Source organism: Phascolarctos cinereus, unplaced genomic scaffold, assembly GCF_003287225.1.
Source record: "Phascolarctos cinereus isolate Bilbo 61053 unplaced genomic scaffold, phaCin_HiC Scaffold_4;HRSCAF=312, whole genome shotgun sequence".
Classification (NCBI taxonomy): domain Eukaryota; kingdom Metazoa; phylum Chordata; class Mammalia; order Diprotodontia; family Phascolarctidae; genus Phascolarctos; species Phascolarctos cinereus.
In genome coordinates this window covers 415,086,987-415,159,075 of record NW_027555847.1, presented here as the reverse complement: position 1 = coordinate 415,159,075, position 72,089 = coordinate 415,086,987, and the positions used below count along the sequence as shown (strand labels likewise).

General features: G+C 38.2%; 1 protein-coding gene and 1 long non-coding RNA gene across 5 annotated transcripts; one reads left to right on the top strand and one right to left on the bottom strand.

Annotated features, from left to right (window-relative positions):
- Window positions 1–21,791: 21,791 nt before the first annotated feature.
- On the bottom strand, window positions 21,792–62,590 carry OTULINL (OTU deubiquitinase with linear linkage specificity like). Of its 4 annotated transcripts, XM_021008631.2 has the most exons (9): window positions 62,318–62,587; window positions 47,323–47,419; window positions 35,792–35,951; window positions 35,653–35,684; window positions 35,448–35,539; window positions 33,107–33,256; window positions 32,144–32,272; window positions 29,409–29,678; window positions 24,519–28,440 (listed from the first exon to the last, which is right to left on the bottom strand). In XM_021008631.2, the coding sequence occupies exons 3-9, from the start codon at window positions 35,869–35,871 to the stop codon at window positions 28,261–28,263; spliced, it is 933 nt and encodes a 310-aa protein (XP_020864290.1). In that variant the 5' UTR covers window positions 35,872–35,951; window positions 47,323–47,419; window positions 62,318–62,587; the 3' UTR covers window positions 24,519–28,260. The 4 variants fall into 4 exon arrangements, with proteins under 4 accessions (XP_020864289.1, XP_020864290.1, XP_078009443.1 ...); XM_021008630.2 differs by lacking the exon at window positions 47,323–47,419 and having other exon boundaries at window positions 21,792–28,440; window positions 62,318–62,589; XM_078153317.1 differs by lacking the exons at window positions 32,144–32,272; window positions 47,323–47,419 and having other exon boundaries at window positions 62,318–62,590.
- On the top strand, window positions 62,551–64,696 carry LOC144456952 (uncharacterized). Its single transcript, XR_013486189.1, has 2 exons — window positions 62,551–62,638; window positions 63,604–64,696. It is a non-coding gene; the product is annotated as an uncharacterized LOC144456952 (long non-coding RNA).
- The last annotated feature ends 7,393 nt before the right edge of the window (window positions 64,697–72,089 follow it).

The following is a 72,089-nucleotide window of genomic DNA, read 5'->3' as shown; positions in this document are numbered from 1 at the left end:
TCCCTGCCTCTATTTCCTCACCCTGGGCTCTGAATAAATGAGTTTTCTTCTATTCTGTCCAGAACCAGGCCATCATGACATTTCTACGCCAAACCAAGACTTCTTCCACCTTCCAACTCCAGCTCCCCTATATGTGAGGTCTTTTATTGAATGTAAGCTCCTTGAGGGCAGAGATTATTTTACAGATTGTATTTGTATCTCCAGTGCTTAGCACAGTTCTTGGCACATAATGATAACAATAAATACCTTTTTATTCATTCATTCATTTATTCACTTTTCAACCTCTAGCAATCTGTCTTCTGACCCCACAACTATTTAAACAGCATACTCAAAGTTTTTTTAAATGTCTCCAAATATCTAAATCTGATTTTTTTCTTGGTCTTTATTGTCGTTTAATTTTTGCAACGTTTGACAGTATTGCTTGCCCCTGTCCCCCTGAATACTCACTTCTTTGGCTAATTTAATATTTTTATAGCATTGATGGCACCATCTCCCCACTCTCTTCCCCTGCCTCCCCCCAAGCTATTCAATGTTTAAGGTATTCTACGGATCTAAATTCACTCAAAAACATAGCTGACGAGCCCAAATTAATATACTTTCTCTTACTAGTAGCCAGAGGATAAAATTTGTTCAAGCAAAGATATTTAATGAAATAAAGTGGTAAGAAAAGTAGAAATAGATCCTTCTCTTATGAACCTGGGCACATTCTACCACAAATAAACACACACACACACACACACACACACACACACACATACACTATTATTTGGAAAAATGGTATGTATTGTGTGTGTATGTTGGGGGGGGGTCAAACTCATAGGGAAGATACACAAGCCTGGAGTAGGACACAGAAGTAGAGTATAAACGGAGCAAGGATACACATGTGAAGGTGTAACACACACCTCTGATGCTGCTGGGCCACAGATACCTTCTGTCATGCTGCCATGCACTTCCTCTGGCCTTGCTCCCTACTGCTCTGCCTCCCACTCTCCCTGGGCATCGCTGGCATCCCTGAGCCTCCCTGCTGCAAGCTCTCCACTGGGCTGCTCTCACTGCTTCCATTTACTGGCTCACATATGTAATCCTCTGGGGAGGTAGGGTTGGTTGAAGCTTGGTACAATGCTCCACGGCATGGTCCAGCTTCTGCTACTATTTTAATAGCAATATATTTTCTAGGAAATTAAACTTCAGACTTTTGACTTTGATCACTTCTGAAGGCCTTCATCACACTGTTGCCTCTACCACTGTCATTCATGTGAGGAAAGGTGAGGAAGCAAAGAGAAGAAGTGGATAGAGCATTGGGCCTGGAGTCAAGAAAAAATGAGTTCAAATTCAGCGTCAGACACTGGTTTTATGATCTGGGCAAATCATGTAACCTCTGTCTGTGCTAGTTTCTCCATCTGGTGAATGAAGATAATAATAGAACCTACTCAGAGTTGTTGTGAGAATAAAATGAGATAATATTTCAAAATTTTTTTGCAAACCTTAAAGTGCTATATAAATGCTAGCTATTGTCTCCCCTTCCCTCCCCCAAAATACATATGCATATTACATGTTTACATATACATACATGAGTGAATCCCTGATAAGAGATCTATGCTATATGTATACATGTGTATTTACATATACACATGTATATATATATTTATACATATATGTGTAAAACCCTGCTAGAAAAGAATATATGCATATGCATATTCATAAATCCTTTTCTAGCAGGATTTTCTGATGTTGATTTTTATGAGGCAGACCAGTTATTCTATGACAAATCATTTAAGCTCTCTGGGTCCCAGTTTCCACATATTTAAAATGAAAGGGTTGGACTAAGATGACTCTTAAAGTCATTTCCAACTCAAAATCTATAATGTTATAGAATACATATAATGTGTGAATACATATATGTACATAATGTGTAAATGTTCAGTGGATTCCTCCAGTACTAGGACATCCATCCCTTCTTGGATATGAGTTCCACCGAAAAGCACCCAAGATTCAAGGTATTCTCTGGGTCTGCATTCACACAAAATTGCAGTTTATGAAAACTAATGTGTTTTCTTTTGCTAGTCAGCAAAGGATGAAATTACCTAAAAGAAAGGCATCTAATAGAATAGGATAATAAAAAATGTGGCAATAGAATGTTCTTGAATGAACCTGGGGTAGACTGTCACATAAATACAAACACTATCGATGGGAAAAGTAGACATACATAGGTATCACACACTGGAGCACACATAAAAAGGAACATCTATGGCTAAATCACATGTACAGATTAAAACTCATGTTGGAAAAAACAGATAGCCAGGGTACATATGTAAAGGGGTACATAGGCATGGAGGGGAATGCACGTAAGAAATACATGTGACCAGGGGCATGCTTATAGGGAATCCATAAGGTCAGTACACATGCCTCCAGTGTCTTGTAGGGATGTACAATGTTCCTTTACTGGACCTGCTCCATGATATCTCCTTATTATGTGTCTAAATCTCTGCTGATATTCCACCCAACTCTGTTCTAAATTACTTGCTTCACAGTAACAAAAAAATCTCCTCAGCATTAAGCCACCCTACAACAGTCTTTCCTGTTTCTTCTCCTAACCTGTCTGACTATTCCTCTTTTTCTTTTCTTTCTTTCTTTTTTTTTTTTTTTTAGGCAATCGGGATTAAATGACTTGCCCAGGGTCACACAGCTAGTAAGTGTCAAGTGTTTGGTCTGAGGCCGGATTTGAACTCAGCTCCTCTTGACTTCAGGGCCAGTGCTCTATCCACTGGGCCACCTAGCTGCCCCACTGACCATTTCTCCATATCATTTGCTGATTTATCATCTGTCTCCTGCCCCACTATGTGTAATTACCCAAAGACTTTGTCCTGGGCTTCCTTCTCTCTTTCTTCTCTTTCCTTTGGTCATCTCATCTGTTTTCCTGGGGTCAGTTGTTTCTCTCTCTGCAGATTATTCTCAGATCTATAAATAAATACCCATCTGTCTATTGAGCCCCAGTTCTTCATTTCCAGCTGCCGGCTAACCATCTCCACTGGCGTTTCATGCCCCAAAATGAACTCATTGTGTTTTCTCAATGTCCCTCTCCCACGACTACTTTCTCTTTTCCTGCTAATAACACCACCATTCTCAGTGGATAGAATGCTGTATTTGGAGTCAGGAAGACCTGAGTTTGAGTCCTGCATCAATCCTACTTCCTAGCTGTGTGACGCTGGGCAAGTCACCCTCTTTCAACCTCAATTTCCTCATCTGTAAAATGGGCATCATAATAGCATCTACCCTTCAGGGTTGTTGTGAGGAGCAAATGAGATAGCATATGTAAAGCACTTTGCAAACCTTGAGTAAAAGGAGGGAATATGCATTTGTTAAGAGCTTACTACATGCTGGGCATTGTGCTAAGCACTTTATAAATATTATTTCACTTGATCCTCACAGCACAACCCTAGGAAGTAAGTGCTATTATGATTCCCATAATGACTTGCCCGGCTTACGAAGCTGGTAGTGTCTGAGGTCAAATATGAACTCAGGTCTTCCTGACTGCAGGCTCCACAGTTCATACACTGCGCCACCTAGATGCTATTTATATAGGTGCTATATAAACATTATCTTCCTGGTCTCCCAAGCTTACAATATTGTAACCATATAACCTTGTAAGGATTTTTGACTAATCTCTCTCCACCATCTTACACGTACAATCTGTTCCTAAGTCCTAATATTCTATCATTTCTACCTGCCAAATATTTCTCTTGTTCCTACTTTTCTACTCCCGGCTGAATCTTCCTCTTTTCAGGATATCAGCTTTTCCTGTATTGACCTGTTATTTGTGATCTTGTAAGAAATTAATCAATCAACCAAGAAGCATTTGTAAAACACCTACTACATATTGAGGAGCAGCTAGGTGGCTCAGTGGATAGAGTGCCAGGTCTGGAGTCAGGAAGACACATCTTCCTGAGATCAAATTTGGCCTCGGGCACTTACCAGCTGTGTGATCCTGGGCAATTCACTTAACCCTGTTTGCCTTGGTTTCCTCACATGTAAAATGAGCTGGAGAAGGAAGTGGCAAACCACTCCAGTATCTTTGCCAAGAAAACTCACATGGGCTCACAGAGTCAGAGATGACTGAAATGACTGAACAACAACAATACTACTTGTCAGGCTCTGTTCTTGGTACTGTTTCATATAATGAAACAATTTTTACTCTCAACAAGTTTATATGCTAAGTGGAGAAAACAAATACTTATACACATGTATATAGAATAAAGAGCATAAACATAAATACAAGGTCATTTTGAAAGAGGTCATTAGTATTTGGTAAGAACCAGGATAAGCTTCATTTAAAAGGCTTTTAATGCCTAAAAGTAAAGGTATCTGAGTATCTCAAAGGAAGAGAGAGATTCTATGGGGGTAGAAGTGAAAAGGGAGAGTTTTCCATGCATCTGGGTTAGTTAGTGCAAGTATTCATCAATGTGTGCTGAAGTCTTTTGTGTCTTTAACACTGATAGAGACTTTATACATTGAAGACTTTCTAAAAGGGAACCTCTTATGGGAGATCCTAGACATGAGACATAAATAAGCCTTATTCTAGAGAATTTCCTGGAGTTTTGGGGTGGAGAAATAATTCAGACAGTACAAGAAAAACATGATCTTTAGATACTCAGCCTGATCAACATAAGTCCAGAGCTAGGCTTCTTTTTCTAGGGTGGGGACTCTCTGGGCCAGGAGAAACCCTTTTACCCCCCCCCCCTTCTTTTAGTTCTTAGGACTTTGAGGCAATGACTTACAGAGGCTATATCTGTTAAGGTTACTCGTCCTTATGGCTATTGTAATGTCCCAGGGACCCAATGGATGCCTTCATCATGCTTCAGAGGTCATAATTTACACATGCCATTTCTGTTTTCCGGCTCTCAAATCTTCTTTCAGCCATAGAATTGTGAAGATGATTTTTGTTACCCAAGCAGAGGATTGTACATGTAGCTCTATAAATTTCATCTTATCTTCATGTTGTCATCTTGTTTCATCTGCTCAACATTATATAGACTGTTGAGATATTTTGAGATTCTGTCATAAATCATATTAACTATCCATCCCTGCCCTGCAGCTTTGTGTCATCTACAGGTTTGATAAGGAAGTCATCTATATCTTTATCCAAGTCATTGATAAAACTGGTAAAGAACACAGTACCAACTCCTGAGATACTCCACAAGAGTTCTCCTTCTAAGGTGATAGTAAGTTAATTGTGGCATTCTGAATCAACTTAACTGTAATCTCTCTGTGTCATCCACAAGAATAACATTTGGCATGACAGATTGCCAAATAATTGCTTAAAAATCTAAGGAAACATTTCCTTCCTTCTACAACATTTCCTTAATCTATCAGTTTAGTAACCCTGTCAAAAAAGAAATGAGGGCAGCCTGGCATGACTTTTTGTTAATGAAGCTATGCTGCCTCTTCCTGATTCCCTTTCCTTTTCTCAATGTCTCAATAATATGTTTAAGTTTTTCCTCCCTGGGAACTGAAGTCAAGCTCACTGGCAGACTCTACTTTTCCTCTTCCTTTTTTAAACCTGGGACAACATTTGACTTTCTTTAAGTCCCATAGCACCTCTCATAAGATGTGACCTTTTTTTTTTTTTGGCTGGGCAATGGGGTTAAGTGACTTGCCCAGGGTTACACAGCTAGTAAGTGTTATGTGTCTGAGGCTGGATTTGAGCTCAGGTCCTCTTGGATCCAGGGCTGGTGCTCTATCCACTGCATCACCTAGCTGCCCCAAGATGTGACTTTTGTTCTAATCTGTACACTAATTATCTACGTGACCTTGGAAGCGTAACTTGATCTATCTGGTCCTCAGTTTCCTTAGCTATAAAATAAGTGAATTGGACTCCTTTATTCATAATAATATTGAAATAATAATAATATTGAATTTATATAAAGCATTTGAAGGTTGGCAAAGTACTTCAAGTACAATGTTTGATTTGAGCCGCAAAATATCTCTGTGTAGTCAACATATTGTTATCTTCATTTTATAACTGAGGGTCCTGTGGCTTAGAGTGGTTAAACAACATTTCCCAGTGTCATAAAGCGAATAAGTAGGAGAGATAAGACTCAAAGTAAGTCTTTGGACTTCAAATCTATTGTTCCTTCCAATCTACCAATCTACTAATCTGCTGTTAGGCCCTTCTGACTCTAAGACTGCGTGATTCAGCGCATACACATTGATAGACGCAGACAACTATGGCAACTTCAATTCTATGTGGTGACTAGAAGGATGAATGAAAAATAAATAATTAATTTGAAAGTCCAAAGCAGTTTCCATGAAATTTATTCTCATTGTTTCTGTTATTTTTTGAATTATTTCAGTGTGACTTATTTATTAAAAAGGCCTTGTTTTATAATAACTAATACTTAAAGCCAGTGGAATTAGTTCACAGCAGCAAAGTTCCTTGCTATTATTTTATTAACTAATAGTTACCATGTTCTTTCTTTAAAATTATTTTCTATCACCCCTGGAAAATAGATAAGGGAAAATAATCTCTAAGGCATTCACTGCCTTTGAAATTGAAAGGTTTCATATGGCTGCTTGATATTGTAGCATGGTCCAGGAAGACTAGAATTGGCCATGTGACTAACTAGAACAACTCGGACTTATATTTCCTAGCAGTCCTTTATTCCAGTCACTCAAGTATTAGAAGTACCAGAGAATGAAGTAATCTGGAGATTCTGGTAGGAAGTAATTTATGAGAGTGCTAATTTCCCTTTCTGGACACTTCATATCCTTTTTGCTATTATTTCACAAAGGAGTGGCTTTCTTTTGGCCAAAGTTTGGCATCTGGAAATGGAAATCATTTTTCTTTCTTGTGGTAGCTTTCTCCTCAACCCGAAAGTCATAGAATTTTAGAGCTGGAAATGATCTTAGAGGTTTTCTGGTATACTCCTTCATTTTTCAGAAGAGGAAACTGAGGACCAGAGAGGTTAATTGACTTGTCTATGATCAAAGAATGTCATTGGCAGGGACAGGATTTGAACCTAGTCCTGGATTCAATATCTCCTGAATCCAAGTCCAACATTTTCTACTGCACAAGCACTGACATACCGATTCTCCTTTATTTGAAAGGAAATTGTACCTTCTCATGGCACAATGAATCCATCTATTGATTTATAAATGAATTAGGAAGCCAGGAACCCAGTGCATTAAATAAGAATGAGGTCTCCACTCCAGATAGATTGAATATGAAGTTACTCCTTGTTTTGGGGACATAAACCACAATAATCCACTTGACAAGATTCTTGGTATGTGTTTTAAAAGCTAGGTGGCTTAATGGGTAGGGTGTCAGACATGAAACTGAGTTTGAATCCAGTATCAGACATTTCACTAGGTGAGTGATCCTAGGCAAATCACTTAACTTCTGTCTGCCTCAATTTACTCATCTGTAAAATCTGTAAAAGATAATAATAATAATGACAATAAGGTTGTTGTGATGATCAAATGAGATAACATATGTAAAGTTTTTTGAAAACCTTAAAGAACTCTATAAATGCTAGCTATTATATAGGCAACTAGGTGGTTCAGTAGATAGAACACTGGGCCTGGAGTCAGGATAGATGTGAGTTCAAATCTAGCCTCAGACCCTTACTAGCTGTGTGACCTTGGGCAAGTCACTTAATCTCTGTCAGCCTCAATTTCCTCAACTGTAAAATAACAGCATCTACCTCCCAGTGGGAATCAAATGAGATCTTCATAAAACATTTAGCACAGTGCCTGGTACATAGTAGGTAATGTTATCTTCAAGTAGTTTTTTTTTTAACCATTGAAATACACCTACCTTTGGAAGCAGGGGGAAAGCAATGCTGGATTGTAGCATTATGGGGGAGGTTTGGGTAAGAAACAGAAGACATCACTAGGTCTAGGGCTAGGGCTAGGGCCTGGATAGGGACCTGTGATTTCATGAGTATGACGAACTCCCAAGCTAGGAAACTCCCTCTGCCAATGCAGATTGGTGCCTTCTCTGCAACTTATAGTCTTAGAGTTGCCTAGACTACTGTCAAGTGACTTGTCCATTATCATACATGTGTCATATCATAATATGTGTCAGAGTTAGGACTTGAACCCAGACCTTCTTTGACTTCAACGCCAACTCCCCTGCTTTTTGACTGCATTAAAAGTCACATAATGGCCATGTAGAACAGGTAAATTTCATTAAAATTTTTGTTTTGAATTTAATTTTTAAATTCTGAACTTAACAAATATTAAATAATTACAGGATGCCTAGCACATAGTAGGTACTTAATAAATGTTTGTTGATTAATGGATGGGTTTTTGTGTTTTGTGATTGCTAGAAGTCCTACACAACTTCCCAAATGCAACCATAGCCACTTTCTTCTTCCTCTTCAATGCTGGACCCAGCTCGTTATCAATCTGCAGTGCTTGAACGAGATGCATTAACAGACAAACTCAGTGTGTTGTCCATTCAGCTGTGGATCATACTCTAGACAATAGATATCATCTACTTTTTTGGTTCTTCCTTTGCGGATTGTGAGGCTGATCTCTTTTGAAAGTCCATGGATCTCATTGACATCAGTAGCTCTTTATGTGTGTAGACAAATACATAACAACTTTGTCCATCTCTCCTGCATGGTCTTTATCATAGTTGGTGTTGACATCTCCAAAATCTATACCAAGAGATTCATTCTCAATACCTGGCTGGGGTTCCTCCATGAATAGTTCCATGATCAGATGAATGTGGACTTAGGCATGTAGGTGTAAGGTTAGTGACTACTTTTATTCAATTACAGACTGGGAAAGCCAGAGATACTTGTTGAATTCATAGAAGCCGAAATATTAAACACAATGTTCATTATTTAGTCAGGATGACCCAGGTCTATTTAAGCTGACCTTGGCTGACTCAGTAGATTAGCATTACACGTCTTAGGAAGGAAGCTATAGTACAATACAAAAAGTGTTAGACTGGGTACCTTGGGTTCCAGTTATTGTTCTGCTGTGGTTCAATGGAAAAAGTCTTGAAATTAGAATCAGAGGATTTCAGTCCTAGGAGGACTGGTTTATTGTTTGGGCCTAGTTGACAGAAGTGAGCCTATGTTTGACCACTGATTGACTCACCTATATACCAGGAAATCCCCACTTACTAAATGCTGGTTTAATCAGCTATATTTAGAAGATGAATGCAGGGCTCTACTGATCATAATCAGTTTAGCAAACTTCCTCCAACTCAAGTATACAAGAACTTGCTATGTGCCAGGTACTGTGCTCAGCATCAGTGATACAAATAATAGAAAGAAAAACAGTCCCTTCTTGTGATCTTCTCTCCTTCTAGAAGAAGGTTAGTTGTCCTAAGCTGTTTCCTAAAATCAAGGAAATTTCTAGTGATAAGTAAAAGGTAACCAAGAGGGACAGCTCAGTGGCGCAGTGGATAGAGCACTAACCCTGGACTCAGGGGGACCCAAGTTCAAATCTAGCCTCAGAAATTTATTAGCTGTGTGACCCTGGGCAAGTCACTTAACCCCAATTGCCTTAAAAAAAAACAAACTGAAAAAAAAGGTAACCAAGAGATAAAATCAAGAACTTCAAAATCAGAGTTAAAGTCCCCTTTGTGTCTGTTCTACTAATGCCTTTTTGAACACAGAAAGTAAGGTCAATCTCAGCATTTATGATAAATTGTTTGGAACACATGGAAGAAAAGGATGTGTGTGAAGCCACTAATATACACTTTTCAGGAATGTAAGGGTTAATTTAAAATCTTAACCGTTAAAGAGTTTTCCACATTGCCCTTTCCCTTATCATTTTGTCTGCAATATTCATTTGAATTGCTCAATAAGTACTTGATTCTGAATGAAACCAAGTCATATGCTGTGATTTCCTACTTTGATTCAAAATAAGGCGATAGAAGAATAGAATGGATATGGAATCTCAATTGGAAATCCATTCAGGTGAGAAGATAACAGAGTAAGGTGGTGAAAATTGAACATATGGGAAATGGACTTCTGTTCCTGTGTCTATTTTAAAAGGTCATTTTAAAGGGGTATATAGCTCCTTCCTTTCTTCCAAACCACAAATTGTGGTTTGCTCATCCCCCAAAGCAAGGTATTCAATTCTTCATTTTATTGCTACCTCACTCTTTAATAGATTTTGGGTATTTATCCCCTTTCTTTTCCCTACTTCCTTTTTCTTCTTTCTTTTTTTTAAAATTTATTTTATCTTTTTTAAACAACTGTATTTATTATTTTTATATTAAACATTTGTTAATTTATTTTTAGTTTTCAACATTCCCTTCATAAGATTTTGAGTTTCAAAATTTCTCCCCATTTCACCCCTCCTCCCACCCCCAAGATAGCGTACATTCTGAATACCCCTTACCCTGATCTGCCCTCCGTTCCATCACCCTCCCTCCCCTCTTATCCCCTTCCCCTTCTATTTTCCTGTAGGGCAGGACAGATTTCTATACCTTATTGCCTGTATTATTTCCCAGTTGCATGTGAAAACAATTTTTAACATTTGTTTTTACAACTTTGGGTTCCAAATTTTCTCCCTTCCTCCCTCCCCACCCACCCTCACTGAGAAGGCAAGCAACTTGATACAGGTTATACATGTGTAGTCATGCAAAATACTTCCATACCTACCCCCTTTTTTAAAAAGGTCCTTTTTTTATCCTCATCATAATTGCTTCTATAAGATTGGAATCAATGTGAACTGCAAATTACTGGTTTAATTCTGGTGGGACTCTCCATAGCTGATCAGGAAAACAAAATCAAATTTTGGAATAGAATATTCTTAAATATCTGTTGCTGACACATGAAAGGATAACATGTTTGAGCCTAGCAGAAGGTCATAGTTTGAAAAGGCCAAGTTGGAGGAAAGATAAAAATCAGAACTTTTCTTTGTGTTAAGAATAAAGTGAACTTATTTAGGGGTAAAACAATAGCTAATCACAGTGAACATAAAAATTTGGCTAAGATAAAGTTGTTGTGAATTCCCTACATGAACTCAACTAATCAAACTTAACCTTTTTACACATGTTCGGGAGAAGACAGAGTCAATTTTCCACTGTTGCACAAAAATTTAAAACTGAAAATTGGAAGCTGTGGCACTAGAAAAACAACACATAGAGTAAGTTGTCATGGAGCATGGAGGAAATAGATAATGATAAAACTAGATAATTCCAAGTGTTGAGGCATAAAGCCTTTGAAAACATGACTGGCCCATAGGTTGAGAAAGATCATGATATAATGGAGAACAAGCTGGTCTGAGTCAGGTCACCTGGTTTTGAAGCCAAGCTTCAAAAGTTGTGTGATAATGGAGAAGAAACTTGGTCTCCCAAAACTTGGTTTCCTCATCTCAAAAATGAATATAATGGTATTGATACTACATTCTTTACACTCTTATTGTGATGAAAGCACTTTGCAAACATCACAATATTACAAAAATGTAACAGTATTATTACCTGGAGATGCACCTTGTTCTGTTAAATAAAACCAGTGAAACCAAATAAACCAAAGAAAGTTTTAGAATACTTAGTATACTGAGTAATCTCTGAGCTCAACATCCCACAGCAAGGTTGGCTATGTTTCCCTTTCAGGGTTCTAGGGGTACTCTTGAGGGGTTAAGGTATCTCTTCTTTAATGCCACTGGCTCAAGCCACCATTTTAGTGTGGTCTCTCCACTGTCAACAGCTAGTAACTGGTACCCTAGTTCCATTTAACCAATCAATATCAACTAATTTACTTCAAAAATATAGTAAGAAGAGAAATACAAAAATTTCTCCTCCAACACTTCAGAGAATACTCTCCTTTCTACCATCTTCATCTCTGGGGAAATGGACTAGACTTAGCATAGTTTCCACATAAAAGTTGGTCCCCCCAAGTTCACATCCAAATATAGCATCAGCGTTGCTGTTTGATGCACCTATTGTCCACTGCCACCAGGTGCTCCTTACAATGATGGACTTAGAGCTGAGCTGCCTGAAAAACCTGGCAAGGACTTAACTCTTAGACTCCCAGACCTTGGCATACTCACTCTCCTGACCTTTCAAAACACACAGGGACATGGGCTCCATCTCTAACTTCCTTTACCTAAAGCAAAATAACAAATATCCAGACAGAGAAATGAGGCCACACATGCTTGCCTCAGATGAGGAAGGCCCAAGACCATCCTCTTACATCATTCTCTCTTTTCTCTTACTGGATGCTATCAGGCAGGAAGAAGTCACCTGAAAAAGAAGTCAAACTAAGAGACAGGGAATGCATGTCTAGTACCAGAGATGCAGGGGCAGGCAATAAAGAGGCTCCTCTTCATCACATAGTGAGTGGACTAGAAACAGTTATAGGATGTTTGCTCATGTTCTATAGATCTCCCCAGCCTCTTTCATGGAATTATTCTCTTTCCATGGAGAATGGAATTAGCAGCACACTGTATGCTAATAAGGATTGGGCTCAGAGGCCATTATATTAGCAAAAGCATTTCTACATAACATTTTCACAAAAGTTTTTGTGAATCATGTCCATCACTGAAAAGCTCTGACTTCACTGAAACCTCCTTTATAGAACTTTTAAAGGGTCAATTATTTTAAAATGAAACAATAAAAACCCCCTTCCCACACGAATGTCTTTAGAACACCAAACTGATTTTTAAAAATCTCTGAAACTTCCCATGACACTAATACACATAGGTGTCAAACAAGTTTGGAACCGCTTGCTATCAGAGGTTCATTGTGGCTGCCTTGAGAAATAATTTGTAGAAATCATGGCCTGAGCCCCCATCCTGTACAACATGAAACTTAAAACCACAAAGAAGAAATAGCAAAGGTAATTAAGATAAGAATTAAATGTAAATAACAGAAAATATCAAAGAGTAAAGTCATTCTCAGCCCCATAGATAAATAGGTACAATCTTATTTCATTCACCCCCCCAGATTAGGAATAACACAGAAATCTCCCAAGGTGAGGAAACTATCTCTCAGCATATCAGTGAATAAAGGAAATATCAATTGCTCCCCTATTTCCTCTTTGTGTGTTTTTGGTGACTCTAGAATGTGCATCTGCTAACTTCCTAAGAGGCAGCCTAAAATCTGCTTAACTCCAGGGTCACGAGAATATTCCACCTCAACTCTTGCTCACTCACATATCTTTGGCCGCCATTTTGGTAACTTCCGTCCACAAATTTGTTTCACTGGTCACAGCTATCCAGAAATATCCAGGGCTTGCCAAACTCCAAGCCTTATCACATCCTCTCAGCTCTCCATGCAGCCTTTCTTTCCTCCTTTCCCAAGTTCATACCCTTGAGATAAATTCTCATCCTAGTGTAATTTTCCTGGGATTTTGACATCCTGGATCTTATCCAATAGATAGCAACTCCCTTGTTCTAGAACCGTGAGGAGCTGAAATTGCACTATACAACTTTCGCCAAGGGAAGAGGCAATTCCTGCCCTATTCCAACAGCATGACCACTAAAACCATTTCCTTCACGAGGTTAGCATTTTTCAAGAATTTGATCTCAGTCTGGTTATACATTTATTTTATATTTTATTTTTTCTTTTTAGGCAATTGGGGTTAAGTGACTTGCCCAGGGTCACACAGCTAGTAAGTGTCAAATGTCTGGTCTGAGACCGGATTTGAACTCAGGTCCTCCTGACTTCAGGGCTGGAGCTCTATCCACTGCAACACCTAGCTGCCCCTGGTTATACATTTATTGTAGGTAGCTATTGTTTTTCCCCCAAGTAAGCCTGACGCTGCTGTTTAATGTTCCATTACGTATGTGTATACATATATATGTGTGTATACAACATATATACATATACATGTGTATACATATAGCTATATACTTGCAATATGTAGGTATATGGTATTGTTCAGTTGTTTTCAGTTATGTCTGACTCTTCCTGATCATATTTGGTGTTTTCTTGGCAGAGATAACTAGAGCAATTTGCCATTTTCTTCTCCAGCTCATTTAACATATGAGGAAACTGAGGCAGAGTTAAATGACACAGCTAGATTTGAACTCAGAAAATGAGTCTTCCTGATTCCAGACCTAGCATTCTTTATTGTTTGCCACTTAGCTGCCCCTGTGTGTGTGTGTGTCTGTGTACAGACACACACACACATATACATATATATATATATATATTTATGTCAAGAGAAACAGAGAGATGATGTGCATATATATATGTATGTATACATGTGTGTGTGTGTATTATATATAATTATATATATATGTATGTATATTTATATAGGTATGTATATAATCTAGGGCCACAGAACAGTATTTACTGGCCCTTGTGGAGGCCAAATGAGTCATCTCGGCCTCATCAATTAGGCACTAAGAAAACATTTCAAACCAGTCACTCCAGTTGGTGACTCCCCTTGGCTCATCCTGTCTTTTGTGAATTTCAACTCTAAATCTTTCAATACTTTCATGCCCAACCAGTGTTCAACCAGTTTTCTCAAAGAAGTTTCCTCATTTTAGGATTCTTTTTGTTATTTTCCCCATTCAAATGTGAGTTACTTGAGGGCAGGGGCTGGTTTTGCCTTTCTTTGTATCCTAGCACAGTGCCTGGTATAGTAGGTGCTTGATAAATGTTTGTTTACTGATTGATTTGTTTTTGTGGGTAAGGGCTTTGCAGTGAGGAAATCAAAGATCAGAATGCAATGGTGAACCAAGCTACTGCTCCTGCAGAAAGCCTCGAAGGCAGGGTCTGTCCAAGAGGGTGGCCCAGCTAAACTGGTGAAAACAGCCTTAACCTAAAAATTTTAGTTGAAACTCTAATTTAGATCATACATCATAGATTAAGAGTTGGAAAGGGCCTTGGAGGCCATCTTGCCCAACCCTTTCATTTAACAGATGAGGAGGATGAGGCTAAGAAAGGTTAGGTGACTTGCCCAGAGTCATTCAGCTAATAAATACTTGAAGCTAGATTAGAACTCAAGTCTCCTTGATTCCAAGTCCAGCAGCCAATTCACTGTGCCATGTTTGTGCTACAATGAAAAAATAATGACAATCATGAGTCAAAGTCCTGTTTAGATCTCCTTTATCTAATTAAATCATTTGTTAGTTTAAGTTAAAATTTCTTTATTATAATCATGCAGGCCAGCAGGTAAGGTGTCAATGTGGATAAGAGAACTGGACCTGGAATCAGGAAGACCTTAGTTCAACTCCACCCTGGAAAACTTACTGTGTAACCCTGGGCAAGTCACCTAACTTCTGTTTGCCTCAATTTCCTCTTCTGTAACATGGAGAAAATAATAGTACCTACCTGTTCAGGTCATTGTGATAACAAAATGAGATAATACTTGTAAAGCATTTTATAAATCTAATATTATTATATTAAGTGCTAATAATTATTAATTATGTATGAATAGCTTACAATTTTTTTTCAAATTTGTTAAATTCCACACATCGAATTGCCTACCAGTGAATGACTAAGGCTGAAATGATATTTTCATATTAATCAAGGTACATTTAAATACATATATTATTTTTTACCTGATCATTATCATTAATAGCAGAATTACATGCAGAATTCAGATTTCCAAAATTGCCAATAATAATGCTTTAGAGTAGACATTTGCTCTACTGGGTTGTTAACTATAACATTTATATGGCATGTGAGGACTGAGCAAATAAATAAATTACAGAACAGCTTTGCCTTTACACTCCAAAAGTGAACCCATACACTCTGAAGAACTGAAAAGGGTGGTTAAATATCTGTTTGTGGGAAAGTGAGCCAGCTGGGTATGTAGGGTTTAACATGCAAATAAGTCAGTGAGTGAAGAATCATAGACTTGGTGCTTGAAGGGTCCTTAGAGACCACATGATCCAACACACTCATTTTTATAGATAAAGAAACTGAGGCCCAGAGAGGTACAGTGATTTTTCCAATCATACAGGAGTCACCCTGAGTCCAGATCCATCTTGCTTGCACCACAGGTCTCCATCAACTAATTTTGGCTTCCGAATAGTCTTCTCTCTGCCCTAACCTCTTAAGCCTGAGCTATGGGTATATCATAGGGTTGGGGGGTGTGAGGCAGCCTGGTACAATGAAAAGAAGGCTGACTCTAGAGGCTTTAGAGAGTTGAACTAGATGGCTTCTGAGGGCTCTTCTTCCATCTTGGGATCCTCTGTCCTTCCTCATCTCAGCTCGATGAACTGACCAGGCTCTTCCTCATTTGGACTTAGCAAACAATTGAGGCATGAAGTGCTTCTGAACCTGGCTTTGGCTCTGTGGGAAAGGATCAGAAGTTAGGCTTCCACAAGCAGACCAAGGGAATTTCAAGACTTTGTGGATAATCCCTCAACCCATCAGAAAGTGCCCCAAATAGTCTGCAAACAACTAGTTCTTTAGGAAAGAGCCCTGGAGGCTAAACTGGTTGCAACTCATGTGGTCAAGGACAGGGCAAAGGTTCTTCTCCACTGCTTGCTTAATAGGCTTATTGAATATTAACTGACCTACCCTGAGGGCAGAGATAGCCGCCATTTTTGAACATAGGATGCATGATCCAGGTGGGATAAACATGACAAGGAGGAACATGGAGGAAAATGGCATGGGCGGTTCAGGAAGACTGTAACTCAGATGAGCTGGACCAATCTCAGCTCTGATGGAAGAAGCGGGATCAAACTAACAGGATAAAACCTGGCTCTCCCTTCCATACAGTGCGCCTCTCCCACCAGGGGGCGCACCCACTTCTTGCAATCGTGTTCCAATTTTGACTTTATTTTGGTATATGGTATAAAATTTTGGTCTATGCCTAGTTTCCACCATATTCTTTTCCAGTTTTCCCAGAAGTTTTTGTCAAATAATGAGTTCTTATCCCAGATGCTGGGGTCTTTGGGTTTATAAAATAGTAGATTACTATAGTCATTGACTACTGTGTCTTACATACCTAACCTATTCCACTGATCTACCACCCTGTCTTAGCCAGTACCAAATAGTTTTGATTTCTGCTTTATAATACAATTTAAGATCTGGAACAGCTAGGCCACCTTCCCCTGCATTACTTTTCATTAGTTCCCTTGATATTCTGGACTTTTAGTTATTCCAAATGAATCTTGTCATTAAGTTATTTTTTCTAGCTCTATAAAATAATTTTTGGTAGTTTGATTGGTATGGCACTGAATAAGTAAGCTAGCTTAGGCAGAACTGTCATTTTTATTATATTAGCTCAGCCTACCCATGAGCAACCGATGTTTTTCCAGTTATTTAGATCTGACTTTATTTATGTGGAAAGTGTTTTGTAATTGTGTTCATATAGTTCTTGGGTTTTTTTCAGTAGATAAGACTCCTAAACATCTTATAATGTCTACAGTAACTTTAAATGGAATTTCTCTTTCCATCTCTTGCTGTTGGGCTTTGTTGGTAATATACAGAAATGCCAATGATTTATGTGGGTTTATTTTATAGCCTGCAACTTTTGCTAAAGTTGTTTATTATTTCAAGTAACTTTTTTACTTGATTCTCTAAGTTTATCATCATATCATCTGCAAAGAGTGATAGCTCTGCCTCATTTCTTAATCACTGAATGGGCATTGCCTCAGCCAGACTGAGACCTGTTGAAGACCTTAGCTTGAAAAGGCCAAGGTCTCCCACTGCTTCCTGAGCCACCTCCAGTTGTCCTGATCTATATATGGGCACTGGACCCAGATGGCTCTGGAGGAGAAAGTGAAGCTGGTGCCTTTGCATGCCCTCCCTCATGTGAATCCAATTTACTTGCATGTCGTGGCATCCCTTCTCTAATGTCACAGTCCCTCCTCAAGAACAAACAACAAAGACAAAAACACAAAAGTCTCAGCCCTCAAGAAGCATATTCATTTGACTTAGGAGAATCTCCATTTCTATTTGTTACACCTTCTTCAACCCAGAGCTTGATTTTTGTGTTTATGGTCCCAACTCTTTCTCTGGTACCTTTACTAATGAGGAGTTAATCTTGACAAAGATTTAACCTTGTCAAGGAAACTTACATGCAGGAGGGCTTTACCACCTTGTAGGTTTGTCACATTCTTATTCCATGTTAGATTGTAAGGTCCTTGAGGTACAGGAAGTTATGCTAATGATTGTTTTGAAAATGCAAATTTGTTCCAACATTATTAATATATTACGGAACAGTTTGAACTCAGTGGGAGCCTTTGCTCATGCGCATTTCATCATTGAGGAAAACTGCACCATGTTGGCAAGGTATGTATGGGTTGGGGGAGATGACCTTGACAGTGCAAGCATTGGGGAGGGAGTGCTGCCTGCATGCTGTGTGTATGTGGGGAGGGGGGGCTGTGGGAAGAAGAGATATTTGACACCAACTAGGGAAAAAGTGCTGTGGGGGCATCTTCCTGGTCCAGGATGCAGAGAGAGCTATTGGGAATAAGTGGAAGGATAGAACATCTTGGGGGAGCAGGAGGCATGGGGTTTAAAAAAGGGAAGACAGGAAGACCTCAATGAGCCCCCCATCACCCTAAAACAGACACAACGATGACACAGCCCCTTTGACCCCAGCCACCTGCTCAGGGAAAAGCCCAGCTGGGAACTATTATGGTGCACCAACCCCGTGGTAATAAGCCCCAAACTCTGTGTGTGTGTGTGTGTGTGTGTGTGTGTGTGTGTGTGTGTGTGTTTGAGAGGGGGGTGCCCAGCATCTTAAATAAAAATCTGCACCGAAGGTCTCAAATTCCTGCTCACAGGTAGATCCTACCTATGCCCTTCATGGGACTGTAGCTGGTTTCTGATCAGTAACCTGATCCTATTGTGGGAGATCTTTGTGTTGTGGCTGTGGTGGCTTCCCTTGGTACTGAGTTGGAGTGTTGTGTGGCTAACCCCATTTCCCCCACAAGGTTTTTAATGCATAAGTGCAATGACTTTTAGGAATGCATATGTCAAATTATAGCAGTCTTTGAATCAAACTCAATTTGGAACCTAGATGGCACTAGCTAGGGAGATCTCAGGTAGAGTTATGGAAGAATCTATTCATCAGACTTATTAAGTGCCTACTCTATGCAACCAGATGTGCTAAGTACAGGGAGAAATACAAAAATAAATAAGACAGTCTTTGCCCAAAAGAAGCACATAGTTGGAGAAGGTTGATTAAATATGTATAACAGATGGGGGTAGGGGGATGAGTCAGCCAATCAATAAGCATATGATTGGACCTATGTTTTCACTAATACAGAGAAATCATGGCTAACAAAACTCCCTTTACCAATGCAAGTCAGCACCTTCTTTGCAACACAGACTTAGAGCTACCTGAAGCACTAAGAGGTTAAATGATTCTTTCCCAGGCTCACACAGCCAGGAAGTGTCAGAAGCAGGATTTGAACTCAGATCTTCCTGGCTCTAAAGCCAGCTCTTTATCCACTCTCTCCAATATACCACTGCTGCCTCTAAGTGATTAAAATACTATGAGTAAAATATAAATTAGACTATAATAACAACTGGCTTTTACATAGCATTTTAAGATTTGCAAAGTACCATACATACTTCATTTGAACCTTACAACCCTAAAAAGGAGACATTATAGCTATGGTGACTTTTATTTTATACGAGGCAACTGAAGATGAGCAGTTAAATTGCTTGCCCATTAAGTACCCAGTAAGTGTCAAAGTAAAATTTGAACTCCTCCTCTTTTCCCCCAAACCCTCTTCTCTTGGCAATTGAGAGCACTTTCATACTCTCAGTGCTCAGGCTCACAACCTCAGCGTGATCCCACCCCATACACTGTCTGTTGTCAAATCTGATCATTTCTACCTTCACAACATCATATAAGTCGTCTTCTCTCCCCTCACACAGATGCCATCCTTGGTACTGGCCTTCATCACCTCAAACCTGGTGTATTGTTGGGGAGCCTCAAACCTCGAATAGAGCTCTAAGTTTGGAGGACTAATGAGGAAGTGAGACCTTCCATGAAGGGTAGTTGCTTTCATCGCACATGGGCTCCAGGACAAGTCCTTTTTTTTTTTTAACACATTTTTCTTGTCAGATTAAATAAAGTATGACCTATGTATTTTGTATCAGAGCTTGGGGGCCTTCTCCCATTTTTGTGGAGACTTAGATGTGAAATAAATTCTGCTGTCCTTAGGGGTTACTCAGAATAGGGGTATAATGAGGAAACTTCTGATAGTCTGGGGGCATGAGCCAAAGAGACTTCTGAGAGACGGTTCCAAGATGGAACCCGTTCCTTATAAACCTGGAGCTCTGGGCCACAGACTAATGAGGGATATATTAAGCACAAAGCAGTATGGAACCAAGATGGAGTTAACAGTCAGATATTATGCTACTTGGGAAAGAAGAAAAAAGAAGTCCTCCTTTTTTTAATCCCAGGGATTGCACTGGAGTATACAAATATGACTTACTATGGAGTCAAGATGACTTCCTGAGTTGGAATCTGGACTGAGACATTAGCTTTGTGACCCTGGGCAAGCCACATAACCCTATTTGCCTCAGGTTTCTCATCTATTAAATGGGCTGGAGAAGGTAATGGCAAACCACTCCAGTATCTTTACCAAGAAAACCCCAAAAAGATCACAAAGAATCAGACATGACTGAAAATGACTAAACAATCACAAAAATGCCGATAATGACATGCTTTTTCCAATCCCTGAAAAACAGAATTCTAATTAACTACTCTTGCCTTTAAAATGCCCTACCTGTCCCGCCTCATCTTACCATCTTGTCTTTAAAAGCCACATTGCTATTCTTTGGGGAATATTTGCCTATAAAATCTGGCACTGAGGTGATAAGCTAATCCTAAGGCAGAGCTCTCTGGCTGCTGCTGAGCTAAGGATCCTTCTTTGCTCATGAAGCTGGCTCAGATTCAGCTGGTTGGGGGTAGTAGTGTAGGTAGTCAAGCATGTATGCAAAGCAGAAATCCTTCCTTGTAGCCAGCCCATCTCTTCTCCTCACTGTTCCCTAAGAGCACTTGGTCACCAAGTTCCCTATCTCTGGCCACAAGCCCGAATTTGTAAGAAGGAATATATACAGAAGAATTTATGCTATCCTTGTTTTTGCAGCATGCATCCTTACTATGCTTTCTGTTATTCTCTGCTGTCCATTGGCTTGGCCTATAAATATTTGAAAGCTATTTCCTAAAATTTTCTCTCGAGTCAGGGAAGCATGCAAAGGACCTGGCAGATCTGTGAATTATTGGGAAGTACATCTCTGGGAACACTTGAGAAGCCTACAGACAAGGACTACTCTAATTAATTGCATTTGTTCAGAAATTTTCATTGACATACTTGCTTTAATAAAAATTATATAGGACTTTTTCAACTTAAAAATAGTACCCTAAAACAGTCTAACATTACTACTTAATATCTGTCTACTACCTTCCATCATATATCTTTCTAAACTTGTAAAGTGAAGCATTTTTTCAATGTTCCATGTTTATATGTGCTGATAGTCCCAAGGGTATGAGCCAAAGAGACTTTTGAGAGATGGTTCCAAGACTGAACCCAACTCTTGTAAACCTAGAGCTCCGGGACACAACCTAATGAGGGATATCCTTAAGCACAAAGGAGTATGAAACCAAAATGTAATTACTAATATTGCAATTTTTTTTGGTAATGCAATTACAAAAAAGTTCCTGTAAATTATGAACAAATACTATATCACTGAACAGATCCTCTGTTGAAAGGTATAAATATTTTTTATTTCCATGGAAAAATATTTCTAAGTTTCACGCTTCCCAAGAACATATCACTGTTGTAAATAAAGGATTATCTGTACTTTAAAGGATTTTGTAGCACTTTGGCTATAAAGATTAGGATGGGTGTTTATTTATAGCAAATACTTATAAAAATTAAGGGAATAGCCTTGGTTAGACATTACAAAACTCATTTAATGCTACAAGAAACACAAAATATTTGCTCAAATATATGTGACCAAGTCACAAGTCTTGGTTCCAGGATAATTTGTCATATAATAACTGCAGTTATATATATATTAACAAATGATGAAACTGTGTCTCAAAGAGACATTTAACAAGTGGCACCGTGAATAGAGCATTGGGCTTGGACTCAAGGAGACCTCTGTTCAAATCCTGATTCAGACGCTCACCAGCTGTGCAACTGTGGCAAATTACTTGACCTCTCTCTACCTATTTTCTTATTTGTGAGATGAGGGAGAGGGATTGGACTCAGACTCTTCAAGTCCATGCTGTAAATCTACCATCCCAGAGCAGGAATGTTCTCTTGTCCAGAGTTACTGAAAAACAAAAATAAACAAACAAAAATGTCTACATATTGGGGGAGGGGGTAATCAGAAGCAAACACTTCTAAGGAGGGACAGGATCAAAAGAGAGGATAAAATAAATGAGGGGCAGGATAGGATTAAGGGAAATATACTTAGTTTTTTACAACATGATTACTATGGAAGTGTTTTGCATAACTACACATATATAACCTGTAATGAGTTGCTTACCTTCTTAAGGAGGATGGGTGGGGAGGGAGGAAGGGAGAAAATTTGGAACCCAAAGTTTTAAAAACACACGTTAAAAAAAATTGTTTTTCACATGCAACTGGGAAATAAGATATACAGGAAATGGGCTATAGAAATCTCTCCTGCCCTACAGGAAAACTGAAAGGAAAGGGGATAAGAGAAATGGGGGAAGAGATAGAAGGAAGGGCACATTAGGGGAAGGGGTATTCAGAATGCATGCCATCTTGGTTTGGGGGGAGGGACAAGATGGGGCTCAAATTTGGAACTCAAAATCTTGTGGAAGTGAATGTTGAAAACTAAAAAAATTAAATAAAAATGTTAACAAAAAAAAATTTTAAATGTCTACATAAAGTATGAATGCTGATAGGTGGGACTAGTAACAAAATTAAAGAAAGGAGATGATGGAGGAAGGGTAGGTGCTATAGAGTGATAAAGATGTCAGCCTTTAGAATTTATTAATCACTGTGGGCCAAGTGCCTTACAAATGTTATCTCATTTGATCCTCACAACAACTTTGTGAGATAGATATTGTTGTTATCTTCATTTTATAGTAGAGGAAAACGTGGAAGACAGAGTTGTTAAGGGACTTGTCCAGCATCACACAGCTAATTACTAACTGAGGCTGTACTGGAACTCAGGTTTTCCTGATTCCAGATCCAGGGCTCTATCCATTGCATTACTTAGCAGCCTCATATAAGGAAAATACTATCTGACCTGCTACAAAAGTACCCCTAAGCAAGTATATCACTTCAACTTAGTACCAGGAAACACAAATTTCTTCTAAAATATACTTCTTCTTCTTGTTTGTCCTTTGTTCTCAAAGAGGACCATGACATCAGGAAGATGATGCCATGACTTACAAGTGAATTAAATAAGTGAAGGAGTGATGTGCAAAGACACCAACCTCAATTTCTCCTCCAGAGCCATGTGGGTCCAGTGGCAAGACATAGATTAGGATGACTAGAGATGGCTCTGGATACAATGGGAAACCTTGGCCTTTTTAAGCTATTATTGTCTGAGCCCTAACTGGCTCAGAGTGAACATAAATAGCAATTGTTTCTGTTTTGGCCAGAAACCCTGAGGGTCTTCCCCTTCCAGAATGATTTTTTTTTTGACTAAGTAAAAGAGGCCATTCTCTACCTCATTTCTTACCTAGCCCCTTAATCACTGAATGGGTGTTGCTTCAGTCAAATTGAGATGTGTTAAAGACTTTAAAATATACTAGGTTCTAGGGTTAAAGAGCAAAATAACAGTGTTTGAACAAATGAGCCAATTTATTCAAAAACGAGATGGAGAAGCTGACAAGGACGGAACCCAAGAGACTAGCTTTTATTCTTTCCTGCCCTTCATTCAGCCTTCAATCCTAGAGATCAACTCTAGCTATACAGTGGAAAGGTAAAAGGTCTGGCTTAGGAAAGGATGCAGAATCCTGCATCTGCTCCATAAAAGCACCTAGAAATCAAGCACAGGGATCTGACACTATCCAGGATACATGTACCTCAGGATCTGATTTGGTTCAAGAATACCACAGACTTACTCTGAACTAGCCAAGTGAATGTACAGATTGCAGAGGAGGCCACCTTGGCTGGACTTTGGAACTGGAGTAGAATGTTATTAATAATAACTGACATTTATCATAGTACTTTAAAGTTTCCTAAGTATTTTACAGGCATTATCTCATTTGAACTTCACAACTTCTGTAAGCTAGGTAAAAGCATTATTATCCCCATTTCACAGATGAGGAAACTGAAGCTAAAAGGTTAAGTGACTTACCTGCCCATGGTCACACTGCTGATCAGAATCAGAAGTCAGATGTGAACCCAGGCTTTTCCAACTCTAAGTTCCATACTATATCAACAATGACATGTTATCTCTCCATGTTATTTCTGCAGCCATTTTTTTCATCTCACTCTTGACAATACTGGGTATTTCCATATTGCCTCTTTTAGCCCAAAGGCAGCTATGTTCTTATTAATAAGAGTGTTTCATTAATAGAATGTGGATGATAAAATGAATCTAGGCATTAGTTAGGCAATTAAACATGTTCCACTGTGGAAAGAACCTTTTGAATACATATTCACAGAAATTCTCACAATGTATAAGAATATGCATTAAAGATGAAAGAGATCTTTATATTTTATGTATAAAATTTTACATAGTCTTAAAACAAATGTGAAAGACATTCAGATATTGCCATCACACAGGAGGCTGACGTTTTCCCCTAATTCATATTCAGTGACGAGAGTTAGCAAACCATGCCCAGCTAACTAAATCAAGTTAACTGGGTTTATTAATTAGAGATCAAAGGCAAGACATTAATTTTTGATGTTTTGACTTTCCCAAAGATATTCAACTAAATAAAAGGTCATTTGGCTAATACCTGATTTTTCATACTTTCCAAACCTTTGGATGCTTTTCCCTCCCCACCCCTCCCCACAATTCTATCTTGAGATTCTTTTCTCTCCAAACCTAAGTATGAACAGAAATATTCAGATCAAAGACTTAGAGATGGAAGGGATCTTAGAAGGCATCAAGTCCAATCCCTACATTTTACAGATGAGGAAACTGAGGCCAAGAGAGGCTAAGTGACGTGCCCAGGTTTACCTGGGCAAGTTTAAGATGGGATTAGAAATCTGTCCTCCTAACACTGAGTGTAGCACCTACACACCACTCATCTTCTCATTTGACTTTCAGGTTTCCAGTCCAAAGTTGCAAACTGATGTGCCACATGTAGCCAATATTATGTGGATTCTGAAGGTTTGACAATAATATCACATTATGATACCAAAGGGAAAAATGTTTTTTAATAGAGCAGGGATCTGCAACCTTTCCAGAGGATGGAAGGTGCCAAATAAGCCTTAATGTATTCTTTGACTCCAGGGCTGGGTTTGGGAGGATGTGTAGCATCCACAGTGGTTCTCCCTAGTGAATGAATGGTAAAAGGAGTAATGATTAAAATGGTAAGTTGATTAAAGCAGAAAACAGTGATAGTTAATGGTGCCCAGTTAGGGAGTCTAGCTGACTGATTCTATTGGCAGAGGAGAATGTTCCTCTAGGATTTTTACTTTTTATATTCTGGCTATCCAGGAAAGAAGATAGGTACAGAGGGAAGAAAAGAAGAGACGGTAGAGTTTAGTTTCAGTTTTGCCACATACTCAACAATTCTGGGAGCCACTCCATGGAGTATGGTCAGAGTTGCCCTTCCTGATTCTAATCAACCAGCTGGAGGTTTATGGGCCTTCTTCTAGCCATGTGGTGTTTTAGTATGATGTAATAAACCCTTAGTGGTCCCTTGATCCTCTTCTTACCCCATGACCATGGCAGGCGGACTGAGTGCTGAGGCAGTTAAAAAAAGAGACAGCTTTCAATTTAATATGTTTTGCATCAAGTCTCCCATACAGCAAACAGTGGACTTTATCTCTAGATTCTCGGTGATGGGGTGATGAGAATAAGTTGTGCTGTTTCCCTCTAACCCCTCACCACTCCTATGTGAAACATGGTCTCAAATAAAAGAGTTTATACCAGTCCTCTTTTCCTTTTCCAATTTGTTTTTCCTTTCCCTGATTATTTTCTACACAACAGTATTATCGTCTACGGGAAGGGTGATATTTAAAGTTTATCAGAACTTAAAGCAGTTTTCAAGTATTCGAAAATATAGAATATCAGCATTGGGGTGGACATAACCAGGTTTGGAGGTGAACTCCATAACTCATAAGGTCCAGAGAGAATATTTGGCTGATGTCAGAAAAAACTTGGGCATTAGAGAATATGATCACAAACAAGAATATTGATCCAAGACTGTACTGGGGAAATTTTTGTACACGGCAGAGGTGATGTGAAATGTAAAATGGTTAATCATCAATCTTGAAAACTGCTTTAAGTTCCGATAAACTTTAAATATCATCCTCCCAGTAGATGATAATACTGTTATGTAGAAAATAAATACCTGTCCCATATCTGATTCACATTACACACTGAATACCTTTTAAATTCCCCTTTTGGCAAAACCCTAGACAGGGGCCTAAACTTAAGCTTTCTACAATTTATCTGCAGGGCACCATGGTGGGGGGTTAAATAGCCAGAAAAAAGAGAGTATCCCCTTAAAATTGGAGGCTAGGCTCCCGCAGGACTGCATATAGTCCAGTACTTGTGTTTTGACTCAGAGTAGATGGGCTTCTTAGAAAGAGAGAAAAAACATAGTCGGCACAGAAGCAATTCATTAAATGATTAAAAATCATTTTGGGTACCACTTTCAGAATGAGAGATACTGATCCCTGTGATAAGGTTTTTGTCTTTTTAGTAGTATGTAGGCACTGAAATAATAGAAGAAAGTGAGGACTGTCCAAACCAATAGGTAACTTTAAAATTCTGAATTCCTGGTTTAAAAATCTCAACAGAATGGGCTGCCATTTCTTTCTAGCAATTAGCAGTGTTGCCAAATAGACATACCAGAGAACAGCCAATGAGTCACTGTCTCAGCCAGTATCCAAAGGTAGAAAAACATAAGTTTGGTATAGAAAGTCAGCTAGTTACATCACACCAGTACACACTTCAAAACTGCTATTTTCATATAGGAAGCATTTTAAAAGTTATTAGTTAGAATTACAGAATTTTAGGGATATAGGATCCTTAGAGATTACAAAGTTAATATTACATAGAATCCAAACCCATAGATTCCATATGTTGAACTGGATTATATGGAATATAAGGAATACAAATCCTCTTGACTCAAACTTTCTATAGCTAAGCTAGGAAATGAACTACAATTGTACACAATAACCTATGAGATTTCTCTCATGAGTCTTAGTTCATGAAAATATTATATTAAGATTCTTTTAACTATGGGTGTGATTTCCATGGACCATAACACTTGCTAACATACCCTTTCCTTACATTTCATAGTAACTATTCCTTACTGTATTCAAGGAATATTGAGTCCTTATGCCTTCCCCTTAAGTGAATGACTTCAAAGTAGCAAATATTTGGTAGAAGCTCTAACTTATAAATTTACATTTCTTTGAGCATAACACTGATGACATTTGATGTAGATGACAGAGGAAAAATGCTGTCATTCAAAAATAACATTAGATACAAAAGCAAACATCAGAGAGCATGTAATTCCATATTAAAAATGCATATGATGCATAACAGCTTGACATTTCGGAAACAGTACAGTATTTGTATCTGTTTGTTTTAAACTATGCAATATTTAATAGGAACATTCATTTTTGCATACATAATGTTAAGCCAATTAGATCTAGCCACAAAAGTTGAAAATAATATAAAACAATTCATACAATACAGCATAAAAGTAGTTTCCCCACTTGCATGCTCTTTTTTTTCTTTTTAAAAAGTAAAGCAAATGGTTCTAGAAAACCAAAGTACCATGGAGATTCTTGATGGATGAAGATGATAATGTTGATATGGCTAAGGCCACATCAACTCATAATCAGTAAATGGAAAGATTCCCAAGTAGGACTTTTCTTTTACTGAGGCTAGCGTTAACAACGTTCCAATATTTTCAGGTTACAGACTTCTAAAAGGTCAGTTTTTCTAGGTCAACTACAGGCTCACTTTGGTCAACATTCTGAGCCATTCAAAGGTATTTTGAACAACCAAATCTCCTGTGAACTAGGTAAAAAACAAACAGATAAATCCTAGTTCTCAGTGTCTTTTGAAGAAAACACACACCCAAAAGAACAACATAGGTCTTATTCCATCACAGCGTAACTCCAGAAGGGAAAAAAAGGTTCAGTTCCTTCAGTAGCCAGATAAAAGCTTTGGTTTTCATGCAATAGCTTATTTTAAGCATGTTCATTCCTATTGTAGGCAATAGTACCAATTCCATCTCATACTTGAAAGACAGGAATATGGTAATGGCGGTCATTTTCAGTCAGAAGGCAGATCTCAGGCCATTCCCTGTGGTGTTCCTCTGGATAGTATACTTCAAAGTCTCTGGTATTAAACTTAGACAATCTAAACACTTTTATTTTGACTTCAAGAGAGTGTCCAAGAATCAACATGTCAATCTGGGAGGAAAATTAGAGAAAGGTCACAAATGTACTATATCAACAAATTTCTGCTCCTCCACCACAGTGAAGGAAAACATTTTAATGAAGTAATCTGTTTATAGTCCCCTATATAAGACTATGAATAGGCAGGAATTAGGAGCAAGTACCCAGAATTCATCTTAAATCAAGAGTGAAAATTACAAGAATAACTCTATATCTCATGAAGAGATCACAATTTTGGGGGAAAGTGTATGGAATAAGGATAAATAAGAAATGCAAAAGATGTACACAAAAGTTGAACTGTTGTCCAATTAGTTTTTTGGTCAACTTACAAACAATTTATATAGGAAAAATTTTTCTAGACTTCCTAGAGGAAAAAAAAAGAGCCAAAGAGGAGTGAGGAGGAAGAGGGAAGCAATAAAATTTTAATATTTAAAAATAAATAACAACATAAAGCACACAATAAAATCAAGCTTATTTTGAGTATTGCAAAGGAAACAATTAACTTCTGGTCAGCCTCTGTTATGGGCATATAATATTTCATTTGACAAGAACCATTAGAGATTTTTTAGAAACTCCATTGTGAAGGATCACAGATGAGGTACCCCATGGTTATAGATCTGAGGAAACATTTAACTGTCATGGGATAATGAGAAATAGTATCTTTTTTCCTTTATTATGAAATCCTTAAAATCATACAGATCTTTAACAGAGCCTTACACATACCAATAGCTAAATAAACATTTCTGGACATGGCCAATGTGGAAATTTGTTTTGCTGGACTAGGCATATTTGTCACAAATTATGTTTTCTTTTCTTTTCTTTATATATGGGTAGACAGAAATGCAAGAGAGAAAAAATATTCATGTCAATTGAAAAAAATTGATTTAAAAATAAATATTTGTTGAATTGAATTGAACTACATGTTACCCATCCCCTTGAGTATTGCCAGGGCCTTCCTCTAACACTTGTCTTTTGACATTTACCTGTTGTAATCCACATGTATCACCTATAAAATTCAGGTGATTCATCATGAAACTTAAAGGATCTGAAGACGTTTCCCTGGAAAACAGGAGGCGATAAAGACTGGGAATGGCCTTTTCACTCTTCCCTTGTTCGTACACTTCGATGACTTGATATAACATGATGAATTTTAAAGCTTCATACAGCTTGTACTCCAGGCTCTCATCAGAAAAAAGGCAGTTACACATGTTTCCTCTCTTGTGCTGGTCCTTAATACCACTAAACTCTGTCCACTAAAAAAGAAATTTTAAAATAAGCTTGAGAAGGGTTACAAAAATTACAAGAAAGACGGAACTACCATCAGCAGCCCTTAAATATCATCTAACTACATATTATGGTACTGTGCCAAGTGATATAATCAACAAGCTGAACAGACTCTGACCTTAAGGAGTGTACAGTGTTAAGTCAGCATCCCCAAATCACTCACGCTTAGTTCATAAAGCAACTCAGTTTACAAAACACTGACCATTGCTATGTAAAGGATGTTAAGATTCTAGGGGTCTACTACCTTCCACCATCATTCAAAGGCAGAGGAAACTCAGTGAAATCATCTCCTCATGATTCTCAAATCAAATCTCACGTTCTAAAATAACTGAATGTTGCCACATAAATTTAACTGTGCCCAGCTGTCCAGAGTTGGATGCTACCAGAGGCAAGTGGACTAGGAGCAGGACATGTCCTAGTGAAAAGGAAGGTTGACAGTTGCCTGGGAATTAAGATTTGAGAGAACCAAAGGCCCATTGGTAAGAAATATTCCCTTCCTCCAGGTCCCAGCCTACCCTGGAGCCAGCCCTCTCTTTCCACTTGCACCTGGCTTGAAGTTTCTATTGGTATCACTAATGAGCTAGACCAAAGCTGTGGGAACACGGTTTCCTAAAAGTCACAGTTAAGATGCACACTAGTACTAATTACTTGGACAGATTCTCTAGCTGACACATGAGGTCCTAATGCTTCCTCTTTAAAATGAGGGGGTAGGAATAGGTAATTTCTATGTTTCTATCCAACTCTAAAGTCTATGATTCAATAAAGGAGAGAGAAATATGATAGGCAAATTACATAGCTGTAAAGGAGGAGTAGGAGGGTAGAGTGGGAGGCTAATAAACTTTATCTAATGTATAACCTTCACTTTGACTAATGGGAATAGAACCAGCCCGTCTCACCACAATTTTTAAGGTTATTCCCCTATGAATTCTGATACATCCTATATTATCTGGGATTGTCCCAATGTCAAGTTAATTGAGGTTTCAGAAAAGGAATGTCCTTTGCCAGACAATAGCTCCCAATCTGGGGCACAGTTAATTATACTGCCCCACCTCCATGTAAGTTAAGCTAGTTTTTCTTTAAAAGCTATTGAAACTGTCCCGGAGATTTGATTTGCTCAGGGTATAAAGGCTTAGGGTACTGCTGTAGCTTCCTAATCACCTGGTTATGAAACAGCCAGGACATATGGAGCTAGTGTCCCTCTCTGAGGTCCCTTCTCTCAGACCACAGACCAGAAGCCTGAACAAGACTGGGATGCTGTGAAAAACTCAATCTATGCTTTATCCTGGATGAACATCTCTTCCTTGCCCTGAGCATCATTCCCCTGCCATGGCTAAATAAGTCTCCTTTTGTTTACTGTTAAATATACTATGAGCGGCTCATTTCATTCCAATTTTGGACCTAAACTACCAGGAGACCAGCCTGAGTCAGGCACAGTCTATTACAACATAAGAGACAAAGCCTCCCAAGTTCAAACAACCTGAAATTCTTCCTAGTCTGTTGCTTTCATCCTCGCCATGAGAAACTTAACAGGAACATATGTCATAGAGGGAAATGATCAAGTCAGTAGAGAACATACAAATTTAGTATCAGTTGAACTATCAAGCATATGTATAATCAGGGATTTATTTTTAAATAACAAACATACAAATCTATCAAAAATAACCCATATAATAAAAAATGAAATCCTTGATAATAATTCTAAAATTATGAGACAGATGATAATCCAAAGAAAGAAGATCATGATGGAATTCACAAACATTTATTTGCAATCCGTCTTAAGCTGAGGGAGAGGGAGAGGTAAGGAGGGGAGAAAAGGGAGAGGGAGACAGAGACAAGACAGACAGGGGCAAGGAGGGCACCATAAACAAGACTGGGCAAACTGTGTCTGACTAAATAAAGAGACTGACAGAGATAGAGAAAGAGACAGAGACTCTCAGAGACAGACAGATACACACACACACATGCACAGGAAAAAAAGGCTGTAAGACAGATTTTTTTTCACCTACATATTGGAGCAGAACTAGGCCAAAATGAAGATCAGTTGCATTGTACTCTCAAGACTTCCCAGAAGGGATAAAACCCTGACTCTCTGGGCTGTTCTCTCTCAGCTACCTGAAAGGAAGGGAGGAAATACAGGAATAGTACCAGAAGGCTGCTCTCTTGTCATTACACAGAAGGGAAGAGAATGGTTCACCTTCTTTTGTGGAAGCAGAAAAACCTTGCAGATATTCACCACTTGGTAGGAGGAAGAGATGCAAACCCAGACAGGAAGATAATGGATGAAGAAAACACTTTCTTCTCTACTCCTTTAAATGCAACACAAACTAATATGCCTGAGATCAGGAACCAAGACAATGAAAGTGATGACAGAAGGGAGACTGATTACTACTTCTGAATGTTTTTTCATCTTTCTAGTCTGTTTCCAAGTACTTACCTGACTCTTTAATAATTCAACACATTTACGTAATTTCCCAAACACATTTGGGCCTGTATATTTCTCAGGGCCAAAGCTGTATTGTTGAATCCAATTACAACCTTGTGAAAAGAGTAGCTTTTCAGGAAGCTTGGGGGGGAAAAGTATAAATGTTATGAAATAATTAGCATTTTATCACAAATAAGAGATGATACAACATAGATACACAAAATAGATGTGACTGTGCCCCCCCATAGTTAGCCAAATTAAATAACTGGCAATCACCCAAGGATGTAAGTAGAACATTATTAAAACATGTATTTTATAGTTCTGCACAAGGCATATTATTTAAAAAATTTACAAGTTCTGACAGTTCAAATACAACAAACAAAAATGTACAGTCAACAGATCCAATCTATTTCATTAAAATATATTTAACAAAAGGCATGTGTTTTGGGGAATGATTCATCTTAACTAAGCAATTTTAAAACATAGAGTAATTTTAAAGACAAGGTATTATGTTGATCATACACTATGACTCTCCTCACATCCTCTCTGTCCTTAAATATCTTAGCTTTAGTTCAACAAAATAAATGGGTACTAAAACAAAGGAACACTTTTAAAAATTGATTTTCACGAAGAATTTAGATCATGCCTTAAGAAAAATTTTCTCACTGTGAGGGGTTGTGAGAAATAGAATATATATAAAGGGAATCATATATAAAGGGAATCAACTACCTTATTATGAATTTTGAGGAAGAATCTAAACAAGATCTTTCTGGAATAGCTTGAATACACTTTTACATAAGAGCCCAGGGGATGGATTAAGTGACATCTCTCAGGGTTCCTTTCAGACTCTGATCATTAAAAAAAAAACAACACAAAAAAAGTGGGTAGTTGAAATGAAGGTGTTTGTGCTACAGTATTTCACTTCACACAGGATTATACTAGAAGTATTTTCTGGCTTAAAACATGACATCCTACCTTTACAATGTCTTTTTCTTTCATCCAGGATGGGAGAGAGAGGCCCTGGCTGAGTATCTGAAAAAGGACTGATCTTAATGCATCATAGTTATCTCCTTTGACTTGCCGGATACATTTAATGTGATGACGCCAAAAGAGTTCCTCATAAGCCTATTAGAGCAAAGGGGAAAAAATATATTTTTGTAATTCTGAAGGGGAAGAGTCTAAAGAAAGGAAATAAAATAAAATTTAACTGTAGAGCTTCAAATACAAATGGAAAAACTTCTTAAAAAACTTTAAAAAAGTTATTGTTTCACATTTGTATTGTTTCCTATTTCAATGTGAAGGGATATTATTTTTGTTGTTGCTGTTCAGTTATTTTCAGTCATGTCTGACTCTTTGTGACCTTTGGAGTTTTCTTGGCAAAGACACTAGAGTGGTTTGCCTTTCCTTCTTCAGCTCATTTTATAGATGAGGAAACTGAGGGAAACATGGTTAAGTGACTTGCCCAGGGTCACACTGCTAGTAAGTATCTGAGGCCAGATTTGAATTCAGGAAGCCGAGTCTCCTCGACTCTAGGCCCGTTTGCACAGATTCCATATCATGCAATACTAGAAAGCAAGTACCTAGACAGCAGGGACCATGAAGTACAGTCTATAAGTAATGCTGAGAACTTTTAGTAAATATTTAATGACCACCAAGGTACAGCTGCCTATATGTCAAACACAAAAAGTGATCAGGGAAAAGCTTAGAATAAAACCAGGCAAACAGTACCATAAATACCAATGTTACATGCAAGTGATTTGACCCAATGCACAGAGGGATATCATTCCTGGTGATGAGAAAGAAAATTTAAAACAATTACAATGAAAATTAGTTTGAGAGGTAGAAAATAAGATGTTAAGAAAAGGTGTAAAGCAGAATGTAAAATCTCTTCAGAGCATTCTTCCTGCCCTGATCAAGGAATGCCCACCTACTCTAAAAGGACTACATATATTCTGTATGTTACTGGGCTGTTGCAACATCTAGTTAATCCTGCTAAAATGTTTAGCATGACTGCCAGATAGATCAGGAGGTGAGGAGACCTCACTGGCATGGATGTCAATGCTACACTGAACTTTCTGGCCTACTTGAAGGGAGAGGGTCATTTTTGGTTAATAATTATGCACATTTTGAAAGCAAAACACATATTTTCAATGGCTTAGTTAATCAACAGGACCAATTTTAGCCTAAATACCCAGTGCTTCATTCTTTTATATGTATTGAAAAATCTGTTCTGTGATATGCCACCATTGTAACCACTTTGAACCCTTATTCCCCATTACCTCAATTTCTCTTACCAAAGGTCTATAGTCACTACACATTATATATTTCAAATAGATCAGACACTAAAAGGATTTACTTTCTAAAAGAGTGAAGACAAAAAGCTTTTTTTCTCATCTTAGTTTTAGAAGTTGTGTGAAATTTGCTCCATTTACAAAAACCCAACAGCTAAGATTCTTTGTATACAATGACCTTGTGTTAAGCATTACATACACATTCCTTAGCACGTCCAAAAAACTGAAAGGGGCCCAGTTCAAAGGGTCAGAAATTTAATCAGATTCAATACAAATAGCATTTGTTCAGCACCTATTAGGTACATATACTAGAAGTTGAAGATAGAAAGATAAAAATGGTAGAATCTCTCTGCAACAACCTTATAGTCTACTGCAGTAAGGAAGGGAGTTATAATAGTTACTAAGTAAATATTTAACATTAATCTCTCTCTGTATCACAACATTCCTTCTCCTGACTTTCCACCTTTGCCCAGAGAGTCACTAGGCCTGGGATGCACTTCCTCTTCATCTTATAGAATCCCTGGTTTTCTTCCAAGTACAACTTGGATGTTCCTACCTAAATGAGATCTTTCCTGATCATTTCCAATGCTTTCTCTTTTCTGAAATTACTTTGTATGTACTTTTTTGCTTACATGTGTATTACACCTACTCTCCACCCCATCACCCCCAGAATGTAATCTCCTAGAGGGCAGGGACTGTTTTGTTTTGTTTCTATGTCCTCAGTACCTAGTTGGTATTTCATAAATGTCCACTGAATTACAGCAAATTGAGCAAACATTTGTAACACTGAAATTTCCTGAATTATGAAACCTAATTTAAAAGGGTTCTTCTTAATAGCAACCACACTAAATAGTGTCTGCAGTATAGAGTATGTTAGTTTTGAATTGACAATGTAAGACTCAAGGAGTTTTAACCAACAAAATAGCAGTCACTTGTACTTTGGAATTTGGAATTAACTGGGCTCCCTGACATTAAATAAAGTTGGATGGAATTTGTTTCTTCCCTGCTTTTAAAAATAGTGATACCTTCCTCATCAGCTTGGCTCGGCTTGTTTCTCCTTTCCATTCTCTTGCACAATAACCAAGGAGATCAACTTCTGCCTCCACACTGAGGTTTTCTAGACCAAATTGAACATAAAAAGCTGTTAATTTCCCTCTTCTTGTTCCTTCAATTTCCCCCTCCACTCCCTTCCACGACAGGAACAACAGAGACTGTAAAGAGAATATTTACTTTTGAATTTTCTCTGCAGGTATCCGCTCCACCTGAAATGTTAAAAATACAGTAGGGTCAAATGGTGATTTATAAAAAAGTATCTGCTTCAAAAAGAGGCTTTTTTTAAAAAAATACAGAAAATGGCAAAAGAACATACCATTTTAACCGATGTCCTAAATATAAATATAGGCTTCTTAAGTGGCAGAGGGCAGCAGCAAGAAATGATATGCCCAACATCACTGGTCCCTTTACTGTTCTCCATGCGACATCTAAGGCTTGGTTTGTAACTGCTGTCCAAGGCTGAACTTTATGGTTCCCTACAATTAAGCGGTAGACAGATAGATGGATGGATGGATGGATAGATAGATAGAAATATATGATTAAGTCTTTGTGTTTTCATTTTTTCAAAAGATCATAAATTTTATTAACTTTTCTTACACAGTATAATAATTACTGGGTGATGTAGTGGATAGAGTGCTGGGCCTTGAGTCAGGAAGACTCGTTCTCCTGAGTTGAAATCTGGCCTCAAATACTTACTAGCTGTGTGACCTTGGGCAAGTCACTTAACCCTGTTTGCCTTAGTTCCTCATCTATAAAAATGAGCTGGAGAAGGAAATGGCTAACCACTCCAGTATTTTCGTCAAGAAAACCCCAAATGGAATCCTAGTGAGTTAGTTGTGACTGAAACAACTGAACAACAACAAAAACACTAAAAAATTTTCGAGATTAAGAACTCTTGATAAAAATGTGTATTGTATATTCTATTGGTTTTTAGTCTTACATATATTAACATCTTCATTCAACAAATATCACAGTCCAAATTATAAAGGAAGCATTTTTCCTGTGGTTTTGCTATCTACAATAATTCCCTTGTATATATTTGAACTAATACAGGTCATTGGGCACTTTTAAAATAAGTAAGAAAACACACCAACAACTAATATATAGTTTCCCCATACTTGGGCCAAGTAAGAAAGAAGGGCAGTAATACTGGTCTATATATATTGGTCAATGTGCAACTTAACAACAACGATAATAACAATAATGGATACAACTACTTAGACTTGGATCCTTTTCCCAGCAAGAGGGGAACTTGTGGACAGAAACAGCTACTAATGAGTTCCTCAAGTGCAGCCCTTTATACCAAAGGAATTCTATCCACCCATTTGTTTATCCTTATCTGACCTGCTCAGGATCAGTGTGTTCAAAAGTGTCTAGAATACACATACTATAGTTTGGGATATCTGTAAAGGGCTCCAACTTCATTTGTCTATCGTGTGTGTGTGTGTATGTGTGTGTGTGCGCATGCGCGTGTGCAATATGTATCTATTTTATATATCACATATACATACATGTTATATATTCATGTATGTATATATATACATATATCACATACACATATACTCTCTCTCTCTCACACACACACACACACACACACACACACACACACACACACACACACACAGTCATATTATCCATTCATACTTCCTTGAACTCTTTAACTCAGGCTGGCCTTACCAATTAGTCTGATTTAATGAGGTTTCATTCCACCTTTTTAAAATGCTACCTTGAGGGACAGGTAGATGGCACGGTGATAGAGCACTGGCCCTGAAGTCAGGAGGATCTGAGTTCAAATCTGGCCTCAGACTAAACACTTGGCACCTACTAGCTGTGTGACCCTGGGCAAGTCACTTAACCACAATTGCCTAAAAACAAAATGCCACCTTGACAATTCACATACATGGTGGAGAAAAATAAAGCTTTTAAAATCAGAAAAAAAACTGGCATTTCTTGATGCATTTTCTTAATAGTTTTTACATAGTCTGTTCATAATTTTTTTCTTTTTTTCCAGTAGGATGAGGGGTTATGCTTTGTGGGCAAAATAGCCTCAAATAATAAGAATAACACTAATAATAGCTTATATTTATAGAGTATTCTATAATTTTTTTTTAAAAAGCAGATAAAATACAACTCTGCAGCACCAAGCTGGGAAAGAGTGGGGACTTTTCCTCCCTCGCTTCTCAAGTGGCTTCCCTTCTTCAGTTATCCATTCAGCACAGGTAGGGAGCATATACCTTGCTTTACCATTACAAGATTACAAGCTTCAAAACTGTTTGGGGTGGGTTCAGGCATTGGAGAAACTATCATCAGAAATGTCAAACAAAATGCATACCACATGCTCTCCCTGATAACATATTAAAACAGGAACTTTGATGCCTATCACCCCCTGACTGGGGATTTAAGGCCACCTTGGTTAGATTATACACACATCTGCGAATTTGGTTTTTACCAAATTTATAATTTTTAAAATGCAATCCTAAAATAGTAATACAATTTCTATTTTTTAAAACAATACTCATAAATCATCTGCTCTTGCCTTTAAAAAAATTATGGTTTAATCAAAGCTAGCATCTGCTAATTTTAAACATGCTGAGGTTTACATATAAAGCGATAACATTTTGCATACTATTTTATTATGTGCAGACCATTCTAGAAGGCATAATGTATCACATATTAAGTAACAGTGTCATGGAAATGGCTAAAGCCAAAATGAGGAAGAAACCTTTGGAATAAAGAGGAGCTCTGTCTTTCAGTTAGTTACATAATAATTTCCTCTACTCCATTTGATTCAGTAACAAGCAAGTGATACAACCACAGCAAAATCCACATTAATTTGGATTCCACCTACCTAGAATTTGTGGTATTGTACAGACTGAAGTTTACTTTCAGACTAATAACCAAGAAAGGGATGGCTAAACAAACAGAGTAGAAACAAGATTTCTGGGAGATTTTAAAACTTGCAGAGAAGATTCCCCACTCCTTCAAACACTTAAAAGTATTCATTTACCTATAACATTTAATTACCTAATTACAAAACATTCTTATATATCCATTTCTTCACAGAATTTTACCAATTAATCTGAATTAGTGAGGTTTCATTCTACCTTTTTAAAATGCCACCCTGACAATTCATATACATGGAAGAGAAAAATAAAGCTTTTGAAATCAGAAAAATAAACTAGCATTTCTTGGTTCATTTTCTTACTAGTTTTTATACAGTCTGTTAAGCTCCAAATACTTCCAATTCTGATATCAGTAAACATTTGAACAAAATATATTTTAAAAACTTCACACTGAAAAATATTACACAATTTCACACATTCACATTTATAAGATTTTCCTTGCCTATTCTATGTGAAAAAATATTCTATAAATATTATCATAATCATACTAAAAAGAGTCTTTCAGATGTAATGGTCTATTTAAAAAATATAAGAGCAGATGTCAGATGCCTGTAGGTGTTTCTCTCAGGGACGTTGCAAGGATCACATAAAATAACATATGTAAAGAGTTTTGCAAACCTTAAGGAACTACATAAATGCTAGCTATTATTCTCTTAAGATCCAGTAAATTAGCTCAATTAGCATCTATCCATTTTCTAAGAGTAGAAGACCATCTCAGCTTACTTAAAAGATTGAAATCATGAAATGACACACAATGGAAATTGAATGCAAAGTTGTAGTAAAATAGTACAATTGAGATTTTTATGACAGACATTTTACAACCCTTTTTGGCTTTCATTGTTTTCAAAACCATGCAAATACCTTCTGGCCGTAACAAATTAAAACAATTAAGATAACCTTGAAGTCTTATAGTACCATCTAAAGAAGATTGTTATGGTCAGTCATTCATCATTCAGATGCAGACATACATAAATATGTATGTATGTATATATTATATTAAAGTGCCTGTGGAATCCACTGAGAAATATTAGACATCTCTAAAATGAAACACCAAACCTTAGATTAAAACAAGAGCACTTTAAAAGCATCATACCTGACAAATACCTACAAAACAAATACAACAATGCCCAAGTCCAAACCTTTTACTTCTCGATCATCCACTTCGACTAAATAAAATAAGAATTAACTCTCAAAGGATTAGATAAATAAAATTAATCCTTGAGCTTCTGACAAGTTACTGCCACAGATTTGGTTGAGGGAAATGTTAATATCCCCAATTCACATGTCAAAACTGGCAACTCTCTTCCATTTGCTGTTGCAAATACATCCTTTCTTTAAAAAAAAATTCTCTACATAACCTCCAATTTTCTCCCTTTGAACAAAGTTCTACGATCAGAGTCACAAGAGAAAAAAAATAAATCATAACAGAACTGAGAACTAGTAGAAGATATATCTACAATCATTCTGACCTTCGGGGAAGAAAGAATACAAGCTCAAGAAAGGAATTTTAATAACCTAAAGTCAATTCCATATATAATTTTATTAGTTTCTTAAATCTACCTCTCAATGAGTATGACACGAACCCCTGCAAAAATCCAAAAGCATGTTATTAAAAGGTGATATGTGATTATTTAGAAAGGAAAGTGCAGAGATTATTAGGTAGCAGGAAGGAACATGGGTTTACCAAAAAGTCATACTGTGCCAATCTTATTTCCTTTTTTTTTTAAAATAGGGTCAAAAGAGTAGTAGATCAGGAGCCTGCTATAGGAATAATGTATCCATTTCAGAGAATGACATAGTGTAGTGAATGGTGCAGTAAATATGAGTTCTAGTCTCAGTTCTATCATTGCCTTGTTATGTGACATCAGGCAGGTCCCTTGACACCTCTGGATCTCTTCCATACAGGTAAAATGAGGGGGGGTGGGTCAAATGATTCTTAAAGACAGCTCTAACATTCTAAAAATTCCAAAAAATTAGTTTCACCACTTCACAGTGTCTCCCATGATGTTTTCATGTAGGTATCATCATTATAATTTCATCAGGTATGTTATAGAGATTTCTCAATTAAGTGATTTGTCCAGAGTCACACAGCCAGCCAGTGGTGGGACTAGAAGACAAATTCTTTCCTGATAGCTCTCTAGGCACCTTGAGACACTGCCTGTATGATGTAAAGTAAATGTGACTTTCAACCAGAATAGGAAGCAATGCTAGCCATTCTTGTCCAAAAATATGTTTTGAAATTTTTTTCTGTTTTCTAAATTCTACCAAAGCTGAAATGAATATCAAACTTTAAACAGGAAACACCCCCTTCTAAAAAAAAACATGAAAACAAATGAAGACACTTAAAGCAGGAAGTCATGTGATTCTTCAGGCTGTAGTGTAAAAATCCTTCTAAGCACATCTACTCCCCAATTCGCTCCATTTTCTTTCTCCTTCTTCTCCTTTGACATCTCCTGCTTTTCCTTTGAAATCTCCAAACACAATTGTGTAATATTTCTGACAATTTTCTTCATTATTTGTACTCTCCAAGTCTCTTCCAGACATCCTAACTTCTATCCTAAGCCCACTCCCATTCTTAGTATGTTTCTCTCAGCACAATTCTCTCTCCTCAAGCTACCTAACAAAGTGAAAATATACCATCTATTTTTTCTACTTAGGGTGGGGCATCTTTTTCCTATTGGTGACCACAAATCCAGAAAGGAGAACAGGGCTTAATCAAAGGTTACAGGGAAATAAGAAGCAATTTAATTTATGTGAGTTATGTGTCTTTTTTTCTAAGATAGTGACATGACAAAGGTTAAATTCCCCCTAATTTAAATATTTTAACAAGGTTCATAAAACTTTATATGACAAATATAACACTTATTGTTAAATATGTGTCAACTTTTTACTACAAACAGTTAAGGGAGGTAGAGAAAAAGGAACAAGAGAAGAGACATTTCCCCTCTTGGAGCCACAGTTTGCTCATGTGGGAAACTAAGGGTTAGATTAGTTGTGACCCTTAAAGTTCCATCCAGCTCTAATATTCCATGAGAGTTAGAGAAAAGGGGAAGGAGAGGGAGAGAAATGCAACTGGAGAGGGAAGGTAAAGCAGCAAAAAGAAAGCCACATAAAGCTAGTTGCACAGAGAAACAAGACAGAGCTGGAGAAAAAGGGAAGAGGGGAAGAGGAAGGAGTAAAAGGTATATGGAAGGGCCCCCGAGGTGGGAGGTAAGGTGTTTGCCACATCCTGAGCTGTGTAACAAAAGACTCATCTTCAGTCAAGATTATTGCAGGCTGGGGACAACCCAAGACTAGGGACAACATGAAGTCACAATAATATTATGCTGGAGACCAGACACAATCATTCTTCACATTGAACTTGGTCCCTAGGTTGCAGGTTCCTTATCCTGTCCTGTGAACCTTGCCCCTTTATTTTGTATATGGAATTCGTTGTTGTTTAGTCATTTCAGTTGTGTCTGACTCTTTGTGACCCCATTTGGGGTAAAGACACTGGAGTACATTGGCATTTCCTTCTCCACATCATTTTACAGATGAAAACTGAGGCAAATAGGGTCAAATGACCTGCCAGGGGTCACACAGGTATTAAATGTCTGAGGCCAGATTTGAATGCAGGAAGATCAGTTTTCCTGACTTTAGGTTCAGCATTCCATCACTGTACCGCCTAGCTGTCTTGTGTATGGAATAACCAAAGTTATAACTAATCACTAGCAATTACAGAATCCCTTTATCAACATGGGGGAGGGTGAACAGAGCTAAAGGAGCCCATCTGAATAGGAGGAAGAAGCTTGCTATTTTAACTAATTAGTCTTGCTAAGTGCTGAGCTCAGTGGTTTCAAAGAGTCTGAAGTCATGCAAATGCTCTCGGTGCCTTTTAAATTTGAGAGCCTTGGGAAAAAAAAAAGTCTTATTTCCTAGTTACAATCCTGGGGTTAACACTGGTTTTGCATGATGTTAATAAGTAATCATTTGGATATCCAGTTCACTGAGTTATATCAGTACATACATCTGGGACAAGCATTGTAGATGAAGAACAAGCTGGGTCCAGAATTGACAGAGACGAGATAAGGCTGAACTGCACTAGAGAAACTGCTCATTTCTTTTAATGACTCCAAGGTATTGCCCAGTTCAAAGACTCATCTTTTTAATACAAATATCTTTCCAACAAAGGCGTGGAATTAGGAATCTTAGACCACCACAATTTGTGCATAATCAAAATGGTGGTGACTCAGGGATGAAGAGAGAGACAAATGTTGGGTTCAAACAGGTATCAGCATATATCCAATGATGACCACATCAAAAGAGTAATGAAAGACATCACTGTGGAACTGTATTATTGAGAAAAGGAAAGAGCCAGTCAAGTAGTAAGAGTGAGGGATGATACATATCCCAAGTGCTACACAGGTACCCCTCAAATATAAAAAACCCTAGAGAAAGGGTTCTTGGACTGGGGCCCATAGACCCCCAAAGAACCCATAGATAGATTTCAGGGAGGTCTATGAACTTTGATGAGTAAAATTATATCTTTATTTCAATATAATTGGTTTCCTTTGTGATCCTGTATATTTCATTTTATGCATTTAATAATATCATTCTGAAAAGAGGTACACAGGCTTTGTCAAGAGGCTAGAGGTGTCCATAAGCCCGAAGGCAAGAAGCCACCTCCAATAGCTTGGGCAAAGCCTGTGGAGCTCAACGGAAAAACAGACACAATCACTGCCAAAGCTGACAAGTATGGACAGCTTGACATGTAGGAAGCATCTACATCCTTGAGCTTGCAGATCACTTGAAATATTGAAGTAACTCTAGTAGCACTGTTGATGATGACTCAAAACATGTTTTTTAATCTCCAATGCTCAAAATCTTGAGATGTTTATTTCCTTTCGACTAGATCTACCAGATCCTCTCTTGAAAAACAAAATGAAAAAATAAATTCTCCCTCTGCACCTAAAAATCCCTTTATCCATCTTCCTCCTTTATCTATTCTTTATCTTTCTCCCACTATACTCTGCCTCCCCCTAAAAGGCACACACGCGCGCGCGCGCGCACACACACACACACACACACACACACACGTGTAACTTTCCACACTATGGCAGGATCATAAGGACCCTCCTTATTGCTCTGAGAAAACAAGTGAGATCCTAAAGTCCAGGCACTAGACTAGTGAGATGAAGGCAGGGTCAAATAAAGCCTTTCCCTCATGTTTCCTTGTCCCTCAGCTTACCCTTGGGAGATGGCAACCCTGCCTCTACACTCCCAGGAAGTTAAGGGGCTCTCTAATCATATTTTCTTTAATGACTGAGGAAGGGGCCTACAATTTGGGTTAAAATTCCTCTGAGAGGTGCCCTACCCCCAATGCATCCTTAAATCCATAAAGTGTTCTTCCAGAGATATTTGGGAGTGATTGATTTATCATGGCAAATGGATCGTCTGTCTCCCACCTACAACCTATCTACCCCTCCCCAAAAGGAAAGCTTTAAAATAGATATAACCTTTTTAGACCTTAAAGCTACAGGGAGAAAAGGTTTGAATGATTTGCTGGAGCAAATCTCTTAACTCTTGAGGATTCACAAACATTTCAGGAATATGTAATGCAAAATACTATACACAATACTACAAGTATCAAACAGCTGAACTAAAGAGAACTGAATTTAAGTTATTAAAAGATGGAACAAATGTTTTTAGGTCATGAAGTTGCAAATACTTGGAGGAAAACTTACTTAGTACTAACCTAACTTTCTGGACTTTGCCTCCTGTCCAGTAGCTTTGCTCCTTCAGGTACCCTCTGTCTTCCTCTCCCCTTCATTTCTATTCCCCGTCAATTAACTTGTAATCTAATTTCTAATTAATTTGATTAATCTAATTTCTCCCACTAGAATGTGTCTTCTTGACTTATATTTGTATTCCCAATTTTAGCACATAGTGCCTGGACCATAAGTGCTGAATATTCTTTATCTATCTAAAAATAAAGACAAAGAGAACAGTATGATTATGGTCATATTAGTAATCTTTCCACCTTCTTGGGAAATCTTGAAAAGAAATGAATAGAAATTTTTTTATTTCTTGCAGAAATCTTCACAATGAGTACTCTAAAAATTGAAAAACATTAAAACACTAAAAAAATATTTTCTTTCATGGTTTTATGTCAGAATAGGATCACAAGTTCAAAGATTTAGAGGTGGAAAGAACTTTAGAGAGGTCCAGAAAGGTGATGAGATCCCGCATGTGAGTAGAAAAGATGGGATTCAAAGTCACTGTGGGTCTGTGTCTCCTCATTAGTCAATAGTCTGGCTATTAAAACCATTATGTGGCTAGGTGGTGCTGTGGATAGAGTGTAAATCTAGAGTCAGGAAGACTCATCTTCCTGAGTTCAAATCTGGCCTCGGACATTTACTAGCTGTGTGACTCTGGGCAAATTACTTAAACCCTATTTGCCTCAGTTTACTCATTTGTAAAATGGGCTGGAGAAGGAAATAGCAAACCACTTCAGAAGAAAACCTCAAATGGGGTCATGAAGAGTTCACATGACTGAAACGACTAAACAACAAAATAGCACCTACCTCTCAAAATTGTTGTGAAGATCAAATGAGATAATAATGGTAAAGCACTTAGTACAGGGCCTGGCACATAGTAAGCCCTATATAAATGTCAGATATTATATATAAAATTGTGCGCTCTCACTATTAAGGCTGGCTTTAGTGAGTACTCTTAAACTGAGCCATATTCTGTCACCTAGTAGTATCTTCATATTAAAAGGTTTAGAAGGTTCTAATCACTCAGTGATTATGCACTGAAAGTAACATATTTTTATTTTGGAAAGACTGACCAGTAAGATTTTCAGTAGCAAGTTCTATCATGAAACCACTTCAGGTATTAGCAGGCTGACTATAGGGATAGGCACGTTTTATCTGAGACTCACATTAAACTAAGACTAAAAGAGTCAAGTTAGTAAATAGAATAGGGATCTGCTCCTTGACAAACATTGAAAGGATTTTTTTTAAAAGCAACCCTATAAGTTCAATTTTTTGATTACCCTTTTGCTGAAAACACAGTCCTAAGAACATTCAATTCTGCCCATCTTTTAAAAAAAAAAGCTCAATTTTTTTTTCTCATTCCTTTCCTACTGTCTTAAAACTTGGGTGCAGAATACCATAAAACTTCTGTTCACTGAATTGTGGGTGGGGCAGGCTGCTCACTGTTGGTGATTTCTAATTTCTTTACTGTTGTTTCACACAAGAAAGATACAAACAAAAAGTAATTCTAAAATTTCTTTGGTCTTGGAAAGACAGCATGCCAACAAATATTAATATAAGTAAAAAAATAAACAAAATATTTTATAACTTTAACTGCAATGGGAAAATCCAGGGAGGGTGACAGAAATGAAGAAAAAGTTGGTAGCCAGGACAATATGTCACATCAATCTGTTTTAAATTTGGTGGAAAACTTTAGTTTCATAAGCCTCTGCTTTCTCAATGGTGAAAGTCCCTTTTCAAGCAGAGCCAAGATGGCGGAGTGAAAGCATGGACCAGCCTAAGCTCCCCACCATACCCCTTCAAAAACCTTTAAAAAGTGACTGAACAAATTTTAGAGCAGCAGAACCCACAAAGAAACAGAGTGAGGCAGATTTCCACTGAAAGGTGGACAGGAAAGGTCTGTTGCACCAGGCTGAGAGAGGAGCACAATCTAGCACAGGCTGTGTCAGCGCTTACCCTGCCCCAGCGAAGCCAGAGCAGGCCTCTGGGGACTGAATCACTGGTAACAGCGGCAGTTTCCAGATTTCTCAGCCCACAGATACCAGAGACAACTTAGAAGGTCAGCCGGAGGGGTCTGCTGGAACTGGGTGAGAGAGAAGCCGGTATAGCCCCTGCACCAGCAAATCAGGAGCAGGCCTTGGGAGTGACTGAATCAGTGGTGGCAGCAGCAGGAGCAGCAGCAGCAGTGCCGTGGCTGCTCCTGGAGCTATCAGCCCACAGATGGAATGTTTGAAAGTCATCTGTCTTGACTTCAAGGAGCCAAGATGGTAGAGTAAGCAGTAAGTTGCTCTCACCCTCCCTTATTGACCTCAAAAAACCCAGAGAATATTGTCCCAGGAAAAATCCTGAAATAATGGAGCCACCAGAAAGATGAGGTACAACAGTCTTTTAGCTCAGGAGGCTAAAGGGATTAATGGGAAAGGTCCCTCTTGCTGTGGCTGAAGGGAACCAGTACAGGATGGGAGGCAAGCCAGAGGGAGATCCTGAACCCCAGGGCGATGCAGTAGGCAAGTGCCAACACCAGGCACACACCAGCCACCAGCCACCACCACCAGCTCCAGCTCAGCACCAGGTAAGCTACCAGACTCCTACAGCCTCCAGTTGCCAGCACCTGAGGCCCTTGCACACAGCACACAAATCAGTAACCAGGCCTCTAGCCCTCAGCACTAGAAGCCTGGGACAGTGCCCCCTGTAGTCCAGAAGCAGAAATTAACTTTAAAAGACAGAAAAAGGCAAACAACATGAGCAACAAGCAGCAAAGAAAAACAATGATCATAGAGCAGTATCTTGGCGACTGGGAAGATCAAAATAGAAATTCAGGAGAGGACGGCATTGTCAATGTACCCACGTCTGAAACCTCAAAGGGGAATATGAACTGATCTCAAGCCCAAAAAACCTTCTTGGAAGAGCTCAAGAAGGATTTTAAAAGCCAAATAAGAGAGGCAGAAGAAAATTGAACAATTCCTTTAAAAATACAATGGACAAAATGGAAAAAAGTACACTAAAGAAAACAACTCCTTAAAAAGTACAATTGGCCAAATGGAAAAGGAGGTAGAGAAGCTAGCTGAAAAAAACAATTCTTTAAAAATTAGAATTGGGCAAGTGGAAGCTAATGACTCTATGAGACATCAAGAATCAGTCAAACAAAATCAAAAGAATGAAAAAAAATAGAAGAAAATGTAAAATACCTCATTGGAAAGTCCATTCTCAGGGTTGAGAGCCCATGCTGATACTTCCTCTCAGTCCTTCAGGTTTTTTAAGCAGAAGTAGTCTGGCCTGGACACTCTGGAGGAGATGAAGCTAAAGTTTGCTAAGATGCACATGTGGTTTGTATGCACACATATGGCTTACAGAGACATACCTGGCAGGGTAATGATGGATATTTATTGCTTGAAGAGGTTTGTCTTGAAGAGGTTTCTTTCCCAGGTCTGCCTGGGGCTTTGCTCAAAGCATCCCCTTTGATGCAAATCAAATTTCACTGGTTCAGTTAACCAAGTCAATGGAACCTTAATGTGGCAAAGGCAGTAAAGATGGTATTTGTTTGTGTGTGTGTCTGTGTGTGTGAATGTAGACAAATAACTTTCCTCCTTCAAGTAAATAATTACAACTAGAAACTTTAACTGCATAAACAAGTAACAAAACTCCAAATGATAATAAGCCAATCACCTCTTCCCTATGGGAATACTAGAGGCCTATAATTTCTGGATTAAAATATATATGTAATATGTAAATATACTACAAATATATGAAATATTAAAAATATGCCCATACATACATATATACCCTTGGGCAAGGCACTTAACTATCTGGGCCTCAATTCTCCATCTTTAATACAGGGACTCCTACCTCATGGGATTGTGAGGAAAAGCCTCTGTAAATTATAAAGTGCTATACGATGCATATTTATGCATACACACATATATACATATACACATACATAATGTGTTCCAAAAGTCTTAGTCCTGTTTTAAGCTTTACTAAGACTTTTATATGTGTGTATATGAATATGTATATCCATGCTTTTTACCATGACAACCAGGGGAAAAGGGGCTATGAAAAGGCAATAAGGCCTACTTTAAATTTAGGTTTCTCACCAGGCCTCTGCTTAAGTTCAGGTAAGAAATCCAAGATCATAAACATTCATAATCTCTATCTCAGACAGACACACAGATCTTTAATCACTAAGAATTCTAGTACTCATATCTAGTATTAATTTGAAAATAAGTAAAATGACAGGTTTTGGAACTTGTGGCACACATAGACGGCTTTGTCAAAATGTTTAACTGTTTAAAAAATAACAACAAATAACAACAACACAAGTAGTATGTTTTCTTCTACCATTAGGAAGCACCAATTCTCCAAAAGTAATCATAATTTATAAAAATAATTACTGCACTTAATAAGTTTCTTTTTTTGCTTGTATAGAGCTGTGATTTCCTTGGTATAAAGCACTCTCAGGGAGGAAACTCCTCCTACCAAAGCAGATGAACACCTGCTCTGCCACATAGAGCTGCCAGGGGCACTGAGAAGACAGCCAGAACTGTCTGAGGCGGCACTTGAATCCAGGCTTTCTTCCCCCAGGAAGGCAGCTTTATATCTCTCATGCCATGCTGTCTCTCAACAAATTTCAAATTATTTCAAAATCTGTTCTACATAAAGTACTGAAATACTACTATGGTCTGTTTTCTAGTAATAATAGTGACATAAATACAAAAAAAGGAAAAAGAGTGTAGTGACTGATGAGTAGTTGGTCTGCTCCGAAGTATTAGAGGCAGCTGGTGGAGCTACGAATAGAGCTCTGGGCCTAGGGAAGACCCAAGTTAAAATTTAGCCTCAAACACTTATGTGTGACCCTGAGTAGGTGACTTAACTCTGTCTCAGTTTCCTCAACTGTAAAATGGGGATATTAATAGTATCTACTTTACGGAGTTTCTGTGAGGATCAAATGAGATAACATTTATAAAAAGTGCTTAGCATAGTTCCTGGCACATAGTAAGTACTCTGTATAAATGCTTATTCCCTTCTCTTCCCTACTATAATGGACATTGGGCTAGAAGTCAGGAGACTTGGATTCCAGTCCTTGCTTGATCTGGTTACTGATTTGCTCAGTCAGCCCTCTCTGGGCTCCAGTTTCTTCATCTCTAAAAATGTATTTTAGAACTAGATGATTCCTACAGTCTCTTCTGGCCCTAAAATTTGGTAATTTCCCATAAAGCATCCAAATTTCACATCATTCAGTAGACTATTTAGGGAATGATGACATATATGTACTTTACATGATTCTAAACGATTGCAAAATAACTGTGAAATTCAACCGAAGCCAAAACTATGACTCAAAGCTTGTACCACAGGAAAGATTTAAGCACTTTCCAGAAGATTTATTGTACCTTGACCAAAATCACAAAAAATATAGTAGTGTCACACATAAAGCACATATTCTTAGTATTCTAGGTCTTATAAGCCAAGGAGTGCAAAAGAGTTTCATTACAAAGTCTAAAAGCCAAGCCCTACAATGATGATATACCGTACACACTGTCAGATGTAGTCACTCTATCATGAGTTTTCGCTTAACAATTTTTCTTTGTTCATAAGGGATAGCTGAATGAAGAAAGGGGAGAAAGGTGGCTTTGCCCATATGTTTAGAAACGACTTTGAAGTAAAAACAAAAGGCAGCAATAAAACTTATTTTTTAAAAATTAATGTTTTAAAAGTAAAATCCCCAGATTATCAGCCTTGAAATCATACAATACCTGAAACAGAACAGAAATATAAAGGAAAACAAAAGTAAGCATAGGATAAGAAATGGTAGGAATGTTAAAGTAAGACCAAGGTAGAACAACAGAAGACCACAAGTTCTGTTCCTGCCATGGCATATAGTTGAGCTGCTAAAAGAAGAATCTATTAATTATTTTAAAATGGGAACAACAGGGGGGCAGCTAGGTGGCACAGTGGATAGAGCACTGGCCCTAGATTCAGGAGCACCTGAGTTCAAATCTGGCCTCAGACACATAACACGTACTAGCTGTGTGACCCTGGGCAAGTCACTTAACCCTCATTGCCCAACCAAAAAAATAAAAATAAAAAAATGAAACGGGAACAACAGATTTTGAGTGGAGCAGCTGATTATTCTCTCATACTTAAATTGATTTTTCACTTTGTTTTGGTCTTAGAAAGAAATGAAACAATCAATGACAAACTTTGTATCATTTGAGCTGGGAGATGCTGACATGAAAACATCTCACTTGGTTTTATATTTATATCCCTCTTAGTTTCAGTTTCAAATCGGGTGGCCCCTCAAAGTTCAGTTTGGAGGGAAGGATTAAACTAACTTTTTAAAATGCCAAGTCAAATGCAGCCCACCTCTTCCGTCTGTTCATATCACTTCTGTCTGGAGTTTCATTACTAGATGGTAACAGATTAAATTCAGTTTAAAGTAGTGACTTGTAGACTCTTCAGATTCTGTATCAGCCTGTTTTCCTCCCTAAGCCTTTGCAACACTCTGAAAAAAACAGTTCTGAAGAAAAGATGGCACTCCATTTTTCCATTCACACCAGGGAGGATGAAGTGAAATGGAGTTCCTATCAGTGCCCTCCTGGGCTCTCTACTCCTAGGCAAAGCAAAATTGGCAGGTTTCTCTTGGCCATAAGAGAGAGCTGAGCCCAAGGAAAATTCCCTAAAGCATGTTGGGTCCATTTTCACTCTACTTCCTCAAGCTATTCAAGGCTGATTTTTGCATACTGGACCATGGAAGGACAAAAAGCACATGGCAATGTAGTAAAATTATCTGTGCTGGTCTCTTGTCCATCTACTAACTATGAAGTGCTTGGGAGCTGGGACTCTCTTTTACCTTTCTTTGTATCCCCAGTGCTTAGCACAGGGCCGGGCACGTAGTAGTTGCTTAATAAATATTTATTAATTGATAACTAGACAGTAAGCTTCATGAGGGCAAGATAGTTTGCTATCTAACGTCTGAATCTTTCAGAGCACCTGGTACATGAAAAGCACAAACATAAGTTTGCTGTTGTAGAAAAAGAGCACCAGATAGAATCAGAAGACATGGGTTCAATTTCTAACACCAGCTACCTATTACTTGTGAGCTATTGGATAAGTTCCTTAATCTCCATAAGCCTCAGTTTCCTCATGTGTAAAATGAAAGGGTTACACTAGATGGCTCCCAAATTGCTTTCCTGATCTCAAATCTATTTTCTTAAACTCAATACATACAAAATGGAATTCATTCTTTCCCTCCAAAACAACCCTCCTCTCTTTCCAACTTCTTTAATCCTGCAGAAGCAATTATCATCCTTCTATTCACCAGGTTCAAAAGTCATCATCTAGAAAGCCTCCTTCTTCTTTACAACTTGTATCCAATCAATTGCTAAGTATTGTTGATTCCGCCTCCAACTTAGCTCTTCTCATATGTCATATTCTCTCTTGTTCTTCAGTCGTTTCAGTCATGTCTAGTTCTTCATGACCCCATTTGGAGTTTTCCTGGCAAAGATACCGGAGTGGTTCACCATTTCCTTCTTCAGCTTGTTTGCCTCAGCACTGAGGCAGAGTTCAGTGATTTGCCCAGCCATACAGCTAATAAGCATCTGAGGCCAGATTTGAACTTAGGAAGATGAGTCTTCCTGACTCCTATCCACTGTGCCACCTAGCTGTCCCCTCCCCTCAAATTCTCTCTACCCATTCCCTAGTTCAGGCATTTATTACCTCTCCCTGGATAATTGCAACAGCCTCCTATTTGTTCTGCCTGCCTCAGATTTCTTCCCTTTCCAATCCATCCTCCACCCCAGTGCTAAATTGATATTCCTAAGTCACTTCTCTGTTTAAGAAGCTCCAGTGAGTCCCTCTTCCTTGAGGATCAAAACCAAACTTCTTTCCCCACATTTAAAGCCCTTCAAAATCTGACTCCAACTACCTTTTTAGCCTTATACACATTCTTCCTCTTCTGTATATTGTCCAACCAAATTGGCATTTTTGCTGTTTTTCACACAATGGAATTCCATTTTCTATTTCTGTGCTTTTACACAGGCTATCTGCCATGCCAGGAATGTACTCCATCCTTACTATGCCTCACAGAATCCTCAGGCTTCCTCCAAAGTTCAGCTTAAGCGCTACATCCTACAGGAAGTCTATCTTGTTCTACCCATTTGCTATCAGCCTCCCTCCAGAAATACTCTGGATTTATTTAATTTTCTCTATATGCGTTGTTATGTAGACTATAACTTTCTAGAAACTATTTCTAACTGGTTTTGTATTCCCAGAATATAGCACAGAGCCTGCCACATAGTTAAGCATATAATAAATGCTTGTTGAATTGAAGTGTTGTCCAATCAACAAACCAATCACTAAGCATTTGACTGTTCTTACACCATATTCCCATTGCTAGAAGAAACACCCTAAAATTCATGACACTTTACCTTTGCTTCTAGTTGTGCTTCTCCATGGAAACATCCAGAACCAGCATCCCAGAAAATGAGATTAATGGATTAATGAAGAATATACAGCCTTCAAAATTAAGAGCCACACTGAAGTTTCTCTCCATCAAATTCTCTAGCAATGTTAGTTGACAGAATGGAAATCTATGAAGTAGTTAATTATTAAAGATGGTCTTTTGGACATTTATCCGACTAGCTGCTTATTTCATGGAAAATTTTAATGCAGCTGCACAACAGATCAAAAAAGCAACTTACCACATGCTTTCAAAAGTACTCTTTATTTTTCTTGTAATATTTTATTCCTACTTTAGTTCCCTTTTCTATTTTACCATTTGATTAACTGCTAAAATGGACAGGTTCAAACTAGGAGAGTTATAAAAATTCGTTTATTTTCATTTCTAGGATACTGTAGACAATAGTCTGAGATTCATGAGATTAAGGACATGAATTCCAAGTGCTTTGTTCATATAGCATATGGTGCTTGTTAGTACTGTGGTCTCAGTCAACTAAGAAATTTGGCAAATAATTCTTCCTCCATGCAAGAACCTTTTGACTCTAAACGCCTGTGTTCTTCAGTCTGTACCAGATAAGTGCCACCTTACACACACTTCATACATACACATACACACACACACACACACACACACACACACACACGGATCTAGCCAAATAGTTACCTTCACACTTCTGTAACTGTATTCACACTATTCACACTCTTCCTTACACACGGACTTTCCTCTTCTATTCTCTTTACTTACTGAATTTTTATCTATTCTACCTATTCTGTTTCCTCTGTGATGACTTAGCTGTCCCCGCTCCCTGGCTCTAAGCCAGTACTGATCCTTTCCCCCCTTCTTCCTAAAAAACACTTGAATCTCTCTAATACCTTACCATATATTATTTTGTATTAAACCTGTAATGTCAAATTGTACCAGACTATAAAGCTCCATGTGGGCAAAGACTCTATCTTATAAAATTTTAGATCTTCCCTAGCATCTAGCACAAAGTTATTCATACAATGAGTGCTTAGTATTTGTTTACTGGATTGAATTTCGTAAGTGGTTTAAAAAATAAATACCTGATCAACTAAAGAAAAAGCATTCTACTTTTCTTTCCTGATATATCAAACTGCCAGATCTACTTAACTGAGATAAAATAAGGCAAAGCAAATGCAATGGACCAGCTAAGAAAATCAGAATCTAGTTTTATGTAGGAAAAAAAATATCTTTTTTGCAAGCAGCCCAAAGCCTTACAACCAATATACTACATGGCAAACCACTGAGCAGAGCATTTCTTTGAGTATCACTAAGAAACCATTTTCGAATTCCTAGCTGCATGATAGCAGAGACCCTGAAACAATAAAATGAACTACTTTTTTTAAAAAAAGAATTAAATCATATGTATCGCAGAATGACTTGGTAGCAAGGAAAGATCAGAAAACCAAAAGCCGAGCAAAAAAGACCAGCAGAAAAACCATTCAATCACTGCAAATACCTCTATTTTAAAAATATTCTCATGGAAAAGGGAAAGAGATTGAATTATAATTGCTACAAAGATGACTTCCAGATCTAGACATCCAACCTTCATTTTTCTCCTAAGCTCCATGCCCATGTCTCCAGCTCTGTGGTGGACATCTCCATCTGGATGCTCCATAGGCATCTCGCCCTCAGTTTGTCCAAAACAGACATGATCTCTTTCTTAAAATTCCCTACCTCCTTCTAGCTTGACTATTCCTGTTGAATGCACTATTCTTTCAGTAACCTAGGCTGAAAACTTAAGTCACCTGTACCTTTTCCTCTCACTTTCCCTTCATCTAACTGATCATTTGCCAAGTTTTGTCAAAAATTAATGCTTGTTTTATCTCCAAAATCTCTCTTGAATTTGTCTCCTCTCCCTTCACACTAACACCACCTTAATTCAGGTCTTCACTACCTCTTTACTGGACTACTGCCATAGCCTCCCAATTGATCTTCCTCTATCTCTCCCCTCTTCAAACCATCCTCCAAAAGCATAGGTCGGACCATGTCACTTCTGTGCTCAAAGTTTCTCTAGTGCTCTAAATAAAACATAAAGGTCTCTGTCATTCAAAGTCCTTCACAGTCTGGCTTTAGTCCAACTTTTCAGTCTGACTTCACAGTATTTCCTCTCATACACTAAACTGAACTGTTATTCCCTGGGTGCTACATCCAATCTCTAACCTCCATGCCTTTGCACTGGCTGTTTCTTGGGCCTAGAATCCTTTCCCTCCTCACCTCTGCCTCTTATAAGCCCTGCTCTACTCAAGGCTCAGTTCAAGTGATACCTCCTACAAGACCTGTAAAGGAAGACTTTCTGGTGTTGGCATCTCATCCCTACTCTGTAATTATTTTCTATCTTTATTTTTCATATAGTTTGCATTTACTTATATAACCCTGTCCCAGAGTCAAGTGGTATGAAACTCTTTGCTCAGTGGTGGAAATGAATGCCCTGCCCTGCATGAGGGATAGGGTGGAGATGGGGAGAGAAGTAGCGCTCCAGTCTAAGTAAGTCCTGTTCTAGACTCTCCAAGTACAGTCCCCTTTGGAAATTTCAAGTACCAGTCCTCTTCAGGACTCTTCAGACTCTAAGACTCTTTAATTTCTGAGAAGGAAGCTGGAAGAAGCCAACCCCATTTCAGACTACTGAAGGAAAAGACTCTGGGAAGAGATGAGATGAGCAGGCAGTCTCTATCATGTCCCAATATCCATCTTGAAACTTTGGGGAACTTCCCTTTGGATGAGATCTAGGACCCTCTATCTTGGTTGAGCTGAATTGTCTCATTCATGTGTATTGTCTGACATATATTATCATATGTATACTTTCCATGGTTTTGCTACGATTTGCATAAATGGGCTTCTTAGCTATTCACTCTGTGTGTTCAATGTGGAATTGGGTTGGAAAGGGGTCAAGTCTCAGATATAAAACTTGAGGTCCTCCTTCCCCCCAAATGACAAAGCAATCAGAAATTAGACTGAACTTGATCATAACCCCAGACTAATAATATTTAAGAGAGCAAATCGATACCATTATGGCTCAGTACCCCCTCCCTCTGAGGACAGCAGTGTGGTCTCCAATCCCAACTTTCTGCTTTCTCTCCTAGAAGGGATTAAAGTCTTCCTTGGAGAAGGGTATGGGAGAATAGGCTAGAGATGTCTATTCTGCCTCCCTTAAAGTCACACAGTGACAGCCCTTGATACACATAGGCCCTCACTACCTATAGGCCCACTCCCTACACTTATCTGTGTATGTATCATTTTCCCCATTAGACTGTAAAGTCCTAGAGGACAGGAACTGTTTTCTTTTTTGTCTTTGTATCCAAAGATGAGTACCTGAGACATAGTAGGTCTTTAATAAATGCTTGTTGAATTTATTTAAATTGGTTTTTTAAAGTTCAATGTTTTTATAAGTTCTCACATTAATTTTTAAAGGAAAGAGCATTGTAAACAGCCCAGTGAAAAGCCATTATCATTATCCCCAACTATTATAACAGTAGATATGTTTGTGTGCAAATTACTTAAGACAAGCAATAATTTTGATATGGTTTCTTTTTGTGACACAGTGGTTATACAGGTGTATGCTTCTACTGATGTTAACCTAACTCATAACGTTTGACTCTGATTGATAAAACTATATTGAGATGGTTTTCCCACCTCTAGTTAAGTTTCTGTTAATTGTGAGATTTCGTGGCATGCATGTGTTTCATTGCTCCTTTTGCTGTTTTTTTTAATTCTGTGGTTTTTACTTTAAAAAAATGCAAAATTTGTGGCTCTTGAAGAACACACCTCATTGACAAAGATATTTCAGTGTCTATTAGTTTAGGGAAGTCAAACATTTCAAGGATCATTTGCGCCCACAATGAAACTCTATCAGTGACGTGAAGTGTAAAGGAAAGTAAGGTTAAAAACAAGACCGAATACCAAGAGCTGAAAAACTATGGTAATAAAACATTTTAATTAATCTTCAGGAAAAAAAGTTAAGACCTTTAGAGAGAGTTGTTATTAATTCCATTACAGTATGGCAAAGATTGAAGTTTGAAGAATATTGAGAAAACTAAAAGAAGAAAAAAACCCGCTAATTGATGCTATGAAGAAAAAAATGCTTGTCATGGGAAAACAATACAAAAACCCGAGTACTAAATATTGGAAAAAAGTAATTTTCCCTGATGAAACTCACTTTTTTATATAAGGCTATTCTGAAATCACTGTCAAAAGCTCAGGTGAGCCTGTAAAATATGGGCAACTTCATCACATTGTAAAATAATCACCCCAAAATGATATTTCAGTAATTTTTTAAATAATTTCTTTTGAGGAAAAGAAGGAAATAAACATTTATACAGCACCTACTATGTGCCAGGCACTGTGTTAAGTGCTTTACAAATGTTATCTCATTTGGTCTCCACCTACCTAACAGGTAAGTGCTATTACTAACTTCATTTTGCATATGAAAAAGCTGAGGTAGACAGAGGTTAACTGACTTGCCTACGATCACCCAGCTGCTAAGTATCTGAGGCTGGATTTGAACTGAAGTCTTCCTGACTCTAGGCCTAGAATTCTATCTCCTGAGCCACCTAGCTGCCTTTTGGGCTTGCAAGTCTTCTGGTCCCCCTTTTGATAACAGTATTGATGTAATGAAAAGAAGTTGTTCCAGACTTAACAGAAATTTCCAAATAGTGCTAGAATGCTGAAAGATGACCTTTCATCATGTCATAAACAGTTAAGAAATTCATCCAAGAGATGATAATAAATATGGTTCAATAGCCTGGGAACTCACCTACTGTCGTGAAAAACCTATAGGCTATAATGAAAGCTAGACTCAGGAAATGAATTGTTCATCAAAGCTATGTTTAATATCTAAAGTATAAATGTTTCACGATGAATAATTAAATCATGTATCAAAATCTTGTGGACTTAATTCCAAATTATTTAAAACAAATGACTGAAGCAATAGGGGGCCATATTACATACTAAGACTTTTTTTTTTAAAGATGTAAAAAGTTGATTATTGTAAAAGTCAATAAATTTAATTATTTTACTTTGTTCTGGTTAATTTATAGACCTCTGTTATTTGCTCCCTACCCATAAAATTCCACTTCCTACTTCCCCACTTATGTGTTGATTTTGTCATATACCTGGAATGCTTGCCCTCCTCACCACTTCTTTTTGGACTTCTTAGCTTTTTTCAGGTCTCAGCTAAATTGTCATACTCTTCCTGATCCCCCCAATTAAAGGTTTCCTTTCAAAAGTTCATTCTCATGTTCTCTCTCTCTCTCTCTCTCTCTGTATATATGTATACACACATACAATAGAAAGGTTAAAGTGCTAGATTCTGAGTCAGGGAGACATGGGTTCAAATCTTACCTCACAAACTTAATATCTGTATAACCCAGGAAAATTACTTAACCTCTGAGTTTTGGTTTCCTCATTTATGAAATTGTTATAATAGCAGAACCAACCTCACAGGACTGCTGTGTGGCTCAAATAAGATAAGGTGCAAAAAGCACATTTTAAACTCTGAAATGTTATTTAACTGTGAGATATTATTATTGACTCATCTGAGTAGATGTTATAGTCTTGGGTTGAAGGCAGAAACAGTGTTGATTTTGTCTTTGTATCCCCAGCTTCTGTTACAATATTTGGCATAAAACAGGTCCTTAATACATGTTTAATGAGGCAAAAGTAAAGGTTTCCACAGATTGCACCCCTAACCCAAGTCAGCTGACCTGCAAATGGTTCACTGTAGATAGTCACAAGTGAGGCCACTTTGGGCAATGGGAATAGAAAGCCACAAATCCCTTTCAATGAGTATGTGTTATTAATGAATACTTTATCATTGCTCAGCTTCCACTGTGTGACATTAAAGTTATCCTGGATATCTTTGAATAACTAAATCCATGGCATTTCATAAAAATATGCCAGCTAACTGGAAGTGTGGTCTCAAGCAAAGTCACTTAACCACTTGATCTCGATTTCCTCATCTATATACCACAAGAATTAGATTTTATCCCTAAAGTCTTTTAGGACTGTAACCTTCTGACTCTAAGATTCTCTTAAGGGGGGGATGAGGTTGGGGGGAGGGAGAAAACAGCCACACAAAAAAATCTTTCTCTTACCCAGAGGGTTTTTATAGTTAGTGTTTTTACTGTTAATATAATCTGGGGTTAGCATTATCACAAAATTGAGCCTCAGTCCCTTTCTAGTAAAAAATTGTTTAAGGATAAGTAAAAATTTCTCCCCCCCACCCATAGATTTAGCAGCCAATTTTAAAACAGATTCAATGCCAAACACAACCAGCAAAGCAAGGAAACTATGGTTCCAAGTCCTTAGGGCTCAATATTTTAGGACTTAGTGTGGAAAAGTTTTCCATAACCTGTTTCTAGAATCAGCTTTCCACTCTTCCACTTCAACTTCAAACATCACAGTGTGAAAAACAAAGAATACTTTTGCTGGCATTCTTGTGACCAAGTAGGGAAAGGAAAAAGTCTGTGTTGGTTGGACTAGTTAAGTCCGACTAGAAATCTTTCCTCTTTCCAAAATGGCTTTCTTTGGCTGTATCCATACTTGCTCTATTCATCTCTCCTTTCTCTGCCAAAATAAGGTGGAGAAAAAAGAAGTACATAATAAAAAATTCAAATAAATACGCCCACAGGGAAATATTTGGCAAATCCTATAATGCCATAAGGTACAAAAGGGATGGGCAAAACCAGTTTGTTCCCAATTTTTTTTAAGATGTGAGAAATAAGAAAAATACAGAATGTTAAAACTGGGGAAGTCTTGGGGATCATCTAGTCTTTCCCATTCATTTTTCAGATAAGCAAACTGAGGCCCAGTTGACCAAGGTTTATTCAAGTCTAACCCAGGAGGAACTAGAACCCAGGTCTTCTGACTCCTAGGGGTCATATATTTTGCATTTACTTATGTAGTCCCAGGGGTTACATAAGTTGGTGAACACAATAAGCATTTATATAGTGCCTACTACATGCCAGGCACTGCACTAACCACTTTGCAAATATTATCACATTTGATCTTCAAAACAACCCTTTGAGGAAGATAATAGTATAGTACTGTTTTCACTAACCCACCCTATAGGATATCATGAGCCAAGAACACCAATAACTACAAACTGCAGCTAATAAGCACAGACTGATTCATTGACAGGGCTCCATAGTCTTCAGTATATGTAGGACAAATTTTAAGTGATTGTAAATAAGGCATTTCACCAGAGGAAAGATGCCCTCAGTGGGTTAGCTATCTGTGACAGGACTATAGATAAATAGGATTCCAGTATCAGTCTGTCTTCCTCTCTCTCTCCAGGCACAGTGCCTGGCTCATAGTAAATACTTAAAAAATACTTGTTTTGCTTCCTCCCTTCCTCCTTTCTTCCCTCTTTGCCTCCCTCCTTCCTTTCTCCAGTAATTTTAACCTCCTTGTACCTAGGATCCAGCCCTAGAGTAAAAAAGATAGGTGAGGAAACTCACCAGCTAAGTCCTGCACTCGGAGCTAGACACAGTTCATGTGAAAGAAATCTGAAGTTTTTTACAAGACCACAAGTTCAGTAGCATTCAAAAGTAAGTCATGGCAGCCCAAAAAGCTAGTGCAGTCTAAAGCTCAACTGAGAGAAGTAGAGTGTTCAGTTATAGTCCTGTGGTGCTCTGTCCTGTTCAGATCCTAGAAGACTGTTCAGTAAGGGGATATATACACACAAGCTGGAAACTGTTCAGAGGATTATGAACAAGTTGGTAAAAGGCCATGTCATGAGGGCCAGAAACTATGGCTATTTAGCCTGCAGAAGAGAAAGTGCTTAATAAACACTTGATGGATTGAAATGGATTGGAGGGGGAGAGGAGGAGGCAGAGAAGAAGAGTGCAGTAATTGACATGCAATCACTTGAAAGAGGGATTTTACCTGATTTGCTTGATTCAGAGACCAGAACTTGGAGCTGAACCCACATTTAAGCTCAATAGAAGGAAAGACTACCTACCAATTAGAACTACCCAAAAGTAAAACTGATTGTCTTGGGAGATAGAAGATTCCCCTCCTCACTAAAGAAAGGTCTTCAAGCAAAAACTAGAAGGCCAATGCTTCACTTAAATCCAATTCACTTGCATGTCATGGCATTGCCTCTCTGATGTCCCAGTCCTCTTCAAGAACGAAGGATAAATGACAAGACCACTAACGATCACTTGTCTTAATGTTATAAAGGGGATTCCTGTAGCTGGATTAGACAGCGTTTGAGATCCCATGCAATTTTATGATTCTGTTTTCAAATGTGTACAGCATTATTCTCTGTAGGGAAACTCTGATTTAGGGGTGTGGTTTTAAATAAAAGTCTGTCTTGTTATAAAGAAGAGGTTTTTTTTTTATTCCTTCAAGGGAGGAGATTTTGTGCCTGGGCGTCGGGAAGGGGGTGGTTTTTAGGGACAGCCACAAAACAGAGCAAACGGAATAGGTCTATAACCATTTTCATTTAACCAATTCTCCAGTGGCTGAGGATAGTTTGTTGAGAGTTCAAGCCCCTTCCTCCTTCAGGCTGCCAGCTCATTATCATAGCTTTACAGGACCTCAAAGGCCATTTAATCCAACCTCCCCCTTATTTTACAGCTGAGGAAACTCAGCCCTAAGAAGACTCAAGATTGACTCAAGGTTACACAGGCTGTTAAGTATCTTAGGTGGGATTCGAACCTAGCAGCGCTGTGTCCAGGATCACTGTTCTTCCACACTGCCTCTCTGATTACAGATATGAACAAGTACAGTACCTCTGATTATTACAATGCCTCTGATGCAAGGGCCAGAATGGGATTCACCACCTTCCCAATACAGATAAATTCTTTCTTTGTTGGGAAACTAATATCCCTTGAGTTGGTAGGAAAGTGGTTACTTAGCCATCACAACTTAAGCCCGGAACAGTTCAAATAGTATGAACATCCAAGAGTTTTCCTAAGCAAATCCTTTCTCAGTCTTTCTCATTATTGGCCAACCTATTCAGTGGCTCCTGAGGATGTTTTAGGGACTCCTTTGATACTGTTATCTCCGGCTACCCTGATACCACTTTCTTTCTTGAGGTCCTGGTCTGCCACAACCCCCAAAAGGGTGGGCAGAAGAAGAGCCCAAAGGGCACTGCCAGCAAACTTCCCATGAGCTCGGAGCAACTTCGAGGTGAACACCGATGTCCCTCCGCACTGCCCCTACCCCCAAGACAGCCAGTCAATAAGCATTTATCAAGCGCCTATTATGTACCAGGCACTGTGCTTAAGCTCTGGCAAATACAAAGCCCAAAAAAACTGAGGATTTAGGTGCTGCCTCTGCAAGTATTTCGGACTCCTCTGCCCTCCCCGCTATCACCTCAGTCTCCTTCCCTGCCATCCACGGCCCCTTCCTCTCTGGAGACGACAACTTTCCAGAAGCCACCGAGGAAATTGTCAGGCTTGGGGCGAGGGGGAGAACGGGGGCCGCAGCTACTTAGCAAGAGCTTGAACAGCGGGCAAAGGTGCAGAGACCCCGGAGGGGGGGGGCAGCAATTGCGCCCCGTGCTCGCGCCTCCCTCACCCCACCAAAAAAAGTTTCCGCTCCCCGCAATAGTCAGCTCCTGGGAGGGGAGGGGGAACCCAAAGTTCCCCAGCATCTCTTCCTCCTTCCCTTAGAGCCTCGACCCCCGCCCCTGCCCCGACTCCCCGGGGAAAGGGCACGGAGCGGGCAGGAGCCTTTGCAAACTCCGAGGAGCACGTCACCTGCTGCAGCAGGAAGCTGGTCCCTCTCCCGGGCCGGGTGGTGGCTCTTTCGGGCTGCCATGCCGGGCTGCTGGAGGGCGGGCGAGAGCCTGCTTAGCGCCAGTTCGGGGTGCAGCCGCCTGCCGCCGCCGCTCTGCCTCCCATCCCCGCGGGGCCGCCACCTCGGGGATCTGCTGCCCGCGCCTCTCGCAGCCTCCGCTAGCTTCGGGCCGCTGCGGTTCCCTCCCGGGGCTCGGTGAGCCGCCCTTCCTGGCCTCTCACTTACTCCAACAGACTGGACGAGCAGCCAATCAGACCCCGCCTTTCGGAAGAGAGACAGAGGTTGGGTGTGTCCTAGAGCAGCACCTTGTGCTCTTTTGTTGGGGTGGTGGTGGTGCTCGGGGTGTTTTCCTGCCTCGCCCAGAGGTAGGGCTAGGTTTCCAGCCCCTTAGAATGCTTTCTCTTTTTCCAAACTGAAGAAGCCCATGTATCCTCTTACATGAGAAAATGTCTTGTGAATGCCCAGACTCCTCGTAGGTAGAACAGACAAGACCTGCTCAGTCTTATCTGGCCCAACAAAGACTGCCCTCGTGGGTGTTTCCCTGGGAACCTTCCTCCTGACATCCATCACTTTTTCTGAATGACTAGTGTGGTGCTCGGTGCCTAGCCTTGGGGTACAGTGGAAAGAGCACTGGTTCTTCAGTCAGTGGGCTTAGGTCCAATTTCCATGTTCGACAGCTTTCTTTCTACCTGTCTAACTTTGTACAAATTGTTTAACTTCCTTGGCTATTAATTTCCTTAAGAGAGAGGGCTGGACAAACTGGCTTTTAAGGTCCCTATAACTCCAGATCTCTGATCCTGTGGTCTTTCTAGAAAGGAAAACGCCGGGGATGCTGCTCGGAATGTTAGTGGATTTTTGTAATGTTCTCTTCTCTGTTATTTATTTTCAATTAAACTAATCTGAAATTCTCGGGGCTACAGTAGAAGGCAAAACCAATGCTGTGATCTTTCCACGAAATTAGATTCCACACTCAAATTTCTCATTGTTATTTTCCACTAGATCAGCAGAAAAGAATATAGTTTTAGTAATGTCTACAGCAGTCACCTTTGTAATCTAAAATTCCCTTTGTGTACGGGTGTATGTGCCACCTGGGTTTCCCTGAGGCAAGAAAAACACTTTAAAAATTAACCCCATGGTAAACTACTTTGGTAAAACCACCAGGGATGACAGAGAATCAAATTATTTAGCAGATTCAACAGTCAAAAAAAAGTCTTGAAACAAACTTCTTTCATCTTTCTCTCCCCAGACAGATGGAATCCTTGAGAGAAGACAGATGGAAGAAAAATGAAAAGTTCTAGTGGATATATCTGCATTCTCCATCACATACAATTTCCCAAGACAAAAAAGAAAAGAAAAAGGACTAGATTTTTGGCACCTACTGAAACAGATATTTCATAATTGAAGAAAGATTTGTTAACTCGTTTGCATTTTACAACTAAAGACAGTGATTTGAGTCAATCTTTCCCTTCTGAGACTGAGAACTGAGTGGCTTAAGGGGTAATGAAGATAAAGAATTGGTGCACTTTGTTGTTGTCTTTGTTGTTGAATGAAAGATAATGAAAATGTAGCCAAGCTCCACTTTTTGTTTAGGAAAAAAATTCTCCCAACCAATCAGGATTTAAGGTCATCAGGATAGTTTTCAGTTTCCATAAACCACCCGTTGCATGCATGGAGCCACGTAGCCAGGACAAAATGGATATGCCTTAAAGATACTGTTTCTAATTAAACCTAAACAGAGCTGTTAGTAATGAAATTCTAAAGTTCATTTGAGAAGTAGGAAAAAAAATAGAGCTAATTTTTCTTTGTTATAATAAAATAAAATTTACTTACATCTGGTAACAGCTGAACTAATTACTCTAATTGGCCAGTTTTCCCCTCCTACCAGATGATATTTATTAGTCTAGTTGCTTGTGATTTATCTGACACCAGTGTACTTAACTTAATCTTTCATGATTAAGAGTTTTTATTGTGCAGATTGAAGCCTATTATATCCGTGGTTACTAATATGTTTATCAAATTTTTTATAAATACCCTATTACAGGACATTAATGACACGTGCATCCTAAAAATTATGAAAACAACTCAAAAACCAGCCAAAGAGACTAATAGAGTTTCAATATTCATGTAATGATTTGAAATATAAGTAGGTTTTACAGCAATGGCTTTTAGTATATCCTTGTTCCATATATCCCCAAGTATATACAGAAAGTTTCCAAAGAATGAAAGTCTTTTGGAAAAAACAAATAACTTTTTGGTCTATTTCTATAATTGAGAACTGAAGTGAACCATCAGTGGAGAAGGGGACAATGATTAAGAAATAAAGTTTCCTTTGGCTTTTTCCCTTTCCTTTTTGTTCTTTCCTCTTTTGATTTTCCTAGACTCCATGTTCTTCTTTCTTACATTATGCTGACATTTTCACAGTAAGCAGTTATTTCTGCTGGCAAGCTGCTTCTGAAGACCACAATGTAGGTATGTGGGCTAGAGTTATGATGTCTGGAAATGTGGCAAAGTAGACACCCACGATCAGAGCTGACCAGCATGCGAAGTGTCACTAGGGATCAGGTAGGCTAACTCTTTCATTTGACGGATGAGGAAACATAAATACCATGTTGTCTGAAGTCACAGAAGTAGTATGTTGCAGAACCAATATTTCAGCCCAGATCTCTCTGTGCCAAACCATCTATAGTTCATATTTATCAGAGGCTTCTGTGGCTGCTGACAAGTCCTGAAATAGCATAGGATAAAAAAAAAACCCCAATTATGGCATTTACTAATACTCCAAATTTAGAGTAATATAATTCAGAAAAGCAAAGTCAGAGCGCTGGATTATGTCAACAAGCCAGTCCAAATCCGGAAATTCAATGAGTGCAGAATGAGCACTACCAAAAGCATATTCTATTCCAGTTAAAACATTTATACAACCATTACTTAGAAATCAAGGTTACAAAAGCATCAGATTATAAAAGCTGAGCAATTTATAGTGGGTTTAGAGTCAGGAGACAGGTTCAAATCCTACCTCTCACCTACACCACCTTGGGCAAGTTATTTTACTTCTCTGGGTCTCTGTTTCCATAACTAACTCTGTAAAATACAAGAGTCAGACCCTATGACTTTTGAGGTTCCTTCCGGCTTAAAATCTGTTTTATATTCTCTTGGACAACTGCCAAGACTCTTAAGCTATTTTGACCACTAGAGCTAATTGTGAAATGCAAATTTTACTTCCTACTACTGCCAATAATTAGAAAATCTTGCATTTCTACAGTGCTTTGAAGTTTACAATGGGCTTTCCTCATGGCAGTCCCACCAAGGGATCCTTTTGTGTTACTTGAGGAATATTCTATAATATCTAGTCAAACTTGCAGCTAAACATAACTATTGGTATACTAATAATGATTAGTCTTTTAAACTATGAAAACTTAATCTTAAGTATTGTTGTTTAGTCATTTCAGCTCTGTCCAACTTTTCATGACCTTATGTGAGGTTTTCTTGGCAAAGATACTGGAGTGGGTTGCCATCATAATTTTGATAATGACTTCAAAGGAGTGCATTTCCTGGCTGTAAGCACCTATGAATCTTAAAACCCATGATTTAAGGAGGAGCGGGAAGACTGGACCTGTGATTTTATTGGTCTAGGAAACTTCTAATGAGGAAACTCTCTCTACCAGAGCAAATCAGCACCTGCTCTTCAATTTATAGCCTTAGAGAGTACCTCGGATCAAATGATTTGCCCAGGTGTAATCAGTATCTGTCCTGTCAGAGGAGGGGTTGTTTGTTTCCAAATACGTAAATAATACTGTCACTGTTAAGATACAGATTGAAGAAAAATCAGAAAAATGCTTTGTTTAATACCTCATCATGCTTTGTTACCCTCATTTCAAACCCTGTGAACTACTTTACATGAAACCCTGTGAACTATTTTAGTCTTAAGTTTTGACAGCAAAATCACAAAGAGACAGCCTTACCCACTGGAAACAGCTGGCTAGAGACAGCCTCTGCACAGTGTCTTCCTTCTCACTCCCAATGATACTTAATCCCATAAGTAGTTTTTCATTCCTTGGTTTAAAATCTTATCTTCTAGGGAGTTGGCTTCAGATTCGAGAACTTGGGTTTAATTACTGCTTCTGACATATACTGGCTGTGTGACTTTACCTCTTAGCGCCCCGGGTATCTAGCAAAGACTATAAATTACAAATATTTGCTGATCTGCCTTAGTAGAGAGAGTTTCCTCAGCAAAGAAGGCTCCCTTTATAAAGGTAGGGACCTCTCCCCCCTCATCAAAACAAAAGCAAATATTCCTAGAAGTAATAACATATTAAACCTTTTCAGTAATTAGAATGAATTTTCCATCTTCCTTCTTAAGAGCAAAATACGCTTTGATAAAGGGAAGTAGGGAACTCTGGGGTCTTGTAAAAGAAGGAAGGAGGAAGTACTATGGAGGAGGGCAAAGGGAACAGAAAGAAGAGGTATGTGGTGAAGGGGGCAGGGCAGTCCTATGGAAACAAACTGCCTACTTCACAATTTTCACAATTCTCCATGTGGCCAGCCCCAAAATTACCAATGCTTTTCTTTGACAAGTGGTTAATTCTTATTCTCTCCTCAAACACTACAGACTATTTTATAGGTCTTGGAAAGTTCACAATCCCAAGTTCATCTTCATGTCCTCCTTTGATGGATAAGCCTCCAGAATCCATGGGTGTCTTGTCTCTTCGTCTAGTGTCTGAGTAGTGAGACAGAACTGGACTTTTTTGAGAGAATAACCAACTGGGAAAGATTATATTTCCTGCTTCACCTGTGGCAAGCTTTTAAAATTTTTTCTGGAAGCCACAAAAGCTTCTCCAAACAGAACGCATACAAAGGAAAGCAAACGTTTACAGCCTAACCTGGCAAAAAGAGTCAAGGGAGAGCTGATCTCCATCTCCAAAGAGAGGAATATGTATGAGAGGTCTTACCAAGTTTGCAGCACCAAAAAACAACCAAACATGATTCCTATTGTTGCTAATGATTTTCCCCCCCATTTGTTTGCTGTAAATATTCTCTCTGTAGTAAAGATGAATATATTTTCTTACAGTTATTTTTTTTGGACTAGAGTTGCCATTTCATTGGGTAAAGGGAACTCCCTCTACCAAATACTTGTTGATACCTGCTCAGCAACTTGCGGTCTTAAAGAATTGCCTACAGCACTGGCACTGAGAAGTTCAGTAATTTCCCTGGGGGCCACATGTCAGAGGTAAGACCTGAACTCACATCTTAGGTCGGTTCTCTATATACTGTGTCATGATGCCTCTCTTCTGACTATTCACTTATTTATTAATATTTAGATCACCAAATAGTTAGAATGAATGGACAAATAAAAAAAAATTAATAAATGCTTACTGTGTCAAATACTGTGGTGAGCACGGGGCGGAGGGGGGGGAAGGGAGTCAAAATAGTCCTTGATTTCTGGGAGCTTACATCCCAATTCGGGGATGAACCCTATAGCAAGGTTCATTTTGCAGGGCCAATAGAAAGGCCTCTAGTGGTTTTTAGAGTTCAGCAGCAGAGTGAATGACAAGGTACAGGAAGCCTTAGGGTGCAACAGCAGGTCATATGGTAATGGAATTGAATTCATTCTGGTGTATGGTTTGAAGTTTGGATACAAATCCAGTTTTTGCCATCAACTATCCAATTTCCCAGAAATCCTTATTAAATAGTGATTCTATTACCCTTCTTTTTTGAAGTGGGGACACGTAGCTTATATTTAGTGAAAAGCAAACAGCAGCCCCTGTACCTTTACCTCTCCTTTCAAATTAAAGTATATTTAGGAATGTTCCAGGTTGCTTTTTAAAAATGACTCATTTCTTTCCAAAGAGCATTAAAACCAGCACTCCACATTAGATTACTGGCTTGACAACATTGAGACCTTGCTTTATTAATGGCTTAATGCAATAATTTTTGAAAAATTATTTTATGTTATTCTGAACTTGGTGAAAACAAACAAATATGAATATTTGTAAATCCAAAGAACAGAAAAAGAGGACTGTATATGAAACCGTAACTCTCTATTATATGCAGCTTATTTTAAAGTATATAATAAATTCAGCACATTAGTTTCAAAGCTGTTTTTGTCTGTTTCCCTCTGAACTATGCTTTGTTCTCTTTTGTACACTAAAAAATATTTCATTAGTGAAGTATTATTTCTTTTCTTTTTTTAGTATCACTACCACTGTTTCCCCCCCCCTCAAATTTTCTGCTGACCCTCAAACAGAAAAATCCTTCTCTTTCACCAAATTAGAATTGTCAAGCAAACCTAGCCCATACATAGGCCATGCTTGAAAATGTATGTCTCGTTCTGTGCCACTAGGCCATCACCTCTCTGGGAAACTTGCTTCATTAGTCCTCTGGGGTCATGGTTGGTACTACGTTGATCAGACCTTAAGTCTTTCAAAACTGTTTTTCTTTACATGTTGTAGTCATTGTAGAAATTATTTTCCTGGTTCTGCTCACTTCATTGTACATTAGTTCATGCAAGTCTCTCCATTTTTTTCATCATTTCTTATGGAACAATTGATGGGCATCCCATTGGTTTCTAGTTCTTTGCTACAACAAAAGGTGCTGCTATAAATATTTTTGTGCATATGGGTCCTTTCACTATTTCTTTTATCTCTTTGGGGTATTAAAACCGGGATTCTTAAGAAGAGATAGATGTGCTAAACTAAAAAGAACACTAGGCTGTAAGTAATGAGACTTTGGAATTTAAGGTCAGTGATCACAGTTCTGCAGCCAACTAGTTGGGGGACATTGGTAAAGTCACTTCTTTCTGGGCCTTAGTTTGCCCATATATAAAATGCAGAGTTTACACTAATTGACGTCCGAAGTCCCTTCTAGATCTAACAATCTCTGAATTAAAAAAAAATACACTGTCAAATTTTAATTTATTTGACTTTTCTCATATAAATGTGTGTGTGTGTATATACACACACACATATTTCTTTATGTTCTTCAGAGTTTGGTATATTCTCTTGTAAAATATATATTATTTACATTGATTTTGTAGCAAACCTCTATTGTTGTTATTCACCTGGATCATTTAATGAAAAGAGATTAGGAAGGGGAGGGGGGAATAAGTTTATTTGAAAGAAGATGGGGGGGTTTTTTTGTTTTTTTTTAGCTAAGCAGTTTCTTATCTCCAGTGTGTTCTTTCTTACTCAAGCCCCTACAGCACGTGGAGGAAAAAAAATACTCAGAAAATACATGGTCCTTCCTGGCATCTTCTCTCTTTAGACCTATAGACAACACTGAAGAAGCAAAATACCTATAATGCTAATGTGACAATATGCTCTAACAGTTGATGTTATCACTCTGTATCACCAAAGCTGGTAAGAGACTGGAAGTAGGGTAGTATGATATGAATGAGTGATAAGGAAGTGTTCTTAACCTTTTTTTGTATCATGGATTTTTTCGGCAATCCGTGAAAGACTCTGGACCCCTGCCCAAAATAATGATTTTAAATGCATGAAATAAAATAGTATTCCGAAGGACACTAATTATATTGAAATATAGTTATCAATTTTTTTAAAAGTTCATATATCCCAGATTAAGAACCCCTGCCACTGAGGATCCTGGCTACCTTCCTTTGATAAAAAAGAATATTATCTGCCTCTTCCTGTATTACTGTACTGTTTAACACATGCTCTCTCTGCATAGTTGTGGTATCCAGAGTATGCCTCAGGCCATGGTTCAGAGCCCTCTCCTGCATGCTCTTTTCTTTTTTTATATCGTTCCATACCTGCCCCCTCTGTCTGTGTTAAACTCCTAATTGCCCTAGTAGTGACATAGTTTTTAAGAGTTACAAGCGTCATCTTCATGTGTAGAAATGTAAACAGTTTAACCTTATTGAATTCCTTAGGTTTTCTCTTTTCTGTTTACCTTTTTATGCTTCTCTTAAGTCTTGTATTTGAAAATTGAATTTTCTTGTTAGCTCTGGTCTTTTTATCAAGAGTACTTGAAAGTCCTCTATTTCATTGAAGGTCCATTTTCCCCCCGGAGGATTATGCTCAGTTTCACTGGGTAGATGATTCTTGGCTGTAATCCAACTTCCTTTACCTTCCAGAATGTTATATTAAAAGCTCTCTGATCCTTTAATGTAGAAGCTGCTAAATCCTGTGTAATCCTGACTGTGTTTCCACAATATTTGAATTGTTTCTTTCTGGCTACTTGCACTATTTTCTCTTCAACCTAAGTCTTCTGGAATTTAGCTATTAATATTCCTGAGAGTTTTCATTTTAGGATCTTTTTTAGGAGGTTGTCAGTGAATTCTTTCAACTTCTATTTTACTTTCTGGTTCTAGGATGTCAGGTCAGTTTTCCTTGATAATTTCTAGAAATATGATGTCTGGGCTCTTTTTTTGATCATGACTTTCAGGTAGTTCAGTAATTCTTAAATTATCTCTCCTGCATCTATTTCCAATGTCAATTGTTTTTCCAATGAGATATTTCTCATTTTCATCTACTTTTTCATTCTTTCCATTATGTTGATTGATGCTTGATGTCTCATAGAGTCATTAGCTTACACTTGCCAATTCTAATTTTAAGGAATTATTTTCTTCAGTTAGCTTTTGTACCTCCTTTTCCGTTTGGCAAATTCTACTTTTAAAGGAGTTGGGTTTTTTATATACATCTTTTCCCTTTCTTTGTGCTTCCTTTACCAAGATGTTGACTCTTTTTTTATGATTCTCTTGCATAATTCTCATTTTTTTCCCAATTTTTTCTCCTTCTCCTCTTATTTGATTTAAAAATTCCTTTTGAGCTCTTCTAGGAATTTTTTATTGATAGTTTCTATTTCTTATATCACCATAGTTATCCCAAGAGAGCCATCTCATATGACAAAAAGTATTTTTTGAATAGGAAAACAGCCTAACTGATCAATACATAGTACAATATTTAATGCCTATGAACCTCCCACCTCCATGAAGGGGTAGGTTGGGGGTGTCTTGTCATACCTCCTTAGTTGAATCTTGCTTGGTCTTCATAATTTTGTTACATTTACTTTTGATTCTTTAGTATGTCATTGTTCTTTTCATTTAAATTGTTGTAATTACTGCAACTAATGTTTTCTTAGCTCTCCTTACTTCATTCTGCACCACAATTTGTTTAGCCATTTCTCAATTGATGGGCATCTACTTTGTTTTCAATTCTTAACTATCACAAAAATACTGCTATAAATATTTTGGAGTATATAGGGACTTTTTTTTTTCTTATGAGCCCAGTAATGGAGTCTGGGTCAAAGGGTATGGACATTTTAATAACTTTATTTGCATAATTCCAAATTGCTTCCCAAAGTGGTTGTACCACTTTGAATCTGTACCAACAATATATTAGTGTGCCTATCTTTTCTAAACCCCTCCAACATTCGCTATTACCATTTTTTGTCATTTTGGGGAGGCCAATTTGCAAGGTGTGAGGTGAAACCTCATGGTTGTTTTGATGAGTATTTCTCTTATTAATAGTGGTCTGGAGGATTTTTTTCATGTGGTTATGAATATTTTACATTTCTTTTTGAGAACTCTTTGTTCATATCCATTGACAGTCTAGTGGGTAATTATTCATATATTTGTATGTATACATACGTACACATATAGTTTATCTAACTTGGATACCAAACTCTTGTCAGAAAAACTTAATATATAGATTTTTTCCCCTATCCAACACTTCCCTTCTTATCCTAGATGGCATTAATGTTGTCTGTGCAGAAGCT

Coding starts and splice junctions, on each gene's coding strand:
- OTULINL (XM_021008630.2), bottom strand. CDS start 62,378: ATGGCAGCCCGAAAGAGCCACCACCCGGCCCGGGAGAGGGACCAGCTT. Junction 35,540..35,652: donor CCTGCAGAGAAAATTCAAAA/GTAAATATTCTC, acceptor AATTTGGTCTAG/AAAACCTCAGTGTGGAGGCA. Junction 32,273..33,106: donor AAGAAAAAGACATTGTAAAG/GTAGGATGTCAT, acceptor TTCCCCCCCAAG/CTTCCTGAAAAGCTACTCTT.